The sequence below is a fragment of the Vidua chalybeata genome, chromosome 5 (genome assembly GCF_026979565.1).
Source record: "Vidua chalybeata isolate OUT-0048 chromosome 5, bVidCha1 merged haplotype, whole genome shotgun sequence".
Taxonomy (NCBI): Eukaryota; Metazoa; Chordata; class Aves; order Passeriformes; family Viduidae; genus Vidua; species Vidua chalybeata.
In genome coordinates this window covers 32,406,515-32,478,603 of record NC_071534.1, presented here as the reverse complement: position 1 = coordinate 32,478,603, position 72,089 = coordinate 32,406,515, and positions in this window count along the sequence as shown.

Genomic DNA, 72,089 nt, shown 5'->3' with positions numbered 1-72,089 from the left:
TACCCCAAAATTATAATTTGGCTGTGATTGATATTAAGAATTGCTTCTTTCAAATTCCATTGCATCCAGATGATGCTCCCCGTTTTGCCTTCTCTGTACCCTCCATCAGCAGAGAAGCCCCCATGAAATGGTACCACTGGACCATACTACCTCACGGGCTTAAATGTTCCCCCACTATATGCCAGTGGTATGTCGCCAGGGTTCTGTCCCCCATGCGTGTCAAATGGACATCCTGCATTTTCTATCATTACAAAGATGACGTGCTGATTTGTGCCCCTGACAGCGAGGTCCTGCAAGCAGCTCTGGAGGACACTGTTAGGGCCTTGTTGGTGGCTGGATTTGAGTTGCAAAAAGAGAAGGTACAGTTGCTGCCACCCTGGAAGTACCTAGGCCTGGACATTAATAATCGAACAATCAGGCCCCAACAAATTCAGATAAGTAACAACCCCAAGACGCTGAATGACATCCAGCACCTGTGCAGATCATTGACTTGGATCAGGCCTTGGCTGGGACTCACCACGAGGGAACTGTCCCCCCTTTTTGAATTATTAGCAGAAAGGGAGGGGGATGAGGGTTTAAGTTCCCTGAGAGTCCTGACCCAGGAGGCCAGAGCTGCACTCGAGAAGGTCCAGACCACCATAGCGAACAGGCAAGCCCATCGCTCTCAACCAGGGCTGCCTTTCCGCTTCATCATCCTAGGTGAGTTACCCCATTTATATGGCATGATATTCCAGTGGGACAAGGGCCAACGGGATCCCCTCCTCATAATAGAGTGTGTGTTCCTTGGCCACAGACAGTCCAAAAGTATCACCAGGCCACAAGAGCTGATGGCGCAGCTCATAATACAGGCCAGGGCTTGTCTGCAAGTACTAGCTGGCTGTGACTTCACATGTATCCACCTCCCCATCAAAACATCCACAGGGGAAAATGACCAAGATGACCTTCGAACATCTTTTAAGGCAAAATGAGAATTTGCAGCTTGCTCTAGACAGTTTCTCAGGCCAAATTCAAATTGGACATCCTGGCCATCATCTGTTCAACACAGAATTCAAATTGTTACCAAAAGAATTACAAAGTAAAAAGCCACTCAGAGCACTGATAGTGTTCACAGATGGGTCAGGGAAGTCCCACAAGTCAGTGGTGACTTGGAGGGACCCAGAGACTCAGCTGTGGAAATCTGATGTTAAGGTAGTGGAAGGTTCCCCACAAGTAGCTGGTTGGATGCTACTTGTTGGATGCTGTCGTGAGGGCTTTTGAAAAATTTGATCAGTCTTTCAATCTGGTAACAGATTCTGCATATGTAGCAGGAGCAGTGTCTAGAGCAGAACATGCAGTCATCAAAGAGGTCCCAAATCAGGTCATCTTCGGGTTGCTCACAAAATTGGTCCACCTGGTTTCTAACAGTGAGCATCCCTTTTATGTGGTGCATGTGAGATCACACACAGATCTCCCAGGCTTTATTGCTGAGGGGAACTGCAGAGCAGATGCCCTGACAGCCCCAGTACAGCTAGCTGGGAGGCCAGCCAAGTATAGTCGATCAGGCCAGGCTGAGCCACCAGCAGTTCCATCAAAATGCCCCAGGTCTGGTATGCCAGTTCCATCTGCGGCGTGACCAAGCCAGGGAAATTGTGGCCTCATGCCCCAACTGTCAGGAGGCAGCTTTACCAACACTGGGAGCAGGTGTGAGTCCCAGAGGTCTCCGCAGTTGCGAGGTATGGCAGATGGATGTCACAAAAGTCCCTGAATTTGGAAAACTCAAAAATGTCCAAGTAACTGTGGACACCTTCTCGGGGGCAGTTTTTGCATCAGCCCATATAGGGGAAAGGGTCTCAGATGTGAGAAAACACCTCATACACGCCTTTGCCACCTTAGGGGTCCCAGCCAGAATTAAAACTGATAATGGTCCAGCTTATACTTCCAGGGTGCTCAGTAACTTCCTGCAGGAATGGGGGGTCCAACATAAGACCAGGATTCCTCACTCCCCCACCGGCCAGGCCATAATAGAAAGTGTCACCAGATGCTGAAGCAGGTCCTCCAGAAGCAGCAGGGGGGTGTGCAAGTGCTGTCGCTGCATGAGAGACTCTGCAAGGCATTGTTTACCATCAATTTTCTAAACGGCTCTTTTGATAGACCAGAACTGCCAGCCCTGAGACATTTCAAACAACGTCAGAAGCTCCAACTGGAAGAGAGGCCTCCAGTGTTAGTGAGGGATCCGGACTCTAAAGAAATCCAGGTCCTTTCCCAATTCTCACCTGGGGACGGGCATATACCTGCATATCCACGCCTTCAGGAGTCAGGTGGATCCCCAGGAGGTATGTCAAACCTTACATTTCAGGACAGTCTGTGAGTCAAAGCGATGCAGTGCCAGTGGATGTAACCAGTGATCCCACCAACCAAGGGGTTGCATCCAATCGCAGGCACCGCAGAGAGAGAAGGGATTCAGCATCTCCCTAAATAGCATTCTTCATACAACTACCTCAGTCCAGTTGTACCCCCAGTTCACATGGTTATAATAAAGTTGTTGCCACAGTTCCCCTATCTCCAAACACCTAGGGAAAAACCAGCCACCACAGTCACTGCAGCAAAAAAAGCTGGGAGAAGAGGCCACCGCATGAAGATCCAAGTCAAAGCAACTGTCTTTTTTTGTATTTTAAAGCGGGGAATTGTTGCATCCTGGGTTTGGGGTTCAGATTTGGGGTTCTGGTCTTTGTTAGCTTACTGGTTCCATGTATCCTCGTGTGTGCCCCATGTCTTCCCACCCCATGGAAGTTAGACCCAGGCTGATGGCCTTTGGGTCTTCTCCCATGCCACTCCTGTGACCACTCCCCCGTCCGGTCCCTGGGAGTTCCGTGCTCGTCACCTCATTCCCACAGTCCCACTGGCCCTGAACCCCCGTGTCCGCCCCTGTCGTGTGCCCATTGGCCGTTGTGGCAATGTCACAGCCATGGCGTCTGTGTTCATTGGGTGGAGAACTCCAGTCCTCCCCTGTCCCACTCCTATATCCCTCCGTGGCACCCCAGCCTTGGGGCCAAATTTGTCCAAGCAAGGCTGGGAGTGGCCGCGGCTTCTCCATCGCGGTTCCTGCGACCAATAAAGCACCCAGTCGCGACGCAGAGGGGTTTGGACAATTCCCTGCCTCTTCATTTCTTTCCCTCGCGCTGACGACGAAGTGCGGCCAGCCCACCCAGAGCACAGCCACAGAAGCGCCTGGAAGTAGCAGAGGCATCGACCCTGATGAGGAGCCGAGGCACCAAGCAGCATTCCTGGGAGCCAGTCGGGGCGGGAAAAGTGACGCGCCTCCAGAGTTAGATAAAAATTAGAGCAGTTACCTTCAGAACCCTTAAAATATTAATTCTTATTTTATTGGCTTTAAATTTTATTGTCACAGTGACTATATCTCCCCCTCTGGGATGAAGAAAGTTAAAGAAAAGATACTTCATCTTTTCACTTACTCTGTATTCAGTCAGGATGCTGAAGCCTTCAATACAGGCAGAGATCCACATAGGTTCAAACCATCTATTCTACGGTCATGCTCAGTAGCTCTTCGTTCTCAGTAGGAGACCCATCATTTCTGAGAGATTGTCTTTACAATAAAATTATACAATATGTAGTTTAGCCATTGGCATTCAGTTTTCTCATCCTACTTTATTTCTGCTGGTTTCAAGAGTCCAGAGGGCAAAATAGAAAAGACAGGGATTTCAGGAGAAGTAGAACATGTTATATTACACTTGGCAAAGACTGAGGATAATGTAAATCAATAGAATAATTTAGGTGGCTCCACACTTCCTTGAGTAGACTGTTGCAATGCTTGACAACACTTTTATGAAGACATTTTTGCTAATATCCCATTTTGCTAATACACCTCCCAGTGCAGCTTGAGGCCATTGCTTCTTGTCCTTTCGTAGTTGTCTGGGAGAAGAGGCTGACCCCTACCTGACTAAAAGCTCCGTTCATGTACTTGTAGAGAGGAATAAGGTCTCCTTTTCTCCAAGCTGGACAACCTCAGTTGCCTCAGCTGCTCCTCATACGACTTGTGCTCCAGACCCTTTACTAGCTCTGTTGCCCATCTCTAGGCATTCTCCAGCACCTCAATGTCTGTCTTGGAGTGGAGCAGGACTCGAGGTGGGGCTTCACCAGGGCCAAGCAAATCAGAACAATCACTACCTTACTACTACACACTGTAGTGTCCTAGATACCATTTTTGGTATCACCCAGGATGCTGTTGGCCCTCTTGGCCACCTGGGCACACTACTGGCGCCCCCAGGTCCTTTTTCCCCATGCAGCTTTCTAGACCCTCTTCCCCAGTCCTGTAGTACTACACTGGGGCCGTTGTGATCCAGTTGCAAGGATTTAGGTGTAGCTGCAGTCTCTTCCCAAACTCTTCCCAAGAAAGATTTCCAGAGATGTTTTTCCTCATCACGGTCTCTACTCTATGCAGTAACATACATCTATCTTTCCATAACTCCACTTTCCTCTGATGTGCAGATGCTGTAGGGCTGGATCACTGGTGTTGCATCCTGTGTTTGGGTTCAGATTAGGGGTTCAGATCTATGTTAGCTAGCTGAGTTCTGTGTACCCCTGTGCACCCCCTGTGTTTCCCCTTCCCCACGGTGGTTTGCTCCAGGCTGCCCCCGTCACTCCTGTAACCACTCCCTGTCCCGTCTGGAGAATTTGGTGTCTATCACCCCGATCCCGTTACCCTGTTCACCCCAGAGCCTGGGATATGCCCCTGTCACGTCCCCGTTGGGCACCGTGGTCCTTGTCATCGCCACAGCGCCTGTCCCCATTGGGCGAGGGGGATCCTGCTCCCCTTGCCTCACCCCTGATAAAACCCCGCGCCTCCCGGATCTCATCGCCATTTCCCCTACATGGGCGCTGGGAGCGCAGGTTGTGGTTTCTCCGCCGCAGCTCACCGCGGCCATTAAAGCCTTTCAGCCTCCCTTGTGGGTGAATTGGACATTCCTTCGCCTCTTTGCCAACATCCCTTGCACGTGGCAGTGGAAAGCCCATCTTCCTGGAGCGTGCAGCGCCCGGGAACAAGCAGCGAACCCGGTCTCCGGAGGAAAGCGGTGCTGCTCCAGGCACCAGAGCTGCCTGGAGCCGGGAGAAACAATGGAGAGCCGCACACTGGCTCTGAAAGAAATCTCTATTATCTGATACCTATTATATTTATGTTATAGTGACACTTTATACCAGAGTCTGGTTTATATAAGAAGAACACTTATTGAAACAACATGAATCTATGCTAATTTTCGGTTTCATCTCACTTCCCCTGGACCTATAAGTTAAAATCAGCTAATACCTTTCTTTTTAATGAGAGTTTAGTAGCAAAAAATCTGTTTTACAACTGGGTTTAGTGTTGTCATGATTACACAGTTGGCAGATGTTATCTTTTTTTATCTGTTTAGGGTTTTTTCCTTGAATGAATTACAGAAATTAAGAAACCCAAATCATTAATTGACATGATTCGTTAAAGAGAGTTTAGGGAAAAAAGAGAAAACTTGAAAACTTTTTCAAATCCTAAATATCACTTGAAGCTTGTTTTGCATCTTCTGTAATTGCCATTTAATATTATGTGTAATTAGGGCACAGTTCAGTAAAATCATATTATTTAAATTTATTTTCTCCAGAGCTGAAAGATTTTATTCTCACAGTGGGCTGATGGACTTAGGGAACACTTGGCAGCAACTGCTCCTAATAGTATTTGTGGGATGAGTGTAGTGAATGCAGATGTCACGTACTCTTCAAAGAGTAACATTAAAATCATATTTGATTTCCAACACATTTTAATCTTATAGAAGCAAGACAGTTGCTATTAAGTGATGTAAGAAATATTCACAGTGGGGCATTTCTGGAAGAGCAACTACACAGCTTAAACTAGTAGTTTTTACAAATGTGAACCTGGAATTGAATAATGATCATGTTGCCAGTCTTCTGACTTACTACAATGCTCAGAAAAAACACTGATTATATCTTTAGGTCTTATTTATTTGCTTTCTGAACAGCACAGTTATGCACTCCATTGAACATAACTGCAAGCCTTCTTTAAAGAGTCAAGAACCTGTGACAGTGACCAACCATAGGAAGTTCAACAAGGGCAAGTGTCAGATTCTTCACCAGGGATGTGGTAACCCTGGATGAATGGACAGATTGGGGAATGAGATGCTGGAAAGCAGAACTGCAGAAAGGGATCTAGGGGTTATGGTTGAGGGCAAGTTGAACACAAGTCAGCAGTACCCTGGCAACCAGGAGGGCCAGCCTAGGGTGTCCTGGAGGGCATCAGGCATAGCATCACCAGCCAGGCAAGGGAGGGGATTGTCCCCTCTGCTCTACACTGGGGTGGACTCACCTCAAGTACTGGGGGCAGTTTTGGGTGCCACAATATAAAACAGACATTAAACTATTGGAGAGTGTCCAAAGGAGTGCCATGAAGACGATGATGGGCTTAGAGGAGAAGCCACATGAGGAGAAGATGAGATCACTTGGTCTGTTCAGCCTGGATGAGTGTGAGGGGAGACCTCATTGCAGTCTACAAATTGCTCGTGAGGGGAAGAGGAAGAGCAGATACTGATCTCTTGTCTGTGGTGACCAATGGCAGGACCTGAGTGAATGGCCTGAAGTTATGTCAGGAGAGGTTTAGGCTGGATATCAGTAAAAGGTTTTTCACCCAGAGGGTGGTTGGGCACTGGAACAGGCTCCCCAGGGTAGTGGTCATAGCACCAAGCTGACAATTTGGGAAATGTTTAGACATTGCTCTCAGGCACACGGTGTGACTTTTGAGGATGGTGCTGTGCAGGGCCAGGAGTTGGACTCAATGGTCCTTGAAGGTCCCTTCCAACTCAGCTTATTCTGTGGCTCAGTGTGTGTATGTGTGTGTGCTATGAAACTTGAATGAGTCAGTGATCCTTGTGAATTCTGACTTTCTGGTTCAGATTACTTGGTTGCCAAATATTCTTGCTATTACCCAGAAAAAAAGCAGAATATTAAAAATTCAGCTACACTGGTATGGCTGAGATACATACTTCAAGTGAAAACAATGGAAGACAGCTTTTTTGTTCTTTCTTGTGTTTTCATGATAATTGTAGATGGGTTTCCAAGCTGAGGGTATAGTTTTGCTTTCTTCTTGCTGGTATTTTTCTGATTTTCAGATCTTTTAATCTGTGGAGCTGAGATTTGAGACAAAGTAATGAATCTTCATGAACCCATACTTTATATCTTGGCAAAGTAATGCAGGACCAGACTGACATGGCCAGAGTTAAAAAATGTCTCTATATAATGTTCTAATGTTGTAATGACTGAGAATCATCTAGACTGTCTTAAAGATCAGATGCAGTTATTGGTACCCTTCATATTTTTTCACAAGCAAGTCTTATCTCTGTTTATAGGAAAGGTACAGTCTTAATCATAGTCTACATGTGTAAACATATTAGGTTAGGCGAGAATGCTGATCTTAATTTTATAGGGCAAAGCCACAGTTTGTTCCTATGACAAAGTAGCACATACTGCCTTAGCATGTTATGACAATGGTGGTGTTAGCTTTCTTTAAAAACCCAGGCATAGTTGTCTCTATAATTATAATGTTGGATTTCTTGAAAAAGTTTTAGCAGGACATACTTCTGATGGCTCTCACAGCTAAGTTGTATGTGTTCCCAACCTTTTCTTGTGTGTAGCCATGAAAATTTATGTATATTTTTTGATATATTTGTTGTTCTTTCCTGTCCATTTCTACCCGGATTGACCTCAGAATCTGTGGCATTGTAAAAAAGGATTGTTCAAATCCCTCATTTAACAAGGGCAGAAGTTTTAAAGAGAAAGAAAACATACATGAATCATAAGAAAAATAAATTCACAATCAATGCTTTTGCCACATTTACTTACAAAATTCTTTAAAGGTTCATTGCCATGGTACAATACAGGAAAACTATTCCATGGAGATATGTGAATGCCTTGACATGAGCCTTTTGTATGTAACTAGAATATTTTTATTGTTAAATATTCAAAAATGTACATAATCTATTTTCAATAGATACATCAACCTTTTCTACGTGTATGTATTTATCAATCAAGGCCAAATGCTTAGAAAATTAGACATTTTGCAGATATTTATGTTAGTTATAAGTCAAGACTGAAATAACTTTTCCTCCTTCAATTGTCATGTGCTGTGTTTAGAATGTAAATTAAAACCAGCCAATTGTGTCTTTCCCTTAAGTTCACCAGAAGGTTAGAAATGAAACTGTCTCTAAACAGGCATGGAGTAAGACTGTTAAACCAGATGGCTCTGTTAATGACCATGGAAATAATCTGTTACTGGCAAGACATTAATGTGCACACATTTGCAGTGCCTCAACAAAATTTTTCATTATATTATTCAAGAGTAGATATTTTCTGAATTAAATTTTGCACGTATTTTTAGTTGGAAAATAATAAAATATTGTCTGCATTTATTTGGAGACAGGAACTTTTTTTTATTCATAATTTTGCCCAGAAAGCCAACTGCATCCTGGGCAGCATCAAAAGATTAGTGACTAGCAGGTCAAGGGAGATGATTCTTCCCTTCTGATCTCGTGAGACCTCACCTGGGGTACTGTTTCTAGGTTGGGCCTCCCAACACAAGAAAGACATGCTCCTGTTGGAAAGAGTGTAGAAGAGAACTGCTAAGATCACAGAGCTGGAACACCACTCCTATGAAGACAGGCTGAGAGAATTGATGTTGTTCCATTTGGGGAAGAGGAGGCTCTGCGGAGACCACTGTGCACCTTCCAGTACATAAAGGGGGCCTACAGAGAGATGGAGAAGGAAAGGTATGTAGTGACAGGACAAGGGGGCATGGATTTAAGTTGAAGGAGGGTAGGTTTAGATCAGATGTTAGTAAGAAATTCTTTACTGGGAGGGTGGTGAGGCATTGAAACAGGTTGACTAGAGAGGCTGTGGACTACCCATCCTGGGATGTGTTCAAGACCAGGCTGGATGGTGCTCTAAGAAACTAGGTCTAGTGGAAGGTGTCCTGCCAGTAGCAGGAGGTTTGGAGCTGAATGATGTGTAAGATCCTTTTTAGCCCTAACTATTCTATAATTCTATGACTCTATGAATATTCAGATGCCCTCTCCATGTACTTGAAGGAAGAAAACCACTTTGATTCCATTAGGTTTGCCTGGTGGAAAGCATGGTCTGCAATCTCCAGCAGCAAAGAACCAACACTCTTCCATGCTTGTCTCTGACATTGCAGCTGTGACTGTGTCCAGGACTGCCTCGGCTTTTGCCTCAGATTCAAGAAAATACTGGTCACATTTTGCCTGTTAGTTAGTGCTCAGATTAAAAGGGCTTTGAAATAGCAGACACCAATATTGGTCTTAATGCAACAGAGGAGGGAGTCAGACGGAAACCCTTGTATTACCTCAAGTGTTCTATGGGAAATTGGAAAAAGTGAAAATCTAAAAAAATATCCATCTCTTTCCAGTACTTATTCTGCTATTCTAAGGAATTCTTTATTCTGTTCTGTTAACCTAATTTATCTTTGCAAGTTTACAAGTATTATGAGAAAATGGTTTGGAAAAGAATACAAAGTCCTGAAGAAGAGAATTAATCTATACTTTGAATTCCTGGGATGAGTCAGAAGTTCAGGTAGGGGGAGCAGTTCTTTGTCTTATTAGATGTTGGCAAACTTTCAGAAAACACTAGGAAGAATGAAAGAAATAAAATAATCAGAATTTTGTTGCGAATAACAGAGTGGGAAGGAATACCCAGGCAAAGCCCAAACCAAAATAAAAAAGGAATATGCTTTCCAGGCTTTGAGAGGCATGAAATTGGTATGTGAAAGCTACTTCCTCCTTTGAAGCCTATAATGATATTAAAATGCTTCAGAGGAGCTTTTTTGCTTAGTAACAGTGACATAATGTTTCCTTGTGGATATCATAAACAAAATTAGGATTAATGGAGAAATGCAAAGGTTGTTAGAGTACAGTCCTCAGGGATTGCTTTTCTCTGCAGGGATGTCAGACTCTCTTTGAAAGAAATGCTTCAACTTCTCCCAATGTACATATGTAATGGCAGAAACTACTAGGAAAGAATTTCTTTAATTCATCCATGTGTCTTTCTGTCTATCTGTACATGTCATATATATCAAGTGTGTAGAGATTTATGTACCTATAGTTTCTCTCTGTGGTCAGTCTGTGCACACAGGATATAGACATATACACATACAAGCAATTATATAGATCATTTACTGTATCCAGTGTCTTGAATTTGTAAATGCTTTTATTAATTGAATTACAATTTTTATTTTAAATCCTTTAAAAAGTATACACAGATGATGGATCAACACAAAAAACATGAAATTTAACTCTATGTGACTGAAGTATCACCCAGCAGTTTTGGAGGAATGAAATTAAAAACTTGTTACTGTAATAATTAATACATAATTTCAGATATCTGTTTAACCAAAGAATTAAGCCTAGGTTGTCAGGTTCCTTAAGCAACTATTTCTAACTTGTGAAAATATAGGATCTATGAAGATTTCCGAATTCAGAGACTGAGATAAATGCTCTAAACAATATGCAAAAATGTAAGAGAAAGTGCAAGTTAATGGCAACATTAAAATTGGGTTAGAAACGTTCTATTACCTCACTATAACACAGTTTTGAATTCAAAATAGTGGTACTCTGGAAATCCCTATAGAAGTCCTCACTTAAGTAATCAGATATAATTTAAAAAAAAAATCTGCTTTATTTTTTTTTTCCATTTTCTTTCCATTCTCCTTTACACAGGTAAGGTCTAAGTCTCCTACTGCATTTGTCTCAACTTCTTACCCAAATAGAGAAAAAGCCTAGAGAAGCTATCTGTAAGGACTGTATAGCTATAAAGACAAGTAAAAAGAAAAGGTAGGAACTGTTTAATGTTACATTTTAAGGTTATTGTATCTGCATTAGCAACTTATCTTGCAAAATTCAAAGAGAAAACCAGGTTTCTCACAGCTTATCTTGCCATATGTTAATTTTCTGGTTTCTGGCAGTGAGTAAGACTGGGACAACTAAATTTCTTACCCTAAAATCAGGTCCACAAGAATGAACTCCGGCACTTACACTTTAACAGTGGTGGGAGATCATATGGGCAAAGTTTTTTTCATGACCACAGCCAAGTCATCCATACTTAAATCTTTATTTATGAATATTTTTTTCATACTTGATAAGTGAGCATATTCTAGACAGTGCAATGTGTTTATAGTTCTTGAAGTCTTTCCTTCAGCTTAAAATGATGGGAACACAAATATAACTGAATTTAAAACATAGAATTGTCCTTGTTCTTCCTCAAAATCACTGCTTAATTGGAAACTCCATTAGGAACAACTTTTTTTTTGTCTATGAGACATGTTATGTGGCTCTAAAATGCTGAGGAAAAATTGGTTCTCTTCTAATTTTAGTTCCATCCTCAGAAATTGTATGTATTTACATCAAATCTACTGCATAAAAAGCTTAGAATGTGCAGTGGTTGATTAAAATATGAATCATATTTTAAAAGTCACCTGTAAAAAAATCCATCTAAATCAATCACTTTCTCAAATCACAGCATTTTTTAAAATTACATTTTTTCAATTTATGAAAGATATAATCTTGTATCATCCAAAAATTCTATTTAGTAGATACCTGAGAAAACTGTGACTCAAAATGAGAAGAACAGCTGCTGGTCTGAAATGTTAACTGACCTGATCTTATAAATCACAAAATAAATAAAATATATGCTTTAATGTTCTTGAAGAATTCACCCATCATCATTAAAAAACAATATAAAGTTTAAACTTTCCAGACTCTTTATTGATCCTGCTTTACAAAACCAAATTGAGCAAATGTGACTCCAGAGTTAAGAGAGCTGTCTATTAGCAGATGCTTTTTCTTCTTAAATTAAATTATTTCAGCTTGATTGCTTTTGATCACTGCCACCGAGGGCTATTACACAGGGAACAGAGATTGCAAATATAAGGCAAGTCCCAGGATATCAAATTCTACTTTCTCTCCCTCTGCTCTTTTGAGGATTTACCATCTAGAAATATGAGATATTCATAAGCATCTCTAGTAACCTAAGTTATGAACAGTTCCTTTTCTTGCTAAAAAATTACTCTCAAGAATACATATGAAATTCATTAACCAAAAAACCCTGTTCATTGCATTTCATTTGAAACGTCAGAGAGGTTCCTGTGTTAGGGATTTGGTTCATCTTTATTATCAATGGTAAATGCAATGTTCTTCCAGAAGGCAATTTTTGGTTCCAAATTAAAGAGGATTCTGAAGAAACTTTTATCAAAGTACATTCTACTGGAAAGTTTCTAATATTTTCATCCTAAGAAATTCCATTTTCCTGTTTTTTTTATCTGTGTAGTTGTCCTTATATCCAAATTCAGTCATGTTAAACTGTGCATATTTTTTCAATTTCATCCTGGGTATAAGGCCTGTGTGATTAAGTCTGTAACACCTGCAGCAAAAGTATGATCATGATGTTCTTCAGGGTGCTACTGCATCGAGTTCTACTGTGGACAATGATCCAAGCAATATATGGTGCTGGTGTACTAAGAGTGATGAAATTTCATTAACCAGTATGTGTGGACTGGGGAAGGCTTTGTCCTTCCACATCTGGTGCATATTACATTAGTTATTCTGTGTTTGGGGAATTTTATCTGAGCCAGGTTTAAGAATGAGTCAATGTACTGTTAACATATACGTTTCTCTGACATTTAAAAAATTGCATAGTCTTTTAGGGAATTTTTCCTTGATATTTTAAATTTTTTTTTATTTCTCTATCTGTGATTGCTTCATCCATGTGATTAGATGATATTTATTATCAAATGCAGATGATGCATGAGCTGAGGAGAGATACAAGTCAGAACTACACAAGGCAGACTCAATTTTATAAGTTAAGAAAAAACTTTTCCCAATAGTGGCACAGCAGAATCAGTTTTGCAATTACTGCAATCACAGATAACTTTAATAAACTGAGATCATCTTAAGAAGTTGAAAGACAATTAATCCAAGGAGAGTATATTTTGTGGCATTGCAGAGAACTTTTATGGTCTTAGTTTGTGTGTTTGAAGAGGGAATAAGTCAAATCAATAATGGTTCGGGAGAGCAGAAAAAGACATGAGCATTTGCACACTCAGCCCACAAAAATGCCAAGGGAGGAAAGTTACTCCAAACCTAGAATGGTATCATAGAAATTAAAATGAAAAATTTGAGTTTACCAAAGGGGAAAAGGGGAGATTTCTGTAGGGAAGACTTCCTTCTGGCTTATGGGAGCATTGGGCTAAAGAGGCTTCTCCTCAACACAGCCCCAACATACACATTGGTCCTGCATTACAAAACCAAATTGAGCAAATGTGACTCCACAGTTAAGAGACCTCTGTATTAGCAGATGCTTTTTCTTCTTAAATTAAATTATTTCAGCTTGTTATGGTTTGATACTGGTGCAATGTCAGCCCCCTTATGAAAATACACTTTTCTAATAGAAATGTTGTGAGATGTTATCAGGAACAGAGTAGAGTAGGTTTAAGCTTAATAACAAAAGAAAAAAACCTTTATTGAACTACTACTACTGTAAAAGACACACACACTACATTTAGGATGAAGACTCTTTAAAACATTCTTCTTCCCACTTAATTTCTAAAACAACTACAGTGAGACATTATCTGGGATTCTTGATTAAGTTGTTATTTTTTAGACAATTGATACTCAGTTTATTAAGGGAGACAGGAGTTTCTCTTGCACCATAGACCCCCCAGGAAACACAGTTGCTGTTTCTATGTCACACATGGTAACTGTTTGGAGAAAATTTGCTAGTATGACACTTTCTTTTTTATGTTACAGTGCTCTTACTACTATGTATGGACAGACTGTTTATAGGGCTCTTTTAAGGATGTTTTGCTACGGACTAAAAGAGATAACAGTTCAGTTTCTTATCTTGGGAGTACAGTGCCCCCCATTTTCCCCTGGGGTTGAGGGTTTAAGAACAGAGATCATCTTCTTGATGACAGACGGTATCACTATTCTCTCTTTAGCTTTTTTTTTGTTCTTGCCATTAATGTGCTGGTGGTTGTTGAAGCAGGTCTTTTTGGTTCACTACTGTATCTCTTTAAAAATGTAGTCTCTATTGCAGGAGAATTTGATTCAGTTTATGGTTAACAAGAAAAGTTTAGCTAAAAGCTATTCTATTATTTCTTTTTTTTTTTTTTTTTTTTTTTTTTTTACATTTTAGGTTTTGGACTGTTTCTCTTTTACTATAAATTGAGGAGGAGTAATATTTTACAAAGTTTTCATTTTTTAGGATAGGGTTAAAAGTTCAGACTTTTCAGACGGCTGAAATATTTGCCTAGAACTCTCAGCTCTTAAACTGGGCATCTTCCCCCCACTTCTCTTCCCCTGCCAGCAAATTTCTAGGTGCCCTCAGGCTCTCTCTTTCCCTCGGGGCGGGGGGGGGGCGGGGGGGGGAGGAGGGGAAGGAAACAAAGGCATCTCTGTTTCTCTCCACCTTTCTGTTCGCAGGAGCTGTCTCGGTGCCAGTCCTTTAGCCCCCTCGGCCTACCTCCCTCAGGCCGCATGGCTTCCCCTCCACCTCCCAGCCTGTGGCTGGGCAGGGGTGGTTTGCACTGCACTCTCCAATGATGACTGGAACTAAAGAGACACTTCCCCTGGGAGTACTTGCTTTTAACCCCCTGTGTTCTCAGAGATGTGTCTATACCTTTAGTGGTCACTCCAGGTGCTAATATCCAAACCTGACCACTGATTGGTTTGACTCAACTTCCTGAAAAAATTCACTTCCATGTCAAACCACAACACAGCTTGATTGCTTTTGATCACTGCCACTGAGGGCTATTACACATGGGACAGAGGTTGCAAATATAAGGCAAGTCCTGGGATATCAAATTCTGCTTTGATATCCCAACACAACCCCAACCAACAACTATATCAGGCAATCCCATTCACACATTTTACAAGCTCTACCTTTAGACTACTGAGCTTTGTTGCACCTAGGCTTTGACTAGTGGAAAAACTTCATATGTCTGAAGTGATCTTATACTCTTAAGACAGAATAAGGTCATGGTACTACTTTCCATTCTGCTTCCTGCTCCTAAGATAGATGTAAAAATCACAAGGCACAATCTGCTTCCCTGTTATGAGACGCTGAGCTTATGTAAAAGAATAATGGGCAAGAAAGTGAAATATTTCAGTGTATTCTTGACAAAAGAATTGCTTGAAGCATGTAATTGAAAAATATGAAAGTTAGATATGTATTTAGGAAAGCAATCCAGTCAACTAGCTGATTAGGACAGCCTCTCTGTGGAAATGACAAAGCCCAATACTAATATACTAAGAAAAAGAAAGCAAGTCAGCTTTATTGCTTACATTTCATTTTTTTTAGTGGTATTATAATTCTGTAAATACAAATTCCTCTCTCCTTTCCTCTGGGTAAGTGATAGCACAATTTTACATGACAAAATAAAAGAATTAAGGGTTAAATAGAAACTAAGGTAACTATTTAAGAAAAAGTTTATAGTTCATCAAATATGAGAGCCTCTTAACACATCTTAGCAAAAATTCTCAATTATTTCTGAAAAGTGAGTGCTAGACAATGTTAAAGAGCATCCTGTGACAGAGCTACATTTCTAAAATGAATATTTCTCTTTTCTGTGCTACAATAGAAAGAAATCATTTCTGCAAAATAAAAATGAATAAATTTATCAAAAAAAAGTCAATATATTCTTCAGTTAATCGAAAAGGAGGATCAACCATACACATTCATAAATATGCATAATTGTAGCATGTTAATTTTTACATAAGCAATTGTAGTTAGAAAAACAGGGTACAGTATTGATAAAAATTGTGGTAATAGGGTTGAAATAGTGATAGTTCACAACATAGTCCCTGTTAAGAACAAGCTATTTTGATACTCTGTTGCAAACTCCTGTGTAAAGAAGACTGTGTGAATTGGAACAAGTAGGTTGCCACAGCAACCATAAAGCCATGGCTGAAATGCAGAGTAAATGTATTTAATTACCTGGCTGACTGGAGGATTTTATAGCAAAACCCAGGCAGAGCCTCAAGCAGGAACAGCAGGTACTATTAGGCTTGGTTGATCCCAGCCGATGGGATCCCAGCCTCCTGTTTCCACCAATTTACCAAAACACTTGTGCACACGCAGTTTACCAATATGCCGTGTGCTTTTTGTGATCTCAGAGCTTTTGATCTCTCTCCCCCAGCAGGAGGCTCAAGCATGTCTGTTAGAGTGTGTTATCTCTACACAGGAATTCTACTTCTCAAGACAGGCAGAGGATAAAGTAGGAGTAGGTGTAATAAATGGAGTTTTCCCACTCTGGTATTCTCAGCTTCAAGGTCACTTAAGCAAAACCACTCCCCTCTTTTCCAAATCTGCTTTGAACTCTTTCCTTTAGTTAATAATGTTTTTTACCAGCCTAACTTCTATCATAGTGAACAAGCTGTGATCATAATCTGAAAGGGGATTCTGATGTCTAACGTGATTGCAAAGGAATTGCACAGATACAAATCCTGAAAGTTATATGGAGGTTGCTTGCATCCCACAAAGTGTAAAATATAAATACTAAATGGAGACACATGGATCTATATGGACTGTGGTCTTACCCAGTACTCTTGTGCTTCAACAGTGTAATATTTCTATAGCTTTACTTATCCTTCCATAATTGTTTCTGTAATTTAGAAATAACCAAATTTTATCTTTTTCATTTGGATGGCTGGTTTGTGATATTCTTGAATCTCTACCTGGTGTACTTGATAATTAGATCATAAATGAATTCATCAGTAGGTTATTAAATCAAGCTGCTTGAAATTTATGTGCTCTTTTCCTCTGCCTGCACTTCTACAATTCCCATGCCTAGCTACACTGTATTTTAGCTCAAACAAAAGTCCTGGGAAGAGTAGTATGCTCTACCCAGCCTAGTGTGTAGTCTATTGGTTTAGATAGTTTTTTCAAAGACTGATGCAATAGGTTAAAAGACCAAAAAAAAAAACTCAAAACAAAATCATATGAGGAATGTCAATAGACATTTAGGATGCCAAAAACTTCTTCAAGTAAAAAGCGTGTCTTTCAAAATGACAAGTTTTCCACAGTATTATTAATGTTTTAAGTGGTCTCCATGATGAGAAGAAAGTGAGCTTCTATGATGAATTATATGTGATATGTGTGGTAAAGATGCAGTTTCATGCTCTTCTCTGGCATGTGACATATTACACAAAGCAGGAGATAGATAAATTGTGAGTCATTATAACCTGAGGCAGTATAAACAGAAAAACTGTGCTTTCAATGAAATAACTTTTCTAAAGGTGCATGCAGGAAAGACAGGAGGATTGTATTTGAACACAGTCATAAAGACGATACAGACTGAGAGCACTCAGGAAGGCAAAGCAAGATTCCTGAACTAGCCCACTGCCTCAATGTTAAAGGATGAATCTTGCTCCTAGTAATATTTATCATCACATTTCAGCTGTATATTTGCTTTTATACTACTCACATTCTTATTTTCCTATTATTAGAGTGATACCTTTCCTTTGCTGAAAATAGGAAAAAGTTACTTTAAGTATTAATTGCATCTTAAAGTGAATTTCGGTGATTACAAAAGTGTAACAGATTTTTTTCCTTGGGTATAAAAAATTCAGTAATGTAAGAAATCCTGCCTTCTGATGCCTGTAACTTGGAATGTTTTGGCATATGAAAAAACCTGTTATTCTGAAGGGAAGTATTGTCATATGCTAGTATGTAGTAGTAAGTCATATGCTAGTTAGTAAGTAAAGCCTCCAGTGAAGTAGCACCCCCTGATGAAGGAATAAGCCCTGCGGGGAGAACTTGTAACTTCATTACCTATTTTCACAGACATCAACATGTATTTGAATACATTTTTTGCTCAGTACTGTGCATCTGGTTTAGATATATGCAAAATGCATCAAGGCATTTAGGACCTTTGAGGCACTTAGATTTAAGAACACCTAAATGTTGAATTTCCAAGAGGCCTGGTTATTAAATAGATACAGAGTTGCTCTGCTCAATCAAGACAGGAGGAGGTCTTGATAAACCCAGCCACAAAATTTCAGTTTCTTAAATATGTTTAATTTTCAAATTTAAATTCCATGGTAGTGTGAAATGTCTCTCTAAACATTTGTTATTAAATTAATCCTAAACCATTTTCTGTTTGCATAAGTTTGCTATCCACACACCTTTTTCACTTGGTCCATGGCACCCTAGTAGTGAGCATGACACTTTTGATGTGCTTATTGGTATAATGCTAAAGGTTGTCTCTGTTTGCACCTCACCTTTGAACACTATGAATAGTTCAGGTGCTTGTGGACCCAAAGGTATCATTTTGACCTCTTTACATGCAAGCAAATATAGATAGGTGAATTTTTTCCTGGAAATCAGTCTGAAAATTATTAATAGAACCAAGGATATAACTGATGAATCTTTCCTGGGTGTTAACCTGTATCACGCTGACATTTTTAAATATGAGACAACCATGATGACATATCAAAACCATTTTGCGTTAGCTGCTGAAATCTTTAAGTGAGCTGTTTATGTTTTAAAGCAGAAAATTAAAGAGGGCTTTATTAAAAAATTAGATGGATTTGATAGATAAAGGTTTGTTTGGCCCATTCATTATGATCCTGAGAATTCTCTTTGAAGCAACTGTTTCCTTCCTGTTTCTTAGACATAACCCATGCAATGAAAATAATTATAACAAGTGAGAATCTTCATATAGTCCTAACGTAAGTATTGGAGACTGTATCCTGGAATTTATTGCAGTTCTTTTTTTTAACTGCAGTATAAGGTTGATATAGCAGTCCTAAACACATTAGACAAAAATACAGTGGCTACCATTTAATGGTTTTCATTTCTTGTGGGTCACCTCAAGTTATCCAAGCCTTCTGCCATGTCAAGTCATAAAATATTGCTTTCTTTTCTTTAATGCATGGATCTCAAATGTGACCTAGAAAAATGGATATAATACCTGTTGTATTTTTTCACATCTTTTACCCAAGGGTGCATTACACTCTGAACAATGAACTCTAACCTGGCAATGGTACGCTTGGATCACTGACCTACCATTTCTCAGTGCTGAAGAAAGCTTATCTGTTTTCTATTCCTTCCTATATTTGTAAATTTTATAGTTGATTAGTTGAATATTTCCAAGTCTCCCAGTTAATTCTTGTAAAATAACTCCTCTATTAACATGATGAATGAAATTTTGCACATTTTTTTCTTCATGTAATTGAATCATTTGCTTGTCAGCTGTCATACACAGGTGACGTGCAGAGAAACATCTTCCTTACCATGACAAGTTAGATTGCCTGTGCAATGCCAGATGTGTCAAGCAGATAATATGCTTCCAGGTTAGTGATGATTCATTTTGGAAATGCTGGTTTATTGCAAATATTTATTAATTACATATGTAATTTTTTCAAAATGTCCTTATTATTATATTTTTAAAAGTGGTTATACTTCAAAATCACTCTTTTTTCAAACCTTTAAAAGGAAACCAGAATTTTCTAACTGTCTTGCGGGTTGAATGATCTGTACAGTTTTAATATGAATAGGAATTCATTGAATTGAGTCTGAGTTCACTAATGAAAGATTACAAACATTGTTATTCCTAAGTGCAACCACATGTGTGAATTGGGTGCTTGGAGTGTTATATATATGAAGATCTTCTTAGTTTTGCAATATCTCAAATGTAAAAAACCTTTATAAGCATTATTTGGAAGGGGATTTGAAAATTTCTGGTGCTAGATCAAGCACATGACAGTAACTAATCTCATTTTGGAAAAAAAAAAAACCCTCTAATTTAAAAATCTTTGCCCTTCCTGTACATGGGGGAAATTTCAGTGACATAGGCATATATATCAGGATTTTTCATTTCATGTTAATTTTTTGTGAAAGGTATTCCAGTACATGTTCATACCCACCATTCTCACCACTGTTAAAAGTGGCTCTTATGTATAGCAATTAGGTGGACATACAGGAAGAGAATACAATGCAAATACCTGAATGAAAATATTTTCAAATTTCGGACTGATCCTCAAAGTGACTTCACAATCTATGAAATTAATAACACTGAGATATTACTATTAAAGTAGGCTCAGAACCATACTGGCTTTTCATTTCTCTGGACTTCCTGCTTATGGAATTAAAAGGATATCTGGAAGAAAATTTCTGTCTGGGTGCAGTAAATACCTTTGTAAAAAAAATCTACAAAATTAATTGTTTACCCTTCCCTTTAAAAAAAAAAAAAAGTTTAAAAAAATCAAAAGTATTTCAAAGTAGTTGGGTAGTCATGTTACCTTCACATTGTAAAGAAGGCCTTCTGAATCCTAGTAAATATAAGGCAGAGCACTGGGAACATGTGAAATGTTATTGAATCTCATGGTGCTGGTAAAAGGTTTTCTTTAAAAAGCTATTTTGTTTTGAACATTCTACTATGTTTCCATAGTACTGGATGCCCTGTTTAACTTAGATGTTTTGATTCACATATGTATGGTAAGAATACATAGTTGCTTTCCATCCAAAATTGTTTAAGACTTAATCTAATCGCTCATCCAAGAGGAGCAGACCTAAAATAAAGCTAAGTCTGTATGGCCACCTGATTCTCCTTTGAACTCTCTGAAGTCCCTTAATTTTATTTTCATCCACGTGCAGTCTCTAACTTGGGTAGAAATTGAAATCCATATATGAAAATCTGTATCAAGTAGCTACGACCCTCAAAGTGCTGCTTTTTCATACAATGTGCATGTGAAAGCTGGTATTGGAATCCAAATTTTGGACAAAATCACATGTTCTGTCAACTCTTATTTTTTTCACCCCCTTTATAGAGCATCCAAGGAAAGACTGCATACTTCAGAGTGTAATCACTCAGCTGAGGAAGGTTTTAGGCTGAGAAAGCTTTCTGGTATTATGGTGCTCAGACCACAATTTCCTACCTGCCACTATCCCCTCCTTTCTGTTGGTACAGGTATTTATAAAGACACACAACTGAACAGATATGGGGAAATAATCTGAATACAAATTTTCTTGATGAACAAAAAATAACAGTTTAAGAAGCATTCAGAAAAAGATGCTTGTATCAGTACATGCAGGGCAAGAGTGAGCATCATATAGTAATTTTTTCTTAATGCTGATTTATGCTGCTTTGAAAAGATGGGAAAGCCATATTTTAAATGTAGTTTCATTAAGTGGAAGGAACACAAAGGTGTCATTAAGCCAGGTATTCATCTCCTGTTACATAGATGAGACAACATTCTTGACTCAAGACCACTATGCATAATGACAAGGTCAAAACTTAGTGTAAATACCACAAAACCACATGCCTGTGAACAGGTCTAACATAAGAGAAAAAAAAAAGGTCACAAACCCCAACACATTACTTTTAGCCCTAACTGATTGAAGCTGTAGCTCTGCATCATGAAGCAGCACAAATGAGCTGGTGAACTAAGGCAAGGATAATGCCCACTTATACTGAACCTGCTGCCCAGAGAGACAATGGGCGAAACAGTCAAAGCCTTTGGGCTCAATAAAGGAAATAGTTGTAAAGAATATTAAAGATTTCTTCAGATCAGACTTTTCAGTTTCAAGCAAAAGCTTGATCTAAAATAATACTCATTATTCATCTCCTCTGGCAGCTGAATATTTCTTTGAGTAGCAGTCCTAATCCCAAACTCCAGTGGCCTTTAGGCTTTCTCCTCAGGTACTGCATTCCCTTTTTCTTATTTACTCATAAATACAAATATCAAAAACCACAACTCTGTTGTCACGTGAAAATAAGAATGATAAAGCTTTTGATACCGGTTGGGTCAGCCTGTCTGTGGCAGGTATGCTGTGCTAATCACTTTGTTCTCTGGCAAATCTTTAGCTGGCTCTGAAGCTATCTTAATGCATCTGAAAGGAGGTGCATATGAACTTTGCTTGTCTAAGGAAATTAGCTGCAATGTCACCAATATTTCCAGAGGCTGTACTTATGGGTCACTTCACTGAAGACCAATTTTAACATTTAAGATGTCCGTAGCAGCGCTTCACAGCTGTGCTATTACCAAAGCTGGAAGGCTTGAATTAAGTTGTCATCACAGTTGCTTCTTCTGAGAGCTGGTTTGGCCAAGTACAGCATCCATGCTGTTATACCCTCTGGAATATTTTACCACAGCCTAATGAAACACATCATTGCTCTAAGAATATAGAATCTTTTCTCTGGGCTGGAAGTTTGGTACAGAAGAGCCTGGCCACGTTATTACTAGCATATGTATGTCAGTGTAATGGCTTATTTGCATACACCTTGAAAACATTATCCTGCATAAGAAAGTATACAGATGCTGGGAAAACAGAAGTGCTGGCTTCACCTGGAGGCATTTGGTGCATTATATATTTTTGCATGACTTAACAGTTTCATTCTGTTCCTCGAACCCTGCTCTCTTTGAGAACTTAATCCAAAGCCTACTGAAGCTTCTAGAAATGGGTATCATTAATCAAAAGCATATTGTGGATCACATCCTTACTTGAAATTTGTGCAAGATTCAGGATTTTACTCATATGAAACACATAGTTGATTAGCATGCACTTTTGTCCTACTTTTCATATAACTGGCACAGCAGTAAGTAAAGCAAAATGTAGTATAAAGTCTACTGCATTGCAGTTTTCAGATGTTGAGGATGCTGTGGGTAAACATCACCCAGATCAATTACTGCTAAATTCTTCCATTGCAGCTCAGCTCAAAAAAAAAAAAAAAAATTATGTGTCATTGGCAGAAGATAACAGCAATTTTCAGTTATTTTTCTTGATTAATTTTGATAGCTTGTGTTGTATTGTCCTCTTTATCTATTACTTACATGAAAATTACATACTATTCCCTCTAAAGTCAAAATAAGTCTCTTGGAGGTTCAACAAAAGAGAAAATAATCCATAGGAGCAGACAGAGTAAATTGGCAGAACTTGGAAACATCACAAAGCATATGTTAGTAAGTGAATGAGAAACTTCCTGTTGCATTACTGTATGACATATGGACAGTATAGATGCCTTATGGGTAATCCAAGGGACAAATTTCAGGTATGCCCCATGAACTTTGCTTCTTAGAAGTTCTTGATAGAGAAGGATAAAATACAGTTTTCCTGCAAAAATTACATGCTTAGGCCAAGTTTTTACCACAATTTCTTGTTTGTTTCAGACATAACAAAAAGTTTTGGAGAACATTTCAAAATAATTCATACTATTTTCTTCAATATCTTTTTAATTTAAAACAACCTTATACCTTACATTTACTTCAGCTTTATATCTTAAAAAAGAAGTTGCTTTTCCAGGCTCACTCTTTCCTACTTTTTCTGTAATGAAAGTGAGACACCAGTTATAATTGCAGATGTAGTTCATAGCACATAGATGATCTATAATCAGTAAAAACTCATTTGAAACTTAGTTTGTAAGAATGTGGACAAGTATGTACTCCATTTTGCATCCTTTAAAAATAAGGGGGAAGTGATTTAAAACAAGTGTGATGGTTGTTTTCTATTTATCTATTTCCATATCTAAATGAAACCTGAAGCCTGAAAATATGAACTAAGGAGCAAAAAATATATGGCTTCTCAGAAAACTTTTACTGTTAATAGGAAAGGTAGTCTAGGAACTTGTTTGTGATCAAACTTCAGATGTGGTCTGTGAATGGTAGTACAGGCCATTGTCAATTTTACTGACATTTGAAAGGTACAGCATTTCGTCTATTCTCCTGTTTCCCTTCTTTCTAAGTTAACTTGCTGTCATAAATTCCTCTAAGACTGAAACATAATCCAAATATGGCTTCAGAACACTTATTTTTTTCAAGTGGAAATCAAGTCCTCAAGACTACAGGATTTTTCAGTTTTCTTGTAAGAAAGTGAAAAATTTTGTGAAAGAATCAACCATGACAAGGCTGTCTGAATTATAAACTTACAAAACTTTAATCACCTGTGTTCCACTTGCTTCCATTCAATAAATATTGAGATCTGTCAAAAGTCCAACAGGTTCAGAGCTTGGCTGGTGTGAGATATTGTCTATCATGTTTGGAAACAAGGCTTTCTATTTCTTTCTTCTTTTATTAACCAGCTGATTTAAGTATGTATAAAACATAGTTTCCTTCTGTAACCATTTACTGGTTTGCAAAATTATTCATGCATTTTACAGCAAATGTGGTAGGAAAATGTGTAAGGTCAGTAGCTGGGTAGTGTTCATTTTATTGTAGCATTTTTTATGGTTTGTTTTTACTACAAATAACAAGAAAGAGATAATTTACTTGTTTGAAAAGGAAAGTGTGTAGGGAGAATAATTCCCACACAGTTCCTTGCTTTCGCATTTTTAAATTTTAATATTACCTTAGCAAATTGAGTTGAGTATACTGATATGAAAAAAAATATATTCTCCAGAGTTTCAGGTTTGTTTCAAGTATATATTTCCTGGAGGCTTTTCTTGATCTCAGAGGGCTTTAGTGAATCAGAATGAATACAACAGGATCTAAGAAGAAATGTGTTTAATGAACTGCCTCACAAAAAGAAAAACAGAAGATAAAATGATATAATGTAGTGTCCACAAAACCACTGACATAAAATTGATAACCCTACAGTATATTTTTTTTTCCCACATCAATTGAAGAAATATTTGTGGAGCTAGTCATGTATCTTTGTTAATTTGGAGAGAAGCCTGAAACATAAAGCAATTTGAGGCATGTTAAAGTGGAGGTCTTACCTGTTGTATCCTACAAATTTAATTTTGTGCATAGAGCTGAGAGTTTTACACATTTACCTAATGTGTGCTTTATAAATGCAGTACTATGGAGGTATGCCTAAATCATAGGTGGGCCCATATCTGTAGTGATGCATGAGTTTCTCCAGAACATCTTCAGGAATACACATAGTTCTTTATTTTTAATTTGAGCTTGCACACAGTCCTATGTGCTGAGAGGCACTTCAGAGTTATAGACTCCCAAATTCACATGCTAGAATGTTCACAGCTTGTGGATTTGTTATTTTTTTCTGAGGTGTGTAGAGATATGGTTTGAATGTTTACAGTATCAAGAGGTCTTTTGATTTTCCCTTCACAGAATTCCAGAAAATTTGAATTTGGAATTTGAATTTGAAAGGAACTCTGTTGTAGTGTACAGCTACGCAAACGGAGCAAAAAGGCTTTGTGAATTTGAAATGGGGGTTTCTGTTTCCTAAACCTAAAGCTGGAGTTTCTATTCTGTATTTTTACGTGTATTCATCCTTCCCCCTGAAGCTATTCCCATTGGATTTTACCTATAATGTATTCATACTGGGCACTGTTCTATTGGTTTCACCTTATTTTCCCCTATATAACCTGTAACTCAACCCCTGATCATTGTCACTTGTATGTGCGGCGTTCGAGCAAATACAACCTACTTTGGACTGCACAACAAGTGTCCAATCTCTTGAGTCTCTTTTCCCGGTCTTGATCGCGCTCTCTAAATAGCTCCACCTGTATCAAACGAACCCCCAAAGGTGTTTGTTGCTTCTCTCCGGCTGCTCCTGGAAGCACCTGGCCAGCGCCCCGGGAAAGAGGAGCCGGGCAAAAACAAGGAAGTCGGAGAGAAAAGAAGCGACAGAACTCTAGATGTGATCTGGTCCAAATTCCTGCTTAACCAGTCACCTACAGCTTATTGCCCAGGACCATGGTCAGACTGCTTTTGAATATCTCCAAGCAGGGAGACTGCACAGCTGCTCTGGGAAACCTGTGCCAGTGCTCAGTAAAAGAAGAGTTTCCTGATGTTTCATTTTGCACCCACTGCCTCTGGCCTTGTCACTGAGCACCACAGAAAACAGCCTGGCTCTGTTTTCTTTACATCCTGCCTTCAGATAATTGTTCATATTAAAGAGATTCCTTATTGAGTCTTTTCCAGGCTGAATAGTCCCAGCTCTCTCAGCCTTTCTTTGTAAGACAGACACTCCTCCCCTCAGTAATCTCTAGGCCCCTTTCTTTGCCTCCCTCCAATGCCTGTCTTGCACTGAGAAATGCAGAGCTGGACAAGCCTACTCCAGATGCAGTCTCTCCTGTGCTGAGTAGAAGGGAAAGATGCTCCCATGACCTACTGGTAACACTCCTCCTGCAGCTGAGGACAGCACTAGCTGTCTTTGCCACAGGAACACATTCCTAACTCGTGATCAACTTGGGAGCCACCACGACCCTCAGTTTTAGGCAAACCTGCTTTCCAGCTGGGTGGCCCCCAGCATGTATTTGTGCATGGGACTGTTCCTCCTCAGGTGCAGGACTTTGCACTTATTGAACTTCATGAGGTTCCATTCAGCCCATTTCTCCAGCCTGCTGAGATCTCTTTGGATGCAGCATAACTCTTTGGTGATATATAAAAGCCTGATATATAATAGCATTTTCAAAGGACCTCTGTCTCTTTCGGGTCATATGTCACATAAGCTAGTTGCGTGTAATTATTCTAGGGTCAAAAATGGCATGAACTTTCTACTGTTAGGCATATGTAACACTGTCTGTGTGTCTACCAAGCTATAATTGTTCTGATCTTCCTGGAAAATGTGAAGCTTCTCCACTTTACAGACTGGACTATATGCACACCTCATTTAAATAAATATATGCTATGACATCTATTATTTTTCTTTTATGAAACTGTTTTCTATGTAAATCACATAGGAGCTTTCTCTCTGAATGAAATGAAATGTTTATGTTATTATCAGAAGATACAAAAATCTCTACAGTTTCTCAGAATTACTGTGCATCAAGTATTCTACCTTCAAGGCATGTTTTTACTTTTCCAATATTGTACTATGTTACAAAGCATGTACATTAATTCCAGTGTTATTTCATTTGTATTATCCCATCTGGTTTAAGTCTCATTATAGATGCCCATTACATTATTTGAATATCTGCAGCAATTTTTTGCTGATGATTTTGCTGACTAATAAATATGATAATTTGCCATGAATCATCATGCTATTCCTGTTATAGACAGCATGATGTTATTAAAATCTTCACACATATAGCTCTTCACTGATGTTCACTATAAGTTAGGCTTAGAATTTTAATATCCTGCCATTCTAGGCTTAATATTTTTAAATTACCTTACTGATTGTATTAAAGGTTGAATTTGTAGCAATTCATTTCAATTTAGAAAATTACTGAGTCAAAAAAATTAAAATAATTATGCATAAACAAGGAAGTATCCTATCTTAATTCAAGTTACTACTCTGCTACTTTGCATTCTAAGTTTCTTTATGCGATTTCTCAGCTGTTACCTTGTACCTCTCTGGTGTTTGCATAGAGATCAGAGTGGAGAGACAGTATCAAAAATGTTAACTGAATAAAATCAGTAGCACCAAAAATGACCATCATTTTATAATCAAAAAATAAGAGCTTTGCACATAGTGAAAGTGACAGAGGGAAGCAGGTACTGCTGCAATGTACACACCAAGGTTATGCTCTGACAAGTCGGGCACCAGCCACGACTCCCATCAATTACGTACTCTCAGCAGAAGCTGCCAACATGGAAATAATTTTGTGATCACTATTCCCTAGCCAGCAGAATGGAATTGTCTCATTTTTCCAGACCTCAACTCACCTGATCTTTGAACCTAAAACTGTTGTTGTTAATAACGCCTGTTATTGTACTCTGCTAATACCCATTGTAGCAGACCCATTTGAAGTACATGCTCTGCAAATACTCTGCTGGAAGTAACCTTTGCCCAAAATAGCCTTCAGCCTAATTTGAAATTAATTCAATCAGTGTGTAAGATAAATGAGGGAGGAAGAGATACCTTAAATGTTGCTATGAAGTAGCACATTATTCAAAGCAGTTGAAAGGTAAAAGAGAAGTCACTTTAATCTATGAAATTGTTTTGAATAATAGCTATTGAAATAAAATGTGCAATGGGGTCAGAAAAGTTATTTGAGTTAAACTCATAATGAACTGAAAAAAACGCTTTTGATTGGAAATTTTCAGCGAGCTCGGGAAGTTGCAGAAATCACCATAAACTTAATTTAAAACTTTTTAAGGTGACAAAAATAATGTCTCATGTAATGAACCCATGACCTGATTTGGTACCTGTGTGGACATTGTTTCTCTGGGGAGTATTTTGTTCAGTCTTTGCTTTTGCACTTCTTCCTGAAATGCTTCTTCATAGCTCTTTAGATTGTCTTGGATTCTGAAGAGTTGTGCATCAGCATTTGAGTCTGTACTGTGTAAGAGTTGCAATGCTCTGACACTCTGGGAATTTTTGAGGTTAAGCAGTAAGATTTTCATGTCTCTTTTTTTCAGTTTGGGTTTTTGTTTGGGTTTTTATTTTATTTTGCTTGTTTCTTTGGTTTTTTTCCTTTGTTTGTTTGTTTGTTTGTTTGTTTTTTGGTTGCTTGTTTTGTGGGGGGGAGTGTTGAGGTTTTTTTTGTTGCCAAGGACACTTGTATGCACTTTTACACTATGTATGCATGTGTATAAAAGTGTGTGTGTGTATACGTATTTTTTTTTCATATTTGTATGAAGAATAATGGCAGTTTTAAAGACACTTTTATGGATCCTGCATCTCTTGCTAACATGAAATGAAAAAGTAAGACAGAATTGCTTCTTGCAGATTTCTTCAAATTATTTCTTCTTTCTGCTCTCTATCTTTAAATTTCCTGTGAAATTTAGTTCAAATTAGAGCCTCTCCATTCTCCTCAGGCTAATTGTCTTCCTAGCTCTTCAGTAAATAACATCTTAGGAGAGGATAATAGCTGGGAGAGTGGTTAGGAGTTGTCTTAATCACCAGACAAAAATCCATTTCTTCCAGCTTTGATGCCTGTGGGTAACTGCGAGCTATTTTATTTACATTAAATTTGCATTACTTTCTACTGCCTTTTGCAAGCCCTTTCTTCTTGCAGCCTTTGCTTCTGCTTTCCTGCCAAATTTCCTGTAGGTTGCCAAGATACAACCATAAGATTTTAACTGTATTAATTGTATTCTTGTTATTTATGAGTTCAGCCATATCTGTATAGTGCAGAGAAACTTGAAATGTCAGAATATTACTAATGATAGAGAAAGAGCAATGTGAAGATTTTTTGTAAGCTAAGTTAACGGTAAAATGAAAGCTAACAGCTTACAAAACATAGTTGAAGAAAATGAGTGAGTTTTCCTAAGGAAAGATCTGAGACCTTTTTCCTTCAATTACCCAGTCCTTCCTTCTCACTGCTTGTAAAAAGGCTGTGTGAGGGTACAGAGAATGCTGTTCAAACTGCTAGTATACACAGGAAGTAACAGAATTACTAATAAACCTATTGTTTTACCACAAGTTGAAAAAAAATAAGTCTGGTATTTGGTTCAATGGTTCATTTTACAAACACTGAGGCAGACAGACAGAGAGGTAAACCACTCGAAAGTCAGAGCTTGGCAGAATATAATGGCACAGGAATTGGCATTCTGAGTATTTGGTTTGGCTAAGTCCTGCACTCCTAGATGAAGAGGGAGGGATTTCTGCTCAACCCCCACCTCAGGATTTCTTACATGCTATTATTTCTTTCAAGACTCATATGTACTAATGACATGCTCACTGTAATTTTTCAAATACCCTGTTGGTAAATGACCTTTGCAGTATGGCATATATCCCACTTTTCTGATGCCTATTTCCTCACTAAATTGTTTTGTCCTGCACAGCCTATTGTTTCCTTCTTTCATCTATCTTCAAACCAAATAATAATGCACATAGAAAAGTGGTATTTTTGAACTAAAAAACAATTAACCTCATATGGGCTTTAGTGCTTACAGGATAGCAGACATCCTGCTATATGTCTACAGATGGCTCTCATTTGGATTCACATACAGCATACTGGATTTGGACATCCTGCACCCTCTGATACTGGTCTTGGCAAAATTAAAATGTTTGTCTTTTGTGCTGGCTCTGGTTACACTGTTAGGATGATCAGTGTTTTGAATAGATTAATGAGAAAAGAACAGAATAACTAAAAATTTAGAAAACCTGTATGATCAAAGGTGATAGCTAGATTGTCCTGGACTCCCTCTTCAGGATAAAAGAAGGGGCTTAGACATCTTCTTGCATGGGTGGTGTGATCTGTACACACAGACAGCCACAACAAGTTCAGGAGGATTGCTCAGAATGAATGCCACCCCTACATAAAACAAAAGCTCTGAAGATGCTATGAAGCTGACACTACCTCACTACTGTGCGGGAGAAGATTGTACATCACACCTCTTCAGAGGGTGGCAAAGCTGCCAATCTAATTTACATTTCTGCCCTTTCCAGGTTTCTGCTGTAGAGTAGTCCACTCCTCATTACACAGTCAAAGCCAAGGCTAGAAGTGACAACCATGAATATTGGCATGCCTCAGAGAGGGGGAGTGAAGCATGAAAGACAATCAAAATAACTCTTGCATTTAGAGTGGAACAATTTTTATATGGCACCAAGGGAAAATGCTGTAACTGGACACTGAATTAAGGCATAGATTCAGTATCTGTTCGTATGTTTGTTTTAAATCAGGAAAAAAAGTAAAATAGAAGTTTTTCTAAGGAACAAAACCTTTTATTTCTTTTTACATTAAAATATTTAATTTTTGAAGCATAGAAGCATTTGTTCAGCATTCAAAGATTTAAATAGTATTTTAATTTTGATTAACCATTTATATATTTCAGATTTACATGCATAAAGTAGAAAATAAGAAGACAAGATGTTTAAATATCTCTGAAATAATCCAAAGATGCCCTGAAATTTTCAGTGGGTTTTTTTTTTTTGCATTTGTTTGATCAACACCTTGAAAATTTCAGTCTGAAATTGTCCATTTCAGTCTTCCTCTCCTCTTCCCCCTTTCTGCAAATTTCTTGGTTTTGGTAAAAAACCCAAACAGTCAACTTTTACTACTAATAGCTTTGGTGAATTGATAACAGAACTGAAACATCACCAGCATTAGAAAGAATGAGATTAGTATGTTAATATTGTAAAATCCCTTTCATCATCAAAGTGCCAAACAATTCATTTTTATAGCACAATGTTAAGAGTAAAAGTTAATCTTCACCCTCTTTGGCTCAAGCACAGTAGGAAAAAATACTGCTTGGTCCATCTAAACAGACCACCTAAAGACACCAGTCTCTTGTTCACAGCAAGGGCAGCAACAGGATGTTCCTCAGCAGTTCTCTGCTGACATTTGTCTCAGCTTCTCTTTCATGCTGATTTCATCCTATGCCAGTCAGAATTATATTTTTTGTAGGTGTGCAAATGCAACTACTTTTAAAAAGATCATATAAATAATATCTGCTTACTGGTGTTACCAGCCATTTAGCAGAATGTAATTATGATTCACAGCAAAACCAAAATAAGCTCAGCTGTTTCCAGTACAAGACAAACTAACTGCTCAATATTTTCAAGAGTCCTAGACATTCACAAAGATCCTTCATCTTTGAAATTTGCCAAAGTTACATGATATGTAATTTTTCTTAAAAGAAGGAAATAGCCGTCTAATAAATGCCTCTTTTGACAAAAATTCTACCCAGCAGAATATGTCTTGGAACAATTCCCTAGTGAAACCTGAATAATTGCAGAATGTGATTCCCCACCTCTGTTTTGCTGTAAATATTCTTCCCAGTGACAGACCATTGCTTGCCTTTATCCAGATGAAAAGCTTACTGGTTAGTTCCACAAAGATCACAAAATTCCAATATCTACCATCCTTTTAGAGATTCAGGAGAGGCCCTTATTTCCATTTTCCACAGCCCCAACTTGCTACTGCCCTTCAGATATAACCATCTGCCAGTAAAATCTCTTTTAAATTTTTAGACCAGACATTAAAATTATACTCCCCACCTCTTCCCTCCATATCAATATGAAGGCAAAACAGCAATTAAGGCTTGTCAGGTCCTACCTTTCAAGCATTTGTTATTAAGCTGGGAATAAACAGGCCTACTTTCTATTCATGTTGCAATTGGAAGCAGTAGTCAGGGTTCATACTATTAGATCAATTGCCTGCAGGTTGTCACCTGCTCAGAGTTTAAATGAGCACAGCTGTCTCTCTCAAAAGGATCTTAAGGAAATTTTGCTTGCCTCTTTCTGATAAGCCACTAATCTTCTGTCATTTTTTTTCTCATGGAGGAGCACATGACCAATTCATTTTCTCCTATCTTTTCTCTGGCCTTGGCAAAATTAGTCTACAGTATTTATAGAAACATGTTGGTCAGAAACTGAGAAACAAGAACTCAATATTCGTTCAGCTATCAAGTTCCTACTTGCCTTTCCTATCACATTTTATCGCACTTTAGCTTATGTGCTGAGACAAAACAGTGTATAGCAGATAAATTGAGGCAGGCACATACCACTACACACAAGATGATGCTCTGTCTTCCCCCACCACTTCATCTTCATTTTTTCCCTGTGCACATTGCCAGCACACCCCCAGACCCCAAAACAAAGCATTCTCAGTTAAGTTCAGCAACACCTCTGTAAAACTGTATTGGCCATTGCTGCCTTCTCTTGAACTTTGAAGGCTGTTCTGGTGTTATTAAAGGGGAATTTGAAAAAAAAAGCTGTGAGCCTTTACAGAAGTATAAAATTTTGTTTGCCAAAATATATCTTACTCAGTTCTTTGAAAAACCCTTTGCTTATCCACAGACTCCTGGGTATTTCTCAGCTTTTGTTTATGTGTTTTATTGTAAAATTAATGGTAACATTTAAAAAAAAATACATATTAATGCTGTTTATTGAACTTACTATCATAGGACAAATATTTTTTATTTTTTACAAACTTATTTTCACTTTTTTATTCCTATACATTATTATATGCTATACAATTATTTCCTTTTTATTCCTTTTAGTATTCTCATAAAACAAATGGGTTATAGCATAATAGCTTTTTCCATATTCCTCCTTGCAAAATGAAATATATTAAATTAATGGCACTCTAAGTTAAATCACATCTTTGTGATGTGATTCACAGCAGATCTTTGATCACTTTCATTTTTTCCTGTAATTCGTTCATTGATAAAGAGCATTTCTCAGTTTATGTGATGTCTTCTATTCCTTTCCTTTGAGTGAGACTAAGATGTAAGTTAATAGCTGTATACTCTCCTTATGAGGTAGATGCAAACACAAAGACATCTTTGAGGATAGAAGTAAAAAAAAAAAATCAATACATTTGTATTTTTTGAGCATCTGATACAAAAAATGTATGTATGTAGCAGACTTAAAGCCCTTCAGAGTTCTGATCTGAGTGCAGATATGGTGAGGCCCTTCCTACGTTCAGGTTCTTAGCTGAACTAACTACAGCTTAGTCCAGAGGTGGATAGAGATTGCCCAGTTGTACAGCTCTCCAGCCTTTGGCTAAGCCAGCACCTTTATTTTTACTTTTACAACAATTCATTTTTCATTTTGTTTTACATAACTTTGTCCAATACTACATGGAAGATGTAATGCCCTCCAATTTTTTGTAAAGATGGTGTCTTTCCTCAAAAGTAAATTGACTTCCGTCTTTGTGAAATTGATTAATTTTAAAGTGTTTCAGTTCCAAAGGGAGCATGACTGTGCTTTGTGACACAAGTCCTTTTGGTTTTTTTGCCATTACTAGTACTGTTTTATTTCTTCCTTAACATTGTGATCTAATGGAACTCACCTGTATTGTATTTTTTTCCAAAATTCTCTTTTCATTTAATGAAACTGTGATTCTAGCATTTCCTTTTGAAATGCCTACCTTAAAAACACCAACTAATTTGAAGAAATTATATTTTCTCAGAATCTGCAACAATCTAAACCAGTATTTTTGATAAGTGTGAACAACCTTCATGAGAATTACTAAGCTCATAATTGTTTAATTGTTAATTATAAAGTTTGCTGTAAGAACAAGCAGCTATGTGTGCTTACTTCCTGATGTTTTTGTGTAACAAATCTATGATATGATATAGTCATCAGTACAAAAATATGAAACTTGATGGAGGCCATAAAGATATTCTTTTATTGCTGCAATGTATTTTATTAGAAAAATGTGTTAGAGGAACTAATATATTAGTCATTGGTAGTCTTTATCTAGCTTTAAAAAAATTGTCAAACATTTTTATGGTATCACTAAAATTAAAGAAAGGCATTGACACTGACACTTACCATTTGTGTTTGACTTCTGCCTGCTGCAGTCTGTGAAATTTCTGAAGTTAGGGTAGCAGCAGAATAGTTCATAGTCAGCTTTTGCAACTTGCTGTATTTTTTATTTAAAGCAAAGAACCTAACACTGTAAAAATCTGTCCTAGGGAAAGAGATTTGATGATTCCTTTTCTTATGCCATGGTGCTCATAAGATATTTGCTGGCACTGTATTTTCCTTTTACTTTGTCAAAGATTAAATGATATTTAAATGGGCATCAGATCCAGAGATCCTGATTCAATTTCAGACAGTGTGGCACTTGGGTATAATGTTTAGGAGTGATTTTGGTGGTTCTAGATTGAAGTTGGAATAGATTATCTTGGTGTTCTTTTCCAGCTTGATGATTCTGTGGTTCTGTTAAACCTGCAGAGACCATCCAGAGAAAAGAAAAAAAAAAAAAAAAAAAAAAAGGCAGAAAAAGTTTTACAAGCAGTCTGGTAACCTGCCTGACATATTATCTACTTTTATATGAGTAAAAAGTAAACTACATGAAATGTAAAGACAGGACTTTAGTGACACAGTTCATGTCTTTAAATAATGGTGCAGTGAACTGCCAGGTTGTTCAGGACTGGCTCAAGTGCAATCCTCAAGTTTGAATATATTAAGTAATCAGTCACAAGGATATGTGTGACTAATATTTTCTTCTATAAAATTTAGGAACACAAACCTGACTTGTAAAGAAATGTGATGAAGTGGGACTTTCTTGGTACTTCATTTTGCCCCTGGATAGATCAACAGTAGACAGGAAATTAGATGTCTCTGATTAAAAGCAAAACCAATTTGACAACCATAACCACAAAAATCCCTGTCATATCTATTCTGTGCATGCTAAAGGGATTTGTAACAAGATAAATTAAAAAAATAACATAAAAATTCTAATTGGCTTTCTAAATATTAACTTTCAGAACAGAGGTAGAGGAAACACTGACTAGAAAAGATCAGACCAAATGATTACCAGAAGTATCTTGGGCCTTTGTCCATGACTATGACAGATTTCCTCAGATTTCTGCTGATAAACCTAACAGACTATTTTTTCTTTGAATAAATTACCTCTTGAGCTGGCAAGTGTGTTTCTAATAATGTCCTTAAATTTAGTTCTGGCTAGATATGCAAATATAGTCACACTTTCAAAAGAGTTGAAACTTATGTCTCAACATGGTGACTGTGATCTTTGATTTTTAGCAGTGTTAATGCTACATTATTATTTAAACATTTTTTACTTTGAAACTGAGGCATCTAATGAGTGTTTAAGCTACTACTTCTTGCCTTTCGAAAGCAGGCTTGCTTTCTACTTCCGGAATTTGGGTTTATTTCAAGGCAACGACACCTTATTCTAATATTGAAAAGACAAAATAAACCACACTAAAGTTGTAGGGAAGAGTTTTCGTAAGGAAGGAAGGGAAATAGGCTGGAAAAATTAGGTCATGGTAGTAGTGGAAGCTTCTGGTATATGGTAGTTACCAGAAGGGTAGCACTTCATCTCACCTAAGTTCAGAAGAATAGTACTTTTGTAGTGTTTCAGGATTCCAAAAGTAAAAGCAAAATATAACTAATTTTCAGTCAGTTCAATTTTCAGAGAAATAAAGACCAGAGTAAATATCAGATGAGAATCTTCCATCTCGCCAATTTCTCTGACTTTGATTAAAATAAATGTTAGTTTAATGAATTTATTTTGAGCATTACTTGCTTCTATATAAAGACACCCTTTACGGCAGTTTTCAGTAGGTGTCCTGTCTGACATTTCTGTATAGTATCTCCCAGGAATAATAAAATCTCTTCCATGCCTGTAGGTTTCATTATCTACCTTACTTTTCCTCTCACTTGGAATAACTACCTCGGGTGACTCACAAGGTCTTAATAATACTGAAAGTTAAGAGAGCCAGTATTACAAGGTAGTGACCCTCAACTTCTCTGTTTGGCCAAGTGACAGCAATAATAATCAGTTATATGGAAAGCATTATTACTGATTTTCATCTCCTGCTAGCTCAGATTTGGTTTCAGAAAGGCTGAAAAATTAGGGCCAAACCCAAACCTTGGCTAATATCCTCTCCTGACATGATGCTTCACCTGAGGTTAAAGAGTAGTCCTGGTCAAATCAGAGCCAAATTCAGCTGGCCTTTACAGCAAATCCTGAACAGATTCCCAGGTCATTGGTAGGGAAAGACGCCTGACTGTTAGAAAATTGCACCAGAGCAGGTGTTGGGTGGCAGCACACCCAGGAAGCAAATATCACATTGACATGGTAGGTGCCTCCAGCAGGCACCAGCAGTGATGGGTAGCCATGGCTTACTGATGTGCAGTGCGATGGCATGGATGTACCTCACCAGGAACCAGTAACACAGATCTATGCATCCCCAAGTCTGGGAAACCATTTATGTCAGATCTCCTTGAAATAGGATCAGTTTCCTGTCTCCTGAACATATCTTGTGCATCAAAGAGAACAGAAGTGCTAGCTTCACATAGTGCCCTTGTTTCAGCTGGGATAAAGTTCATTTTCTTCCTAGTACCTAATATTTTTCTTCCTACTTCCTTGTACCTGGTACAGTGCTGTGTTTTGAAACCAGTCAAGAATAATGTTGATAACTCAGTGATGCTTTGGTTGTTGCTAAGTAGTGCTTACTCTAAGTCAAGGACTTTTCAGTTTCTCATGCTTTGCCAGTGAGAAGGTGCACAAGAAACTGAGAGGGAGCATGGCCAGTACAGCTGACCTGAGCAGAACAAAGGGATATTCCAGACCAAAGATCACCATTCTCATTATATAAACTGGAGAAGCTGTTTGGCAAGGGCCAGTTGCTGCTCAGGAGTGGCTGAGTCAGTGGGTGGTAAGCAGATTTACTGTTCATCACCATTCTCTCTCCCTCTCTCATTATTAAAATATTTTGGAGTTTTTAAATTATTAAATTCATCTTAATTCAACACTAGTGTTGCTTAGTTGCCAGCTGGGGTTGAACAACAACAGACAGTGGATGCAGACACAGTGAAGTTATCTTTGCCAACAGATAAATAATTTCCCTGATGACATTAAGAAAACTCAATCCAATATGCATATATTGGATTGCTTTTAGTTTGTAATTAAAACAATGCCATTTTGATTGCCACTTTTCTCTGAGACAAGCATTTTATTCCAAATCATTGCAGGTTTAACACTGTGGAGACTCCTTAAATTAGAAGAATTTATTTTTGATGAAAATTAACTACATTCTAAAATAGCTTGATATTGTGGAAATTAGGTTTCTGAGATCAGAAAAAATTAGTATATGCAAAGGAGATTTTTCTCTGGCTGATCATTAGTATAGAGCTGTTCTGCAAGTTACAATATATGGTAATAACCAGTCTCCAGAGCTTTACCTTATTTAAATTGGTCACTATTAAAGGGCCCAGGCTGAATTTGTGGAGCATATTAGGTGAATAACACAGTATTGCTTTACAGCAAATGCATTTTTTAGCTGCTATAGGGTATATTACATATAATTCTTTGGTGCTGACTTATGGGCTTGACAACACACATCAGGCTGTTTAAATCATTAGAGTGTTATTTTTCTTCCCCGGAGGAATCATAATGGGAAGCCCTGCTAACCTGTCAGCTCTACTTTGCCCTCCTTTCCCCCTTTGTTGTATGAAACCTTAAATATATAGGTGGGATTCCTGGAGCTTGGCTGGTTTCAGAGAAGCCTGGGAATGATTTGGTTGAGCTGCCCAAAACCCGTAAATTCTGGACGATTGGATGGAAACAGGAGGCCGAGTTCAAGGGTAGAAAGCTGGGTGAAATATTCTGATGATTTGTGTATCCAAGGCTTTCAGATGGAATGTTTTCCCTGTCAGTCATAAAAAGTAAGGGGAGGTATGATGTCTCAATGTTACATCTGTTAAAAAAAAAGGGGAGAAAAGTTTGGGAGGAGAATTTAGACTGAATTGTGCATTGTTGCAGTGGAGGCTGAGTTTTGGGATCCTGCCGGGGGAGGGGGAATTTTTTTGCATTACCATAATGCTATTCGTAACTGTAAGGATAAGTCTTATCCTTATGTTAAGACTGGGAAGGCTGAAGAAAACTGTGGAAAGTATCAGTGTTGGAAGGCAGTAAGATAAAAAAGGAAAATCCAGACTCGCATAAAATGAAGTAAGACTCAGGGCTTTCCTGGAAAATAGAAATACCCCTAAACATACAGATTCAAAAGTATTGGAGCAAAGAAACCCTTGAGATTATAAATATGCTCCAAAATCCACCAACCTATTACTTGTATTATAAAAATACTGGATATTACTCTTTGTATAAATTATGCATTTGAGTCTGTTGTGAAATTTCATGTGAGAAGATGACACTGGAAACTTTTATTTTATCTGCGTTTTCAATCTATTATTCATATTCAAACATAAAACAACTTCAATGAAAGAGTCATCAGATGAACAAGGAACAGAAAAGACAACTGCTCTCCAGTGACATCTTTTTAATCTCATTCACTACAGACTATTTTTCACTCTGTCTGGAATTGGTTAAAATAGGGAAAAAAAAATAAACCCTTTAAAATTTTTTATGATTTTTAAAGTTTGTCTTGTTTCTCAGGGTTTAAATTAGAGAGTTATGATATTTCTTCTTGACATCACTAAAACAAATAATATGGATATTTTCTACTTGTTTCTTTGATTTTCCTTTAGGCTACTGAGCACAGTATTCTAAATGCTTTCTAAATTGCTTTTTCCTTTTCTGTTTTCTTTTTACTTTTTTCCCTTGCTTTTCTTTATGTGTGCTGCTATTGTAACTTTTGCTAAATATTATTAGATTCTAAAAGATTCCTGAGAGACAGAGTTAAATGTAATTTTTTCTTCAAGTTCTTCTAAGAAGGGGCAAAATAATAAAATTCAGTTACTCCAGATGTCTGTCACTTTTCAGATGTAAGAAGTCTTCATTTCCTTGTGCAACAGACTTGTACTAGCATTCTGCAAAGGGCAGAGAGATCTTCTACTGTTTGAAAGGCCTGATTTGACTGATGAATGAAACTGTGAGCTGCAGTCGTTGTCTAGGCTTATACATGTGATAAGTAGCCCAATCATCTTTAAATGCCAAAGCTAAAAGATATGTTGAACTTTCCTCAACACTGCAAGAAGTGTCAAATTTAAGTTTCACAAACACCATTTATAAATTTAGCATCCTGTGTCACCGAAGAATTCATGCTGAAGAATGCATGAAATTTTGTGACTTTATGTGGATGATTTTAAAGGATGTATGAAGAGCATTATTAAATTAATTTAAAATGAGCTTAGATTTGAAGGAAAGTTGAATCAACTTTTTGCAATGCTACTTGGGGACTTTAAATACAATCTTGATTTTAAATGAGCTAAATAAATGTTTACAAAAGTTCCCATTTTTCCTGAGCATGGAAACCTTTAAAATATTTAGTAAGCAATGTAGTTATCAAACCCCTTGAAATTAGCAAAAGAACTGCTCTGAAAGACTATTTCATTACATAATTTTATTTTTTTCTTATTTAATCAACAATATATACACAACTGAGATTATTTCTCCCATGCTTTCCCTTCATTTTTGTGTTCAGACACTGATTCTTACTGGCTACTTTCATACATGCAAATCCATGCTCAAACATATCAAGTCTGATAAAACTTGTTTAAATGAAATCACTCCCTTACATATTTATTTCTACCAATACTAAAGCTAGATATTTTCAAGTTCTGAAACACAGAACTTCCCTTTTCTTACCTAGCATGTCCAATTTATCATTTCTGCATATTTCTGCAATTATGGGAACTCGTAAGGATTTGAAATATACTATACACTTTTCTGCCAAATTTTCTGGCTCTGGCACTTTGTATGAGCTTGGGATAAAAATTCCTATTTAGGGATTTAACCAATATTGGGATTTCCCAATATTGCAGCTTTTTGGTGAATACCTCATAGCTATTAATTCTTCTGCTGTAGAGTAAGAAAAATTACTTATTACTTATAAGTAAGATGCCAAGAGGTTGTTACTGCTATAGTCTCTGTGACAATATATGCTGTCAGTATACTGTAGTGTCACTAAAGTTTACAGGGTGTTTTACTTACCTTTTGCTATCAAAGGTGTTTGTTGAAATCAGTGCTTCCATATCCATTTGTATAGGCAGGGGAATCGTGCTAATTAATGACACATTTTCTGTAGTGATTTTTTATAACTATGTAGATGGAGAGTCTCAGTAATGAAAGAAGTGAGAAATGCATGGGAAAACAGAGAAAGTTATGTTTGCCATCACTGCAGACCTCGAAGGATAATCTTTTGGGTTTCCCACAAGTAGCCAAGTGTAACCCCCTCCTAAGGACTTGGCTGCTGATGCTCAAGACTAGTTTTGCTACCACATATCTTCTATGGTCTGATAGATCCATTCTTTCTGGACTGACTCCCTGACTTCACCTGGGACCTCTAGCATTGTTTCAGCCCTATCTGACTGTCTGGGCTGTGGCCAGCTCTGGTCATCATTACAAGATCTTCTCTGCCCTCCTTGTCTTGAAAACTAACAGGTCTTCCTATAGAAATTTTATAATTATTATGCATTCTGAAGATGCGTTAGGACTCTAGTTTGAATCTGGATTTATGAGAACATGGTAGTAGAAAGATAATATTAGACAGTTTTGGAATAAGATAATAAAACTGGCCCTTTGTCTTCTTCAGGTTATTATACCCAAACCAAAGTCCATATTGCCTCCATTCTCCACTGATCTGTTACATAAAATTTTGACATCCTAGGTTGCTCGGAGATGAGGTACTTTAAGCATTATTCTTGATAGTACAATAAGAACATGTTCTGTCAGTCTGCAGTGGCTGTAGCCTGGTACTACCAAAAAAGCATTCCTAGGAGGGCATCACACAATTGCCATGTAAAATTGCAGGCAGGTTGCTGCATTATCCACCAATTTGTCACATTTAAATTGCAAAGTTAAGACAAGCCCTAGCCCTGAGGCCTTGTATAACCCTTAACAGAGCCTGTGGCCTGTTCTCAGCAATGACAATAATGTATTTACTGGGTTATAGGAGTATATAGACTTAAATCTAAGCCAACAATTTGCATTAAAATCCAAGTATCTAAGGAAAGCAGTAGTATCTACAGGGAATCCTCTTTTATTCAAGTTTACTCTTATCTCATGCTTTGCTGCTCAAGCAGAAATCTGCTGTTGGTACAAGACAGTTAGATAATTTCTTTCTGACCACTTTGATTCTTCTAGAAGCGTGTGGAGATCCAGGCAATTTGCTACCTATCTATGTAAGGTCGAAGGAAGATGGAAAAATGTTTTATGAGCCAGTTTTTCAGATCAGCTGATTCCTCTGTCAACTAACATGAATGATGATGATTGTCTCCATGAGAAGATAGAACTCCAGTGCCTGAGAAGGAGCTATGGCAAAGACAGTTTTTTCTTCCATTTTCTTCAGAATATGAGATAGTGATAGGATGTGATAAATGTTTATTCTCTGTGAAAGGCAGAAAAGAGAGCCTTTTGTTTATCCCCTTCTGACTGTCATTTTCATATTCTCCTTGGTTTCCCTTTTCAGAACACAACTGGGCTTGGGCTAGAAAGGAGGAGAAAAGGAAAGAAAACCACTGCAGGAGGAATCCTTTCAAGATGGTCCTTTTCACTATTGCACTTACTTTTTGTGAAATACCATTTGATTTTGTGTGGTGTTGTGTTGTTTTCCCCGGCCCTGGGCAGCTCCGGAGAGCCCGGCAAAGGCGCTGCTTCTCGGCAGGACCAGGGCACCACTCGTCCCAGGCGCTGCTGTGTTCCATGCACCGGAGTGGGGCTGGCCGCGTTCTGCTGCTGGCATGGGGAGGGGGCAAGATGAAGAGGGAAGGAATGTCCAGTTCATCCGCGTGGCTAGCTGGAAATATTTTATTGTTGCGTAGAGCTGCAGCAGAGAAGTGTAGTTCGCTCCCTAGCTCCACGTGCACAAAATGGCATTGGGACCGGGGGTGTGCGGGGTTTTATAGGGGGTGGGCCAAGGGGGGCGGAAGCCCCCCTTGCCCAGTGGGGGCAGGCTATGGGGGAGTGACGTGGACCGGGGTAACCAACAGGGACGCGACAGGGGCAGACACAGGGCTCCAGGGCAAATGGAGTTGCGGGGATGGGGTAACAGACACAGAACTCTCCAGAGTGGACAGGGGGGTGGTTACAGGACTGGCATGGTGATGGTCCAATGGTGAGAGACCTGGAGCGGGCCACTGCAGGAGGGGGGGAACACGGGGGGTGCACAAGGGTACACAGAATCAGCTAACTAATATACATCAGAACCCCTAATCGGAACCCAAAACCCAGGATGCAACATATCCCTGTTTTTCAATATATAAAAAAGGACAGCTTTTGTTTGGTCTTCTTCACTGCTTGTGTGGTTGCTTATTCACTCAGCTTCTGCTCCTGGTGTTTTCTTCTACTGCTGCGACGGCGGCCCTTTGCAGATGGAGAAGGCTTGCTGCGATGATGTTGGGGCTGGTTCTTCTCTGGGTGTTTGGGGATAGGGGAACTGGGACAACAACTTTGTTACAAACACGTGGACTGGGGACACAAACGGACTGGGGTAGCTGAGGGGATTTTTCTGTGGCTTTGGGGAAAAACATTTTTTTAAAGAGATGTAGAATTTTTTCTCCTTGCAGCACCTGCGGTTTGATGCACCCCGGTTGGTGGGGTCATCTGCCGCACCCACAGGCACTCTGATGTTGCGACTCACCACCACCTGCACTACTTGATAAATCACAGCTCCCCTTGAGGTGCTGTGGCCTGCCTTATTTTTATCTTCACACGAGGCAGATTCACTTTCCTTTTTCATTTTTTTTGGAAAGTGGGGTCTCCCTCCCCCCTCCCCCCTCCCACTGTCCCTGGGGTTGCCCTCCTCAAAAATGAACATTGGATTACAAAATGTCCCTTCCGATCACAGTGGAAGCATTGGTGTTTCAATGGAGTTTTCATTATATGTTCATAGAATACTTGGGTAGAATACTTGAAGCAAAATAAATTAAAACCAAATGTCACTTATCCTGGAACTATTAAAGACTTCCTTTTGACTCCAATTCCTCCTTGCTTTGTTCACTTAATGTGGACAGAAAATAAATAATCTTGAGGCAAATGGAACATTTCAACAAGCAAATATATAACTATTGAAAATTTCAAAATATACATTGCTTAGTTTGCAGTGTGTAGTGCTGAACCAAAGCCCTTCAAATTAATGTCCTTAATATCCTTCAGAGCAATCAAAGTAGAATCAGAGTTTAGTGAGTTCTAAGAAATTGTCCACCACTCTGTCCTGTCAGAAATAGTTTCTGGAGGTATCAAGCAGGGAAACACAGAAAGAAGAAATAGAAGGACTGACTGCACCAAAACAGTTCCCCACTGAATGCTATCTCTCTCTTCCCCTTCTCTCCTTCATTCTTCATTTCTTCTCAGTGAAACCGCTGTTGATGTTACCCATATCAGAAACAATTAAAATTATATGCTTTACTTAAATCATGGTTCTAGTTTGTAGTAGAGTTTCAACTCTTAGGTTTTCAGATTAAAACGACATTTTATCTCTTTGAAATTAGATTAAAAGTCTTCCTTTGGAAGCCTGTGATTTCTAAAAGTACCTAGACCTAAAACACCCAGTGTCAAATTCAATATGTATTTGATTTAATACACATCGAACCTGACATCCCAAAATCAAACCAAGGAGAATATATTCAGGCCTGTAGTGTGCTGAAACCTCAGTTACCAGGGTTAAAGATTTTGACTGCTTAGCCCCAAATGATCAGACATCTCTAAAACTCCCATGGTGATCAGGGTATGAAGGGACTTATTGCTGTTGCAAGGGGTGTTTTGAAATCCATTCCTCTGAAAACATAACCCCTCTCCATCCTCCATTTTCAGGCACTATTTCTGCTGACACAGAACAGATTCTTCAAGCATAAGTCCATCATACAAGCATTTATATATTAACCTTTATAGATTAACCTCATAAACCACTGGGACCTGATCTGTTTTGGAGATCTTGCCCCAGATGCTATTGACAGAGCTGTGGGTTGGAGATGAAACTGTTCCTCATCCTCCTGTAGAGGCTTGACAGGGGTTTGTGGGACTTTAACTGTGCCCTCTCAGCAAAAGAAGAGAGATATTTTCTAGAGGTTGCTCACACTGTTCAGGTGGCTACTTCTCTTCTGCAGAAAAAGCAGTGGAGTGAATGGAAACTTTCTGGCCACCTTGTCTTATGCATGGATTTCAAAATGCATGTCATAACTTTAAGAATGACATCTGAGTATTCCAAAAAGTGGTATGCAAAATGTACAGAAATATGTAAAGATACTGAACTTGGCACGAGATTTTGCTGAATTACTTCAGCTGAAAATAGACTTTGCAATGTAACAGATGTGCTATATATGCTTTTTCAGCTAAAAAGGGAAGATACTGGCTATGCTAGTAGCTTTGCTTCATGAGATGTGCTCGGAAATCCAGGATTTCAATCTTCCACTTGCATAGATAAGTGGAAAGTTTTAAGTAAGACAAATAAAATTTAACCATTTCATTCCATTCTGCATACCACTTTAAAGTACAGTAGCTTCAAATAATGAGTTCATAAAAAACACTGGCTGTCTTTCATGCAGCTCAAACATATCATTACTAGAGAGTTATAAGCCTGCAGACAGTGGAGGTTCCTTTTATGAAACAGTCTTTCATCTAAAATGGTTATGAACTGATCAATACATTTGTTATGAATAATCTCTTTTAGATCTTGGGCAAATGTGACTTAGCAGTTTTGACAGAAATGGAGCCAAGTGGTGCTTTATAGATTTGAACAATCTGGTAGCTGGTTCAGTGAGGTGAAGTCTGTAATTGACCTGTTGAGTAGTGAGAGGAATAACAGAAAAAATAAAGAAAAAGTAATGTTATAGTATAGATTGAATTTTTAGCTGACTTTTTTATTGCATGTATTTCTAGTATAAAAACATGTGGTGGTAGCTTTTCTTATAAAAAAGCTGCAATGAAGTTACAATAAACTTATTGTCATCCATTTTTGTGCAAAAACTATTGTATATTAGATTTGTTCCATCTTTGACGTAAAAAATGCATATTATTTCCCAAATGCCTATAAGGTGACTGAAGAAAACACAGTTTCTGAAAAAAATAGGGATTCTGTGCCTCATCTGGTACAGCGCTGAGCACCTGCATCCCTCACTGAAGTCAGAAGGAGCCAAAGATGAAAATGTTTTATGTCAATTAATGACTTACACACCATTGTTAGAGAGATCCTTGAATGTAGAGAGCTTGAATTAATAACCTACTATTATAGATAAACTATTTTTATTTATTATAAAATAATAAACTACTATTATTTCAAGTTTCTTATTTAATAGGAGCTGCTGTCCTGAGCTCCTCTCTGTTGCCACACTGTGTGGAGGGAGTATTAAGTACGCAAGAGAGAAATTCAAAAGAACAAGATATTCAATGAAGGAAATTAAGTAGATAGAAAAAGATACAAAGAGAAGGAGCATGCAACTTCGGTGTTTTGGCAAAGATGAGACACAGAGAAACATCTAAAAACCCCACATCATAATAGTCAATAAAATAGATCTCTTGTTTTGCCTGTTCTGGTTTGAAACTGAACAAAACTGAAAGTCTCTTGACTTTATTCTCAGTTTTTTAGAGCTGCACAAGTAATTAATGTTTAGGCCAAAAGGGGTGAATCTGTTCCTCAGAGCTTTGAACACAGGATGTTGGAATCTGAGACTCAAATCCTTCTTGCAGTGCTCCTGAAATTATTTCTACAGGTTGGAACTGTTCTAGAAAAAAAAATCCACCTGAGAATAGCCAACAATATGAGCTGAAGAAAACCTACATTTAGGTATCACCTCCAAGTCAGGGATGTTTGCAGACATCAGTCTGCTGTCAGCAGCCAGCACTCAGCAGATACTTCCATATAAATATCTTGCATTTCACTTGGGTGGATTAACTAGAGTATTCTTGAAGGCATATAACCATCTCTGCTGATTTGGAAAAGGATTCATTATTTCAACACTTGCTGCCTGTATCATCATTTGGGTGTGCTTTATTCCAGAAGTCTGTCCCACTCATGCCTTGAATCCCCATACTAACAGATACTGTGCATGCCAGGAATGATCCTATGTCATATCATTGGTGAGTGAAAGAACTTACTAACTCTTAGATTTGTTGTTATTAACATATATCTTTTGCGATTCTGTCAGAAGACCAACAGGAGCAATATAAGCAGTGGGAATTACTGCACCTGACCCTCCTGTTTCACAGAATGGAGGTTGCAGGGAGGCTGCAGGTGACTTAAGAACCTCTGTAGTTTCCAACATAAGTGGTGGGGGAAATGCATCTGCTGAAAATTAGATGGCTCTCAAACTAAAATATGTAACATTTTTGAGGAAGTGTAAGTTTATTTAATATGGAAAATCTGAACAAAGCAAAACTGGAACTGTGGGAATGTGATTGGGGGTAAGATTAGAAAACAAGGAAGTTATATTCACGTTCCAACATAAGTTATAACAACCTGGAAATTATAGGGTTAAATGCAGTTGCTGCTTCCAGGATGGAATGCAATTGGCATGCAGGAATTATATTCCATGAAAATTCACCACACACAGAGCCTGCAACCTTAAGCGCATACTAAGAGGGAGGAAATGGAGGGTGGAGCAAAGTGGAGACACCTTGGCCAGGCTCTGTTGAAATCCTTGCAAGGATAGGAACCCAGTGGTGCTATGCAGCCAAAAAACTGCATAGCAGCTGCCACCCACGGGAGAGAGGAGATGTTTTGCTGCTGAACCAGCAGCTGAGGAGAAATTTCTCTCCTTGGGTGAACTTGTTCCTTTATAATGTAATTGCAATATCCACACACACCTCCATGCCAAAATTACCCACCTGTCAGATATGACGCACCCCATATTTTATTTGTTATGTTTCTGAAAGTGAAGCAAGAGAATTTTATACCAATCAATAATAAAAGTATGTGTGGCAAGAGCCACTAAAGCTCCATCTAAATGTAAAGACAAAGTGCGAAAGTGAGTTAGGGATAGGGAGAAGTTAGGGAGGACTCCATTGTAACTTTGGGGATCAGTTGATTGGTAACTTGTCTTCTTCCACATCAGAACACCTTTTGGGTAAGAACCATATTGTATGGGTGCTAAATTATTTTAGATTTCAGTAATGGTTAGAGTTTGTCTGTATGTTGCTTTAAATTTGTCTTTGCAGTCCATCACTATTACCATCAATCTTTAAACCTTAACCTGTCACAATTTCTTATTATCAGTGTGTTAATTAATAAAGTGTGTAATTTTGTGGTGTTCAGTATGAGTCCTTCTAGGGTACCAGCTCTTGCTGGCAGTGGAGAACATACCTGACTAAGAGTGGGGAGAGGCAGGAGAGGCTCTCTTTTTCTGAATTGAAATAAAGGTTTCACCCTGATACGCTGTTCGTGCGTGTTCCTGAACAAGTCAAGCTGCTCTCGGGTACAGCGGGCTGATCACTGGGGCCCCTACAATGGGGCACTGACAGACTGCTTGGGCACAAGGTTTTCAGTCTTCCTGGGGCATTGACAGACCAACCAAAACCAAAGTGTTTGAGGAAACCCTCCTTTCATGTGAAAAGGAGACATAATCTTGCAAGTCCTACCAACGATTCTCTAATGTGAGGAAGAAAGCAATGGTAGTCTTACTGTCCTGCAGACAGCAGAGGCTAAATCAAACACTCAGCTGTAGGTAATGACTCATTTCTAAATTCCAGTCTTCAAAAGAGGTTTACCTAAATGAAGGCTCAGTGAAAACTGAGGAAGAAAGTGAGATTGGCTCATGGTGATGTTTATTCATAATTTATTTCAATATCCTTTATGCTCTTATTTCCAATGATTGATGACTGTTTGTAGATAATAGTATATCAAAAGCGTCCTTCTAAGCTGAAGTTTTATTGCCAAGCCTAGAAGCTATGTAAAGACATAGAAGCAATTTATTTCTATAAAATCAAAGTAAAAATCAGTGGTTCACTGTGTGTTTATAATGAGTTATCAATATAGCTTGTGTTCTGCTGTGCTGTGAGAAAAAATTTAATTCTGACCAAATGTTATATCATAAAGAAAGGCATGATTATTTAGGCTTGAATTCTCTTGATTTTGGGTGGCTGTTTTGGGTAGTATACAAATTTTTTTTTGGCTAGGAGCCTAATGAAGGCTAGGATATGATCCCTTATGATCCACATGGCACAGAATATTGTCTGATTAGTAAAAAATATTTTCCATTAAAATTTTGTAAATCAAACCCTTCAGTTAAATAAGTTTAGAGATCTGTTCTATGGCATTTATTGAATGTTGTAGATGACATGAATATGATACTGCTATAGAAAGAAGAAACCCTCTTTCCAAAATTGCTAAGCACCTAAAATTTCCACATAAAAAATATTTCTCTTCCTTTCTGCACAGTAATAATCTCTTACTTTGTCACTGATCATTATTTTGATTGGCAATGTAACACAAGTGTTGTTTGCTACATAACAGAAAAAAACTTTTATCAGAAAATCAGCCCTAATACTGCAAGATGATTTACAAAAGTGCAAACTTAAAGGTAGACCTTTAAACCTCTGGCTCCGTTACCAGTGTCAGAGAAGAGGACATATTATGCAAGGACAAAAGTAATGGGGTTATTTTGTAATTTTGGATTTAAATTAGGATTTATATTTCCTTGGTGGTTTTTATTACATGAGCAGATACAACTCACATGCCAAAAACTCTGAAGTATCTGTTCATTTTTTTCTCAGGGCTTTCAACTCAGGTGGTTTTTTACTTTTTATTTTATGGACAGATCCAATTGTTTTCAGATGGAGTTTTGCTGGTGTAACGCTTCAACATTCCTACTACAGACATACAGTATCAGTTGTCTATTGTATCTTTCAGAGGAAAATTACGACAAAATGGTAGTTATAAGAAAAATTAATAATTTTATAATAAAATCTTAAAATACAGGAAAACAAGTTAATTTTACTACACAGCTTATGTATATGTACAAGCACACTCTTGTTACAAAAAAAAAATTAATTTTGCTCTTTGAGTCAGAGAAACATCATAGTTTTTAGGCCAAATATTATATTTTTTGTCTAACTGCTTAAAATTTCCATTAAAGGGTCAAGAAGACTTGCAAAATTCAAGATGAGGAAGTCTAAGCATTTTCCTGTATATATTTAAATATGTATATAATTTTGAAATAAATAGCATTTTAACTACTAGAAATATACTATTAGGTACACTGTTTAAGTCAGTAAAGATAAGAATAATATTTTCTTGTTTATAAGTATGCATGTAGAGTTTTATAGCTATGAATAAGGACTGAATTTTGAATTGTTCCACCTAAGACATAAAATGGAAAGAAAAGGGAAAGTAAAAGAAAAGGGAAAGTAAAAGAAAAATCCTTCCTCTTTCTGGGCAAGCATTGCCCTGATCTATGATCCAGTCATATGGAATAAGGAACACTTTTTATCTTTTTCTGCCTTGAAAAAAAGATTCTAGGGACTGTGAAAACTGTTTCTGTATAGCTGATCCAGTGTCCAGTTGAACAGATCTAGCATATTAAAAAAATAATTTACCAATGGTGTTTCAGCTGTGTTTCATATGCTTTAGTAGAAGTTAGCTCACAGGAAAAGGGACTACCTCTCTTTCAATTAAAGTCCTTGGCTATTTCTTATGATTTCTCATGTCATTCTGAGGAAAAGAACTGTTTGCATTAATGACGACTTCTTTTCGGAGGCTATTTTATAAGGTAGTTAGCCTAAGGTAGGAAACTGTGAATTACCATTATTAAAGGGAACTCAGAAAGAAAAAATAACATGTTTACAATAAATCAACACAATTGTATTCCAGCAAAGAAAACCTGTGAGTTTTAAGATTCACAGGGCAGGAGAGCACTTTTAACACAAAAATTGTTGATATCAAATGTTAATGTGCTGTTGTCCTCAACATGCATATGACCTATAGTGTAAAATTTTTTCTTACATCCATAAAGCAGAAATACACAGAGACTGTATATCATGTCCCATAAAATATTGATTCATGTTTACTCCCTTTCTTTCAATGCAGTTTTCTATCTGCTATCCTGAAAAGTAGAGTCTTCAAAAGACAGCCTTATGGATCTGGAAAAACAAAATAAATACCACTTGGCCCCTTCCCTATGGTACTTGATGAACCAAAACTGGGAAACCTAAGAGATATATGTGAATCAGAACTTTTGAACAGACTGAAATTCTACCTATGCCCAAGAAAAGAAATTTATCTCTTGAAATATGTCACAGTGCAACATCAAGTGACAGGAGCAAATATGATTGTCTCTTATAAACTAGTGACTGCCTTATTAACTCTGAGTTTAAAAGTGCACATGCACAGGGTAACTCATTACTGCCAAGACATGTATGGGGCAAGAAAAGCAAGCGTTATTATCCCAAGGGTCACTGACAGTAGCAGGAAATAGGATTGCTCAGAGTGGACAGGAGGCTAGATAAATGTAATTTCAATAAGAATTGACTTGTGTAGAATTGATTTAATGATATTTAAAAGCTCATCCACTGTGTTAGTCTCTGTGGCTATCCTGTGTTCTTACTGTAATATCAGTCCTTTGTTTCTTTCCCCAAGCACAATGTATTATGGTATCCAGGGATACTGGGACCCTGGCAGAATGGTAGTTAAGTCCTTCCTTGCTGGGAACCTCAGAGGTTCTCAAACTCTCAAACTGTGATTGCTATCAAACTGTTTCTCTGCATCCCTGCCTCCCTCTTGTCAGGGACAGAGGGTGTATCCTTGCTCAGGAGCTGACAACCCATGACCCTGACACTGACACCTGTGACTATGAATACTCCCTGAAATCTATAACCCCTTGATTCTAAATTTTGGATTGCATGGGTTAACTTTTCAGAAGCAAATATTAAACAAAGAGCATATGCTGGTGATTCCAGTTATGCTTTACTAGAATAATACATAGCAAAAGTCATCCAGATACAATCTGCCAAAATAGGCAAAATACACTCAATATATTCTTTTTCTCACTTCAATGCAGTTCAGTTCATGCCCTATGAATTTACAGAGTCTTTCATTTTATGTCTTGCTCCTGCATGCTCTTTCCTCTTTCCGTGTTGGCCTTCAGTATTGCCCCTTACTTGGCAGGTAATTCTCTTATCTCACCCTGCTCCCTTGGGGAGCAAGCTGATTGTGGTCTGCCTCTATGTCTCTAGGATTCTAATTAATTTATTCATCAAAGATAGGAATACTATGTTCTGTATCTGCAATTATGCAGTTTCTACTGCATCTTCCTTATTCTTTAAAGGAATAATGGACTAAGGTGTTTTTGTCAAACAAGTTGTTATTCATACACCTTTTTGCTGGAATGTTGTATGATGTTTCATTTCAGCATATGCTGTAAATGGAACAGGCATCTTGGCTAAAATCAGACTTGTATTGTGTGTTTGACCAAGAAAAGATTATTGATAGCCTGGGAAATGTAACAGTGCTCTGCAGGTAAGTACCATTATTTCCTTAAAGATAATTTTTAACAAGATTGCTTGTACATTATGTTATATATGCTCCTGAAATGTCTGATTTCCTTCAGAACGTGGGCAGTCTGAAAATCTGTACATGAAAGAAGAGAGATTCCATCTTATTTCTTTCTCTTGACCAGGCCCAGAGAATGAGCAGTATTGGAAGTGCTCCATGATTAACTAGGCTATGTACTGAAGTTAATGGATTTTATGAGCATGAAAATTCCATATTTATTTGAGTACATACAATGAACAAGTTAATTCTTAACTCATTGGTCTGCTAATTTCTGTCAATCTCCCAAGCAAGCTACTTTAGTGGATTTAATACATTTGTAAAATGGATCAATCATAGATTGGGCATAAAAAATGGCATGTATTTATAATGACATATGGCCATTAAAGATGGCCTACTACTAATACTGTGGTGTTGCCTGCTAAATCTATAGACGTTGCTAATTTTTGACAAGTTATTTTATGTTCTTAAGGTTTGTGTTTGATGATGATTAATTCCACAGCAAAAGATTAGTCTCAGCTTTTGACAGTTATTGAAAAATATATGGAAAATGTGTTAATTAAATAAAATTCTCACATCCTAGAACATACTTTATTTCACACATAAGAAAAGGTAACAAAATTACACTATAGCCAGAGGGAGAGGATTTGCAGCACCTTTTTTTTTTTATTTTGGACTAGTAGTAGTTGTCCCATTTTTGTCTGGGAATAAAGTAAATTTTCTTTCTAGTAGCTGGTAGAGTGGTGTTTGGATTTAGTGTGTGAAAAATATTGATAACACACTGTTGCTTTAGTCGTGGCTAAGCAGTGCTTTCTCCAAGTCAAGGATTTTTCAGTGTCTCATGCATTGCTAGTAAGGAGCTGCATAAAAAGCTCTGCAGGAACATGGCCAAGACAGCTGACCCAAGCAGCCTAAAGGAGTATTCCATGGCATAAGATGTCATGCCCAGCATATAAATTGGGAAAGTTACACATCATGGGGGCTGATCGTGGGATGGTCTAGTGTTGTAGGTTGGGTTGGTTTAGTCAGGGATTTTATTAATGTTAGTTAGGTTTGTTCCGTGTACCCCTATTTTCCCTCACAGTGGTTTGCTCCAAGTTGTTTACCACAGGAACTCTTGTCACTGAGACATGTCAATCTTCTCATCTCACACAGTTTTCTCCTTACATGGTTCTGTCAGTCAGGGGTTGTCACTCCTTGTTGGGGTGTCAGTCTTGTAACCACTCCCTGCTTCTTCATGAAAGTTCTGCATCAATCACCCTATCTTTACATTTCTCTTTTTCCCAGAACACTGTACCCACCTCTGTTATGTTCCCATAGGTTGTTATGATCTATGTCACTCCCCTGCTGTCTGTCCCTATTGGGCAAGAGGGTTTTCCACCCCTGTCCACCCACCCCCTACTTAATCAAATGCATTCCTTTGTCCTGTCAACATTTTGCCTTGCATTGCGCCAAGAGCGGTTTGCTCCGACCACGCATGGGGGAATAAAAGTTCTCAGGCTTGCAAGCAAAGTGTCCTTCTCTCGTCCCTTCGCTTCCTCTCAGCGTGAAGCTATTAAAGCTGCATTACCCACGCTGGGGCACTCTGAACCCTGGAGTGCCGGCTATTGTTGCATCCTGGGATTGGGTTTTAGGGGTTCTTATTTGTGTTAGGTAGCTGAGTCCTGTGCACCCCTGCGCTTCCCCCGTGTCATTCCCCCCCTCCGCAGTTTCTGGCCCCAAGCCGCCTGCCGTTGTATTTTCCCTCTCTGCCACTCCTGTAACCACTCCCCCATCTGGCCCCAGGAAATCCCATGCCTGCCACCCCAATCCACATGATCCCACTCAGCCCGAGGCTCGGTGCCTGCCCCTGCGGGGTTCTCTGGTTGGTCGCTGTTGCTGGCGTCACTGCCATGGCAGCTGCCCCTATTGGATGGCAGGCCGTGGATCCTCTCGCTCTACCCCTCCATACAATCCTACCCCGCCAGCACCCAGGCGCCATTTTCTCCCATGCGAGTGCCGGGAGCGGTTGCGTCTTTCCATCTAACCATGCCACGTGACCAATAAACCGTTCCTGCCAAGCACGGAGTAAATGGACAAATTCCTTACTTCTTTGCCAGATCCCTAGAGCACAGTAACAGAGGCTGGGCAGCCCACACACCCGAGACACGGAGCCGTGTCCGGGAACCCGCGGCAGAAAACCCCGGCAGCACGTGGAAGCTACGCCACAGCCGGGCTCCCAAGAGCTGCATGCAGCTGGGGAGAACGAAAGCTAACGCCGCAGGCTATGGCCTTACAAAGGCAGCACTAGCCGGGGCTTTTCAACAGCTTGAGGTCATAGCAGGCAACCGCCACAGTCTAGGTCTCTGTTAGCAGGTGGTGAACAATTTTATTGTGCATCCCTTGTTTTTCTTGTGTTCTGTTACTCTCTCTCCCTCTCCTTATCATTACTATTACTATTACTATTACTATTACTATTACTATTACTATTACTATTACTATTACTATTACTATTATTATATTTTGTTTCAATTATTAAACTGTTCTTATGTCAGCTGATGAGGTTTACCTTTCAATTCTCCTTCCTGCTATGGGGGCAGGAGGCAAGGGAAGTGAGCAAGCAGCTGCATGGTATTTAGTTGCTGTCTGAGATTAAACCATGACAATAGTCTACAGCAATTTGAAATGTCCTAAAAATTAAGAGCCAATTTATTTAAGAAGATTATTTTCACAATAGCTTATAAAGTGTTTGCTTTGGGCAGTAATATTAGATAAGGCAAAGAACCTTATATTTTTTTAGATTAGGTTCAGATCAGCCTGAGAGACCACCCTTTAGTAATGTTATAAGCAGGTAACACCCGAGCCTGGGAAAGTTTCCTTAGGAATGGGCATGAACTAGAAAGTTAGGATGGGAGTTGATATTACAGCGTATCATACTCTAAAGTTGATCTAACATCCCTCTACACTTTGTAGCACTAAGTAATAAAGAAAAATTAAAGGTTCAGATCCTTTTCTTAATGCTTGTGGCAAAACCCCCTTCGCTATGCTTTGAAAAAGACAGTAGGACTCCCCTCTGTGTAAAAAGAACTCTCCTTTCAGCTAAAGTAGACTGTGATTATTTGTTTATGTCTGAGATTTGATTGCAATTGTGGATCCTGAAAATAGAAAGAAACAAGTGGTGTGAACAAATGCAGTCTGGAGGAGTATCTAATCAAGGGACAATCAGTCACTGAGTATTTCTTTGATTCTGACTGCTAAGCCTTATTGTAAATGCTACCTTTGTTGAGTAAAAAAATAAAAATAAAGAATTATAAGTTGAAAACTGGAGTACCCCATGTCAGACAGTGTGGCCTGAATTCTGCATTTTCTTTTGCCAGTTTAAATGAAATACGATTTACATCTGTAAAAACAGAAGAGGAATCAAACATTTTCAGTGTGCATTTTGAAGAATCCCCTTTAGCCATACAGTTTATTTTTAAAGCTTCAGAAATTTTCTGACTCAAAAATTTGTCCTTAATAGAAGTTTCTCACAGGGTGAGCTAAAATGTTCTATTTATTTTAACGAGTATTTTCCCATAATTGAATAAATCCTTCAGAATATGAAAGTATGTAACTGTTCAATATAGTAAGTATTAAAGACACATTGCCATTTTCCATTGTTTTATTTTTATGCAAGAAAAATGACCTAATACTACATGGATCTGTTTAATCACTTGCCTCCTTGAGTGCTAACTGAATGCCCTGTTGTAATGGTACTGGAGCTCTTTCATAATTTAATTAAGTTTTTTTGAGTTTATTTTATTTTAGAGTTTTTGTCAGTTTTGGTTGTACATGACCTTACGTACCAAGGATCGGATTCTAACCTTGTTCGTTGCCCTTTTGCACTGCAAGAGTTGTGTGACGAGGCTGCAAAGAAACAACTGCAAAGCAAGTGGTGATTCTTTCGCCACAAGGAAATATCTTGTTTCCCTGAGAAACATGTGGACAAGTCAGTGTTAACTTGTTCAGTTGACTTCAGTGCGTGTGGATTAGAGATGGAGGGCCTATGAAAGGAATATGTCTCAATTAGATGCTGGTTTTCCCTCATATAATTTATTAATGGTAACATCTTTTTTTCCATTTAGATATATTCAGAATGAAATTTACAACCAGAAAAGGAAATGACACAATACTATTAAAAATTTGTTTCCTGTATTTCTCTGTTTAGAAATGTAAAATGTCCTCTAATTTTGCAAAGAAATCTGTTTTCCTGAGATGAAAAACTGGTAGGGATATACCAATTAAGGTTTTGAGTCAATGGTTGACTAAGTTGATTAACAGTGCCCCAAAGCCATTGTAAAGGTAAATGTTCTGACATTTGTAATTGCTGAAATAGTACGTGGGTCATTCTGACATCAGTGTTAATGATAAGTTAGCAAAACATCATCATCTATCATCTTCATGCCATGGGACAACCTGACTTCCTATATTATCAGCTGGGAAAATGACTGAATAGAAGCCAGGTCAAGCAGTCCCTGGCTTGTATAAGCATGTGCACTATATTCTAAAAGAAATAGCAGGTGTTTCACTGTGATTATGAGGAAGAGAAATCTTTGTGTGCCTTATGGCTGATGTCTTCATTTCTGCTCCCAGAGGATGTATAAGTACAGCATCTTATCTGACATAAATTCAATTATGTCTGCCACAAAAGTATAACTCCTGAGTGTATACTAATTGACTGAATAGGAACCAGAGCATATAATGAGGCTTTTCCTCTGCTGAACCTGACACACGCTAAGGGAATGCCACATAGGAGAAAGGGAACTTTCAGAATTACAGAGCTCAAATACCTATGGATATGTAATAAAATATTAGATGGCTTAGTATTTTTTGTTATGGAATAACTATAAGGATTATACACATGCAAGGAGAAAGTGCTATTGACAGGACTATTAGAACTAGGCATGTACTTATGTGCCTTGCAGACTTTTCCCATCAACATGATCAATTCAGTGAAGGAGATTGAATTTCTTGTCTTCTTGACTTTGTAAAATTCTAGATCTGCTGTATGCACAAAACGTCAGTTCTCATTAGTCTGATGTTGCTTCCAGATAAGTACTTTGTGTCTTTTTACAGTTGAGAGACTGTCAATAAATTATTATAGTTAGCAAACAATGTAGACTTTTAATAAAGAACCACAATCCAAAGTAATTGCACAATCCCTTTTTTTCCTTTGAAAACAATAAAAAATACTATATTATATATCTATACACTTCTACATTTTTTGTATAATGCAGTCAAAACTGAAGCTTCACAAAAACTATTTTAAATTTTGATGTTTGCATTGAAATTGAGCAGGATGCAAGTGTTAATCCTTTTCATATTTGATCCAAGTTTAAAATATGAAAAAAGTAAAAAGTGAAAAATGTTTTCTAGCAGTGAAACTGCATGTTAAATTCATGTATCAATACTTCCCCATAAATAATTCCAAGTTAGGCAAAGCCTACAGGATCCTTATTCAAGTCATTGTATGAGCTCTCCGTTATCAGGGAGTAAAAACTGGCTAGCAAAGAACATGGAGATTAATTCAGATAGAAAGTAATTTTTGCATTTAATTATTTTTATGTTCAAGAGAAATGAAAAGGCATGGCTCTTATTAATTTCTATGACTATATATATGGTACAAAGTTCTCAGATACAGAGAATTTGCATGGATCTAGAGTGCCATTTCTTTCTTTGTTATCCATTCTTTCATGATTTAGTCATATCAGCAACACTGAAATTTTTATTGCTGAAAATTCCACAACAGTGTTAGAATTTATCGAGACACGTTGCAATCTTCTGGTAACAAAGAGGATTGAGTGTGAAGGTTTTATTTCAAACACATCCACCTTCTGGAGAAATTAATATGGAAAGCCTATTAATGTATACTTCAGTTCCCATAAGCTACTCTGCAGTATAATGTGAGTTATTACAATAAAGCATCATGAAAGGCAACGAATACCTGGGGGAAATATTCAGACCAGATTGAGGCACTAGTCTAGTGGGAGCTTGCAAAAATTCACCCTTGCAGACCTGTCTTTTTTAAAATTATATTCCTTTTTCCTGCCACTCCCTCTAGTAATATTTGAAGCAAGAGTACCCAGCTGCTTTCTCTGAGCTTGAACTTTTTTCTCAGCAGCAGCAATATCAATACACTTCAGAGAAACTATCTACTTCTTTTTTTTCTTCAACCTTCATGCCCTCAATCTATTTCCACTACTACTTCCCAATATATTTACTTTTATTTATTTATATATTTTATCCAGAACTGCTGGACACCCTGATTCATATTTTGTTCTCTCTGTCACCAGCCACTGTGTGCTACAATGTCTTCTCTGTCCTGAGAATTTGGACTGGTTCACTTAGATCACTGCAGAAAATAAATCTCTTTCTCGCTTTCAGAAAAAAAAACCCAAAACCAAAAAACCAACCAATGAAAAAAAAAAACAACACAAAAACCCGAGAAAACCCCAACAAAATAAATAAACCATAACTTGTTTTTTAATTAAAAAATTAGTTTTACAAAGAAGATGTTTTATTGTACCTAATAGGTAAGACTGCCATCAAAACACTTTTGTTTCTCTGAACATATGTGTGTAGTTTGATTGAAGGGTAGATGGAATTCAGAAGTGTTGCACAAGGTAAAAATGAGGAGTAATGCAGAATGTCTCATAGACAACCCTTTTTTATTTACTCAGGAGATGAGATACTAAAAATAATGGAACCAAGCCAGAGAGTTCAGTAGGTTTTTGTTGTACTCTTCCTTCTTTGAGTCAGCATGAGTGTCTCCTTTATATTTCCCACAAAATCTGGTTTTGGATGGCTTGATTCTGCTGATTTGGGAGTATATCTTCATAAATACATGGACCCAGGCAGACCTACAGTTAACACAGCTAAACTGTCTTTGAGCTGAACTTTCCCACACAGAGCCTATACTTTTACATGGTTTATCTATGAACTTGCCAGTGCAACCACAGCTAGCAGAATTACCTCAGATCTGTCTATTTTAGTCCCTCCCTCAGACCTCCTGCAGAGTTAGCTCACATACTAAACAGCTAGGTGAAAGCATAATTTATTGAGAGAGATGCTTTAGCTTACCCAACTCCTTTCAACTACTTTGTATGAGATTTACATTGTGTTACACTGCTTTTCACATTATGAAGAGCAGAGTATGAAACACTGAGGGAATTCAAGTGAATACTATGTGATCTATCTCACAGCACCTTACATATCACTTCTGAATCCAGCTCACAGGTCCACTGCCTTGAGAAGAGAGAACAAGACACCCACAGCAGCCAGCTAGTGAAACAATAGCTTAACATCAGGGAAAAATATTTAGGCAGGCAGTGTTGTAATGTGAATAATTAGAGAACAGTTACTTGATAGGGAACAGAAAAAAAACAGCTTCAGACTTAAGTGAAATAGTAGATATGTAAGTATGACATACAGTTAAGGTTGATCTTTAATCCTTAACTTTAAGGTAAGAGCATATTAAATTATCACTGCTAGGAATGACTTATTTGGAGAAAGTTTATTTACAGCACTCAGTTCTCTCTCTCTTTCAGCAGAGTACATGGAGGTGTAGCTGGAGAAACTCCTCCAAAGCTGAAGCTGAAGCTCTAGGGCTTTGGACTAGGCCAGCCTGGAGAGCCACAGGCATAGCACCCAGCGACTGCTGCCAGGACTAGCTTTAGAGGGTGTACACTCTTCAGATGACTGTCAGGCTCTTTGGTTTGTACAACTATTTGGAATACTCAAAAAAGCAACCTGACTTGAATTCCTAGAATTATCACTTCCATTCTTCATTGTGGCTTATAGAAGTGTGTATGAACAGAAATATACATACTGGAAAAATAAACCATGTCACTTAATAACATTCAGTGGTCTTCTGAGAGTCACGAATATAACGCAGTAGACATCCCACTAAATAATTCAGCTCTGTATGTCAGTAAACAAAAATGCACTTTATAACAGTAAAACACTTTAATTAATATAATATTTTTTCAATGGATATAATTTTATTCTATGGAATAAAATAATTATTATATGTAAAAATATTATATATAAAATAATAATTATATGTATAATATATATACATATAATTTGTATGAAATTTCTGCCTAAAGTTTTTTTTTTTTAATTACAATACCTTAAATAGAGAATTATTTGAGTGCTGATCTGAACACATTGATTTTTCTTGTAAATGCATCATACGTAAAAAGTCAGCACATATATGTCAAAATGTGTTAGAGTATCATTAAAAAAGGCAAAGATTTCTTAATAATGGGGAAGATTTATTAATAACAGTAACAATAACAACAACAATAATAATATTAATAATTTATAAATCAACCCCTAAATGAAATGCTTTTATTTATTTTAGACATCCCACCGTAGGGAACCTGATGTCCATGTTCATCTGTGGCTTGCAGTACTTTTGAACAATTATGCTCTTTGTAGCTTAGCAGTTCTCCCAAAAGATCAGTGGAGAATTCATTGATTTCAGAGGAGGAGATCAAGACTGACTAAACACTTTTGACAATTCACTCAGACTTTCTTTGGATTGAGTTCTCAGATTCAAAAGTTGTAGGGATAATGCTTTAATATTTAGTATACAAATCACCTTGGGGTGTTATTCATAGTAATGAAAAATAACAGAGAAAAGTCAATCAGTTGCATACATTTACTTCCATGGATGGTAGAAGCATAAGAAGGTTTTCAATGTTAAAACAGTTAATTTTAAAATGTAGAGGAAAGCAAAGTTTTACATGGGGAGTTACTATGTGGAGCTCATTAACATGAGATAGGCATACAGCCTAGTAATTTAAAAAGCTTATTTCAGCATCATAAAAATGAGAAGCGCATTCTCCTGGTAATTCTAGTATAAAATTTTAAGGGCTATCACTCAAGTTTCAGAACACAACTTATTCAATAATTATGGTCAGGAAAAAATATTTCCTTCACTTTCCTCTGGAAGTGTAACATTTCTGATGAGGACCATACTGAATGATTCAAAGGCAATTTTAAAACTTTACAGTCAGGCCACTTTTTGAAACATTTTGAAAAAGGTTGAAAAACTTAAAATAGTAGTCTGCAATTGTTTCTGTTAGTTTGTTTTTTTTTTTTTTTGTTAAAAGCATGATAGACAGATGGCTAGAATATTCTATGAACTGATAAAACAACAGCAATCAGAAAATTAATCTGGACCATGCAAGTGTAAATAGACTTTCATTCTTTTATTTCACAGCTTGGAGAAACTTTTGGTTTTCTCTATTTATCACTGGCTATTTATTTGCTGTGTATCACATCCAAACATATAAGAAAAAGCTTAAGTATTGAGCTGGCTTGAATTTGAAATATATGGTTGTGATATATGAGTGTGAATTTGCATTTGAGCACCTCTTTGCAGCTGTAGAGGTATTCTACTGACTGCAATATATTCAATAGCTTTCTGGAAATCGATGAATACAATTTCAAGACTCGGTTTCACTTTTCCTCTTGGGTCAGAATGGGTTGCCATATTTCATTTGTTGTCTTCATTTGTTGTCATTTTTCATTTGTTGTTGTGTATGGGACTTCTACAGTCATTTTCAATTCCTATTTTTTCATCTAAAAATCTCTATCAGAGTTTTTTTTTCTTCTTTGATGCACTTCACAACCTCCTTGTGCTCTCTTATTTATCTAATGTTGATAATCACTCATTTATTCTGAGTTTCAAGTATAGCAGCAAGTTAATTGAGTTTTCTTCTCAGAAGCTGCAGATGGCTTTGTGAATATTTTTTTTCAAAGCCATATAATATTTTAGCACGTTGTAATACTCAGGGGCAGAAGAAAGAGAAAGAAAGAGGAAAACAAATTTATTTCTTTATGTATCTTTAAATATAATTTGGCAGTTTTTGTGTGATGACTGATTATACTTTGTTTTAATGCAGTTTAGGTAAAATCTTCTAATCACATGAATTAAGAACTAAGTCTGCTATTATTTTCCTGGATCAGTTTTTCTTTTTTTCTTAATAATTAATTTTCACTAAGATCATCTGAGTTACTTTGGTTTGGAGAGTGAGCTAGGAAATAGGATGTAAAGTAATACTTTACTTTTTTTTACTGAAAAGAAATTTCATAGCAGCAAGTGAATGATGACTTTATAGAGTTTAGAGACAGGCCATTTATGGTCAGTTGTTTCTCTATAATGGTGATGAAGATCATCAAGAAAACTTAAACATGCTAAGCTGGAAGATAGTTTTAAACTGAAAGAGGGTAGGTTTAGATTCTTCACTATGAGAATTGTAAGAAACATGAACATATTGCCCAGAAGAGCTGTGGATGCCCCATACCTGGAAGCATTCAAGGCCAAGTTGGATGGGGCTTGGAGCAACCTGATCTAGTGGAAGATGTTCCTGTCCATGGTGAATATGGAGTGGGAAATGGATAAATTTTAAGGTCCTTTTCAAAACAAACTGTTCTGATTGTAAATGAAGGGTAGATATAATAGTTTTATGCAATAAGGCAACATAAATAAAAGTTCAACCCTTAGAAAACGTATTATTAAAATAAATTTCACCCATAATTTATATTTTCAATATTTTGTGTAGAATAGACTACTTAAAAGGAGATATTGACTGGATATTCAGATGAGAGGCAGTTCCAATACTATTGAGGTTGTTTGTATGCAATAATTCATCAATTAAAGGTGTAAAATACCTTTATGTTAATATCTTCCTGATTTGTATTTGTTTTGTTTGTGTAAACCAAGTTTAATGAAATGGTTATCTAAAATAAGTTTCTTCATTCTGGTTAGACTGCATTGCACTTATAGCTGCTCTTAGCTAGACTTCAGGCTTCATTTTATGAGATAGCCATTTTACAGCATGAGGCAAAGCAAATTCAAGGATAGAAAATTAGACTTTCAGAGAGTTTTACAGTTGATAGGGTATTTACAGTGACACGTTCAAGACATACACAAGCAGAAAAATAGCAGTTTTGTTGGAGTAGCTGTAAAATGGTATGACAAATGATGATAATGGAGGTATTTAAAAGAAATCTGAACAATAGATTTGATTGCTTAAGACAGTAAACTTCAAATTAATATTATAGATATTGTTATTGAAGAGTTTTCTGGCAAGACCAAAACCAGTTTTTTGAAACTTATTTCCCACATGCTTTATACTTTCACTTATCTATGATTCTGTCATCTTGGATTTGCCAATATGAAAACATTTAGATTCCAATTTGAAGCTGATTAGTCTTAAGATAATACTTAAATATACAGTTTGTATTAAAACTCATATTTGTAGTAATTTCCATTCTATAAATGTGGTTTTCAGGTTTGAACTTTCCTTAGCGCTTCTGGCGAGCTATGAGGATTTTTAGTTAATTCAATCTAGTCATTCTCCTCCTTCTGAGGAATAGCAGATGTCAGATTTTCTTATCACTGGAGAAAAATTTTATATCTATATTATGAGTAAATTTAGGGTTTATGTTATTCTGGTTCCACACATTCATCAGTGCTGGAACACATGCCTTCACAAATACTACATAAATAAATAAAAATAACTTGTCTGTTGAAATCAATAATGATTCTAATTCTACTGTTAAAAAAGAAAAAGCATTATCTTTAAAAAGCCAACCCCAATCTTCTTTCTACTGTTTTCTTAAAAAAGAAGTTTTTAATGAGTAAAAATGAACAAAAATTAAAAATATATGCTGTCTGAAACAATGTTTTTGAAAATAAACGTTTGTCCTCAAAATTTATTCCATTTTATATGGTGATTCTTTTTAAAGAGCTGCTATATTTATTCCTCATTTCATTCATGCTGATGGGACTATATAGTGAAGTTTTAGATTACTGATCTGAAAGAAACAGTGACTTTCTCTGCATGAAAGCATTCAAGTAGGATTATAGATGTTATTGCCTAGAAAATTAAATCTGTGTCCTTTAACAGTCTAATCATTATCTTGTTACTTTTGGAGTATTCCAACTCATGTTAAAATCTAGCTGATATGAATTAATTTAGACATAATGCATTTATATTTTGGATTTAAAAGCAACATAAAAGCATAAGCAGGAGTATATGAACAAAACAATATATGAGGATACTGATTCACTAATCTGGATAAATGAATTCGTCCAGCTAAATGAATTGTTGCAGTTATGTTGAACGGTTTATGGGCACAACTACCTCCATTAGGACAGATCTCTAGCACTGTTCTGTGAAAGGTGTTTTCATTGCTGTGGCACTTAAATATTCTAATTACAGACTCCAAAGATGTTTCCCCTTCCAAGGGGTTTTAAAACAAAACTTCCCTCAGGTCTGCATGATTTTACCATAGATTATTTTATTACAATAAGATTATGAGTAAAATATTACTAAAAATGGATTAAGTGAATAAACTGAATATTGGATATTATCAAAGTGAAATTTAGAGCTATTGCCTTCTAAAAGGCATTTAAGAGCTCAGCAATTGATTCCAAAAGAAATTTAGAACTGAAACCCTAAAAAGCCCTACTTAATTAAGCCCTATCTTTATGCACCAAAGTATCCTTTAGAATCCATCAGTTAGCTAGATCACATGGCTTTCTAATAGCTTCCTCTCTAGACCAGAAATAGCACTGAATACTAAAAATTAAAGCATGACCACAGGATAAAAGTTATTGTTGAAGGACAGTTTACTATCTTGGACTTCACTCTGTAACTCTATATTTACAGTGTATGGACAGCTCAAGTCTGTTCTTCTCCATGAAGCTGTTCCTCCTTCTCATGAATGTCCATTACTCAATTTCAAAGGCCTGCAGCAGGGGTTTTTTTCAGCAATGCAGACATATCTGATTACTTTCAGGGTATACTGCCATTTAGTATAAGATTTCTATTGTTCTTCTGACCAAACAGATAGATGCTTCTTAAGAGGGTATTGTCAACTAAGAATTGTGTTGTGGTTTAATCCCAGCTAGCAACTCAGCCCTACACAGCTTGTAATTGAGGTGTAATTTGATGTGCAAAGTCTTTATTAGTCTATTAAAGGAACAGGTTGACTTCCAGGTTGAGTTTGTGAGGCTGGCAGAGGAGTTTTTTGCAATATTCACTGCTAACAGTTTTATTATTGGAATCATTGGGACATAAGAATTAAATAATAATTTTCAAGGTAGGATTGAATTTTTAAAAGAACCCTAACCTATTGTTGAGGGGAATTACAGCAAATGTTGTCCAGCAGAAATGCAGTTTGAATAAGACAGTTGTGAATTTAATAGAGGAAGGGAAATCTTGTGTGTTATAAGGAAAACTGTTTTCTTAGAAATCAGTCGTATATGAAGGAAATGCTATTGCTGCCTCAGCTTTGAATTCACCTTACTGAGGTGTCTGCTTCATTGTGTACCTTTCATTGCACTACTAAGCCTTTTCCCTAGTCCTTCTTGTCTCTTGCTGCAAGGGAGCTTTCAAATGTCTGAAATGGGACAAGGGAAAATGGTTGGCTTTCTTACAGATACTTACACCTTTTTAAGGAAACGCATCTGTGAATTAAATATTTATGAAGTGCTATTCTAAACTAGATCCTGGACTCTTTAAACCTATCTGTTTTCTGACTGTGTAAAATACTGGAGACAGTGACTAAATATGTGAAATGGAGGGATGGTACAATCTGGTTTGTGAAAGATTCAGAATGAAGTTCAGTGTTTATAGTTTAATGCTAATGGATGAAACTTGCTCTTATTTAAGTCTCATTTTTCATTACTGTGACTGTTATGTCCTTTCTGGCCAACAGAAAATTTAATTAAGTGACTAGAATATGAACATCAACAGAAATATTTGTTTTGAAACTTCTTCTCTTAATCCAGAAGAATGAAAGTTTCAGTCTGATGATTTTTTTTCCTGGTGCAGACTGAAATTTCAGTGACAATTTTCTGAGGGCTATATTTATCAAATAACAGATTACAACTACAGATAAAATTTTACCTAGAATTCTTGTAGCAATAACTTTTTCTCTGTGCGTTATTTTATGTAATGACTGTTAAAAAAAAAAAAGAGAAAATTGCAGAAAATGTCTGGTTTTATGTTGCATTCAAACACTTTGTCCTTTAAGGAGAAGTACATTGGTTGATTTAGAAGTTACCAGTTAATATAAAATATGCCCTTTTTTGTTCTTTTTCTTTTTTCCTCTTCCTCTTCCTCCTCCGCTTCCCTTTCTGTTTAACTTTTCTTTTTTCATCTTTATTTTCTATTTTCTGTTATATATTCTCTATTTTCTAATTTATTTCCCCTTTTTGTTTTCCTTTTCTTGCCTTAGATTTTTCTCTTACAGAATAAGAAAATAAGAATACCATGTACTATATGGTAGAATTATAGTTGATGATTGGAAAGTTCTTAGGTATAACCATATTGCAAATAAGAATATCAAAATTCATGGCATCACATGCAGATTATCTGATTAATGCTGTCATGAATCAGTGTTTTAAGGTCTCTTAAAGAATCACCATTAAAGGTAGTGGTAAAGGAAGATATGCTATACAAGCAAAAGCATGACAAAGTTCATTGGCAAAGTTCACTCTACTGCTTACTAAATGGCTAAAGCACACAAAGAACAAACTATAATCAATCAATGTAAACAAAAAGGCAATTAAAAATTATCTATGTGGAAGCTGGAGGTGCAGGAAGAGGAGGTGCTGGAAGAGGAAAGGGTAAGGGTAGAAAAGGATAAGGATAAAAAGGAATAAGGAAGACCCTCCTGCAGCGTCACATTTTTTTCCCTGGTCCTGGGCAGCTCCGGAGCGCCCAGCTAATGGTGCTGTTTCTTAGTCAGTTCAATCAATCAAACTTGCTTGTAAGCAAAATAAGAACAGTAATAGCAAGAAGATGGAAAAAAGCTGCTTGTCCCGGGCACTGCTGCGTTCAGCGCACCGGGATGGGGCTGGCCACGCTCTGTGGCCGGCGCTGGGGACAAGACGAAGAGGGAAGGAATGTCCAGTCTGCCCGCGCGGTTGGCTGGAAGGCTTTTGTTGTCGCGTGGAGCTGCGATGGAGAACCGCGGCCGCTCCCTTGTGCCACGTGGACAAAATGGCACTGGGATCAAGGGCGCGTGGGGTTTTATAGGGGGCAGGCCGACAGGGGCAGAAGCCCCCCTCACCCAATGGGGACAGACAACGGGGGAGTGACATAGACTGCGGCAACCAACAGGGACGCGACAGGGGCAGACACAGGGTTCTGGGACAAATGGGGTTGCAGGGACAGGGTAACAGACATAGAACTCTCCAGAGTGGACAGGGGGGTGGTTACAGGACTGGCATGGGTATGCTCCAATGGTGAGAGACCCAGAGCGGACCACCGCAGGGGCAGAACACAGGGCGTACACAGGGGTACACAGAACTGGCTAACTAACATATATCAGAACCCCTAATCTGAGCCCAAACCCGGGATGCAACACACTCCCATTTAATCACAAGGTTTAGACTAGACCTCCTTGCTAAACTGAGCCCCAGACTTGATCAACAGTTAAGGCCTAAAGGTTTAACAGCACTTGAAACAGCACTTAATTGACTGCTTAAGTTAACAACAAATCTAAAGTACTGGAGAATCTAGCAGAGCAACATTCACAGCACATTTGCTATATCATATTCATACTCACATGCACACAGATTTAAAGGAGCATGTACAGATCCAAAACAGGATGTGTAGGAGAGTGAATGCACTTTAGAAGGTTTAAAAGGTGAGGAGAATACACAGCCTGCAAAGAGTTGTTGCAGCTTTGGGAGTTTTATCTGACACAGCAGGACAACAAATTATACCCAACACAAACTGCAGCGTAAAGACTAAAAATTCACTGAAAAGAAAGTAGTGGATATCATTTACTGTGACTGCAGTAATGCCTTTGACACTTCCCCATAAATGCCTCAGAGAGAAGCTATTGACATATGGGCTGAAGTACAGACAGTTGGACTGAAAACTTTGTTGTTTGTTCAATATCTTCGTTAATGATCGGGTTGAGTGGACACAGAGTACATCTCAGCAGGTTTGCTGATGACACAAAACTGGGGGGAGTCCTGATACACCAGAAGGTCATGCTGCCATCCAGAGGGACCTCAACACCATGGACAGATGTGCTGGCAGGAACCTCATGGAAGTTAAATAAGGGGAAGTATGAAGTCCAGCACTGGGGGAGGAACAACCCCATACACCAAAACATTCTGGGAGCAGATTTTCTGGAAAACACCTTTGATGTAAAGGACCTGGAGGTTGTGATGGACACCAGGCTGAACATGAGTCAACACTGTGCCCTTGTGTCAAAGGTGGCTTATTATATCCTGGCTTGAATTAGGCAAAATACTGCCAGTAGGTGCCAATCTGCTACTGACGTTACACCAGGGGTACTCTATCCAGTTTTAGGCTTAATAGCAGAGACTCAGGCATACTGGAGAGAGATCAACAAAGGGGCACAAAGATGATTAAGGGACAAGAGCTTCTATGGGAAAAGGCTGAGACAGTTAGAACTGTTTAGCCCAGTTCATGGAAGATTTTTTCAGAATATATAAATACCTGATGAAAAGGTGCAATGAAGATGGAGCCTGACTTTTTACAGCAGTGCCCAGCAACAGGACCAAGAGGAATTTGAGTTTACAATAAACTTAGTGTCTAATAATGATGTGACACAGCTAGCGATGGTTTTCTCAAGTTCATTGTGCTTGCCATTGTTCACCTTAGCAGTATTTCCTCCAAGAATTGTGTGTCTTCTTCTGATGTGTGGCTTATTTATGTTTTACTCTATGTGTTTCTCCTTTACAGCTTACAAAGGCCAGAGTGCATAAAAACTGCTCTCAAAACCTATATTCTGTATTTATCTCTGTAGGAACTGGGGGAAAAAATTTCCTTGCAGTTCAATCAATCAAACTTGCTTGTAAGCAAAATAAGAACAGTAATAGCAAGAAGATGGAAAAAATCTTGGAAGGATCACTGCAAGGTCACCTCAACCACTCTTTCAATACAACACAGAATTCTTTATGTTTATATGATTTAGACTGTATATTTACCTAATTCCTTTTTGAAGCCCTCAGTGATATATATTTAGAGACATTCAGCCAACTATTCTCATGCTTTACTTTTCTTTTGGGTTTTTAGAAAACCTTTTTTTAAGTTTAATCTCCCTTTTAAATTTTTCTTCTTTTCTTTTAAATTTTTTTTTTTTTTTGCAGTTAAACCTATTGCATTTTTTGGTACACAATAAACTCAGAAAACACTCTTCCAAGATATTTTTTTAACTGTAAATGTCTAGGATTTAAGAGAAATATTTCTTTTTATTTATTTCATTGGATAAGATTTGGTCTTTTTTATTGTGAGTGTTGTTTCATTGGGGTTTTTTTCCTCTGGACTGCATTTCTGCATAAAACATCTTAAAGTTCATGGACAAAAATGGATTAACTACTCCAGTTGAGGACCTACATTGGGGAATGGGGGAAAACCTCATGACTTTTCCAGGGGAAGTTCCTTTTTCTGTCAATGACAAGAAATAGTGTCATTGAAATCATTAACATTATTTTGATTTACCTCACTTAAGGTCTGGTAATTAATCAATACAAATGATTTAAAACATCTCCTAAGGTAGCTTAACGATTTAGCCACATGTTTTGACCACGTTTCTTTTAGTTGAGTCATTTATGAATCTTAATTTATACACCAACATATTGAATTGTAATGACAGGGCAAGTTCCCAATTGCCATTGCATGCAACAAGCATAAACATTATTTATGAGCAACCTATAATCTCTAAGCAATATATTGACAATGTAAATCATTAACTAAAAGTAGATTGGAAACCTTTGGAACTATTCTGAAATATGATGGTCTTTAATTAATAGCGGGGAAAGAAAGAGGGGGAAATTTGGTGTGTTTGTTTAATTTGTATAAATAATTAATTAAAATACTTCATCTACAGATAAGGTTAACATTCAGATGGAGTTACTAACCATTCCTTACTGCCATATTTAACTGAAAAGAAAAAAAAAAAAAAAAAAAAAAAGAAAAAAAAAGAATAAAAAATTAAAATAATGCACCTCTTAGCTTCTTAAAAGAAAATTTGACCAAAAGGTAAAGAGCAACCTGCGTTTGGATGGACTATGGCATATTTTGTGTAATCAGTTTCTTCCATGTCTGGTTTTTAATAAAACTATTCTCACATTCAATCTTTCCACTTAAGCTCAATATTCTTAATGACCAAATAGAACCATACACATTTCCTGTCCATTGACCAATAGCTAGTAATATAAGGCTATATAATATTGCTGTGTTCTCTCAAGACTGAATAACATCATTAATTACACAGATAGTTTTTTGATGCTAGTTAACTTTCAGACATTTAGAGATGGATTTCATAAGAAAAATGTGCAGATTTCTAATGGATCATCTCGCAGGCTGAAGTTAGAAAAAGCTAGCAAGACAGCTAGCTGGAGGAACTTGTTACACAAGGATAAGTGTCTCTTACACAGAATTCCTTTTGTCTTCTACAGAAGAGGAGTTGTTCAAATTGTATTTTCACTTAAAAAAAACAGAATTAGGGTTAACACATAAGTGAATAGGATTTAACTGCTTTACATAGATGTGATAAAAAGTGTCCTTTTTTAAAAAATCTTTATTTAACATTTATTTCTATGTGTAGATATTCAACATTCTGAGTGAATAGCAAGAATGCACGGCAAAAGCACATAAGACATAGAAAAGGAGCAAATGCTTCATAAAGTAATTTGGAAATCTCAGTCCTAACTTTCTTGTGGTATAAAACTTGCCAAATTGTTGTAGACCAGAAATAGCTCATGCTTCTAAAATCAATATTGCATTGGTGAAGTACACACTGAAGCTTGATTGTGAATTGATTTACTGGATTTTTTTTTGTCTCCCATTACCAGGACAGCAGACTCTACTTATTATAGTAGCTAGGTGAATGAAGTAATATGCAATCTTGTGACAGGATTTCAAATAATCAGAGATTATTTGAAAGCAAAGTACATAATTCTGATCACAGTGTTGAGTGTATTAAGGCATTCTGAAAAATATGGTTGTCATTTTTGTAACATTCATTACTATTTTTGCCATCACTTTTGTGGACACTCTGTTAAATTAGGTTTGAAACAAGCTTCAGACTGTACTTGCACTGAGTCCAAAACCCAGGCCTCATTAACTGGCTTTTATATTACAAGACTTCAACTCCAGTGCTAACTCCATAACAAGCGTTAGGTTGTAGCCAAGCTAATATACCCAAAAATGCCTTTGTTGTGCTGATCCTAACAGGAACAGAGGAAAAGGAGAGGTCACTTGATTACTGTCCTTTTTACTTCTGATAACATCACTTTTTTCCATGACTGCTGTCACTCCAGTATCTAATAAACCTACAGAGTTATCATCTTCCCTTCTATTCCGAGAAAGAGAAAAATTATTTATCTGGTTATTAACTGACAAGATTTTGCGGCGTCGCACTCTTTCTCCTGGGTCCGGGTCAGCTCCAGCGCCCTTTGGCACTGCCCCCGCCTGGACTTCTGGGACCGCCGCTTCTCTCCCGTGTGCCACTGCCGCTGGCACGCTAGTCAGGGTTTGCCGGGTTCAGTCACCCGCGCGAGGGTCCGAGGTAAAGAGGGAAGGAATGTCCAAATCACCCACGAGGAAGGCAGGAAGGCTTTATTGTCATGGAGAGCTGCAGTGGAGGGGTAGCAACCCGCGCTTCCCACTCCACATGGGGGAAATGGCACCGGGACCCAGGAGAGAGTGGGATGATATAGGGGATGTGATAGGGAGGGCAGACATCCCCCCACCAATCCGTGCAGGTGCTACAGTGATGAAGTAAGACAGCGACCAACCAGGGAACCGCAGGAGTGGACACCAAGCCTCAGGCTGAGTGAGATTGTGGGGATGGGGCGGTGGACACGGGGGTTCCCGGGGCCAGACGGGGGAGTGGTCACAGGAGCAGCTGGGGGGGGGAAATCCAATGGCAGGCAGCCTGGGGCTTGAAACCACAGTGGGGGGGGGAAGACATGGGGGAAGCACAGGGGTACACAAGACTCGGCTAGCTAACACAAATAAGAACCCCTAAAACCCAATCCCAGGATGCAACAAGATTTCATTCTTGTGAGTGCTCTTTATTTGCATACTTTTTATTCCCTGTTTCCAGCTGTGACCTTTTGGTCATCTTCTGGCTCACTGATTTTGGAATTAGCTTTTTTTTCAGTCTTCAGTACTATTTTCCTAATCTTAAACACCTCGTGTCTGGAACACTAATACTTGATGTCTTAAAAAATCTACAATATCATTTTTTAACAGTCACATTGTTTTTCTGATCACCTTAACCTGCATAAAATTTTGTGCAGTGGAAACATCTGGTATCAAATCTAAGCATTCCTACTGCTTTTGAAGGAATGACACTAAA